Source organism: Pelophylax lessonae (genome assembly GCF_965119305.1).
Source record: "Pelophylax lessonae genome assembly, chromosome: 4".
NCBI classification, from domain to species: Eukaryota; Metazoa; Chordata; class Amphibia; order Anura; family Ranidae; genus Pelophylax; species Pelophylax lessonae.
Genome location: NC_138771.1, coordinates 25,370,013 through 25,442,101, shown reverse-complemented (window position 1 = coordinate 25,442,101; position 72,089 = coordinate 25,370,013).

Sequence of the window (72,089 nt, the reverse complement as noted above, 5' to 3'; positions counted from 1 at the left end):
TCTGCTGACACGGCACAAGGTGCTTTGGAGGGCACCCCAAAGCATCCTCTCAATGTTGAGGGCAAGCGGCCCTGGGGGGGCCCACACCGTTTTCTTTTTTAATTTTGGCGTGAGGTTCCCCTTAAAATCCATACCCAACCCAAAGGGCCTGGTATGGACTGGGGGGGCTCTACGCCATTCTTTTCATTTTTTTTATCTGTATTGCCGGGAGCCGACAATACACTACTGCCGCGAGTAAGTTTAAATTACATTTTTTGCTTTAGAAATATCAGTATTGCTGCAGCAGGCTCCATAAATCGTACAGATACGCCACTGTACAGGCACATTAAGGGGACCCCCAGGCACGATATTTTTTTTTTTTTTATGGTTTCAATGATTGTTTTAAAAAATTTTTTGCATTGATACATGTCCCCCAGGGCAGTACCCAGGTCCCTCATACACTTTTTTTTATTTTTTTTAAATTCTTTTTATTTCAATATGTTCATAAAAACAAACATTCCAAATTTCCCCCATACACTTTTTATGGCAATGACTTGCATATAAGGCTTTAAAATGAGGACTTTTGATTTTTTATGTTCATGCCCATTGACTTTAATAGAGTTTGCATGTTCGCTAGAACTTTTATCCTGTTCGAGATGTTCTGGTGCGAACCGAACAGGGGGGTGTTCGCCCATTACTAGTAACAAGTAAGCAGATTAGAAACTTCACAACTAAAGCAAAGAAGGATCAAACTCAGTCAGTTAGGTTAGTAACCTTTACTGTAAGACGCCCATATTTTATTTTGGTAGAAAAACTAAAAATCAGCAAGAATTCATTTCATGTTAACCTTTCATTAATCGCTGTTCAGATGAGGATTTTAACCTTTACAAAATGGAAATTTTCAGCATTTTGCAACAACTGGTTTAACAACTGTAAAGATAAACATACAAGTGTAGATAAAGGCATTTTTTTTTAATTTTTTTTTTTTTTTAGTTTTGGATAGAGTGGAGAGGAATCAGAACCCCTGTCAGTTTTTTTTAGTGCTGTCTGTGCCCCCGTTAGGGAGATTCACCCTATTTGTCCTTTTTATTATTACCACAGAGAGGAAATATAAACAAAAATCCCAAATTTTGGGTTGTCCCCATAACAGGAAAAGAGGGAAAATCTTTCAATGCGGACACTAATTCTGGTGACACTGTCACTTCCTGTTTGGCTATGAGACAGGAAGTGAAGGGAAATCTTCACCAAAAGCGGTTTGGATTACACGATCCAAAAATAAAAAAAAAGTTTTACCTTTAGTTCTAATTTAAAGCAGCACTAAACCCAAAATTAAAAATGTAATATATTGTAGCTTGCTAATCTTTAGATTTGGTGGCTGCATTAGTTTTCTTTTGTTTTACTTTTTTTTTCTGGTATTTTCACCTGGTGATTTGGCCAGTAACACTTCCTGTCTTAGGGTGTCTCCACTCTGGATGGAGGAGCAATGGAGACACCATTGGACAGCAGCATTTTCATTCTTGGGAGGAAGGTAGTGTGGATTTAGATGGACTTATTTATTTATGACAGGTACTGTACGTAGTGTATATAGCGCCATCAATCTACGTAGTGCTTTACATATACTCTCACCGGCCACTTTATTTGGTACACCTTGCTAGTACCCGGTTGAACCCCCTTTTGCCTTCAGAACTGCCTTCATTGTTCGTGGAGGAGAGATTATGTCAAGCGCTATGGAGGAAAGTGGGTGTGCAGGTTACATGGATAAAAACAGGAAGCAAATAGCTGTGGGGTCAATGAACATACATATAACAACAAGTGCATATATATATATATATATATACACAGTATCTCACAAAAGTGAGTACACCCTTCACATTTTTGTAAAGATTTTATTATATCTTTTCATATGACAACACTGAAGAAATACCACTTTGGAACAATAGAAAGTAGTGAGTGTACAGCTTGTATAACAGTGTAAATTTGCCTCAAAATAACTCAACACACAGCCATTAATGTCTAAACCGCTGGCAACAAAAGTGAGTACACCCCTAAGTGAAAATGTCCAAATTGGGCCCAAAGTGTCAATATTTTGTGTAGCCACCATTATTTTCCAGCACTGCCTTAACTCTCTTGGGCATGGAGTTCACCAGAGCTTCACAGGTTGTCACTGGAGTCCTCTTCCACTCCTCCATGACGACATCACGGAGCTGGTGGATGTTAGAGACCTTGCGCTCCTCCACCTTCCATTTGAGGATGCCCCACAGATGCTAAATAGGGTTTAGGTCTGGAGACATGCTTGGCCAGTCCATCACCTTTACCCTCAGCTTCTTTAGCAAGGCAGTAGTTGTCTTCAAGGTGTGTTTGGGGTCATTATCATGTTGGAATACTGCCCTTCGGCCCAGTCTCCAAAGGGAGGGAATCATGCTCTGCTTCAGTATGTCACAGTACATGTTGGCATTCATGGCTCCCTCAATGAACTGTAGCTCCCCAGTGGCGGCAGCACTCAGGCAGCCCCAGACCATGACACTCCCTCACCATGCTTGACTGTAGGCAAGACACACTTGTCTTTGTACTCCTCACCTGGTTGCCACCACACACGCTTGACACCATCTGAACCAAATAAGTTTATCTTGGTTCCAGAAATCCATGTCCTTAGTCTGCTTGTCTTCAGCAAACTGTTTGTGGGCTTTCTTGTGCATCATCTTTAGAAGAGGCTTCCTTCTGGGATGACAGCCATGCAGACCAATTTGATGCAGTGTGCGGTGTATGGTCTGAGCACTGATAGGCTGACCCACCCACCCCTTCAACTTCTGCAGCAATGCTGGCAGCACTCATACGTCTATTTCCCAAAGACAACCTCTGGATATGACTGAGCACGTGCACTCAACCTCTTTGGTCAACCATGACGAGGCCTGTTATGAGTGGAACCTGTCCTGTTAAACTGCTGTATGGTCTTGGCCACTGTGCTGCAGCTCAGTTTCAGGGTCTTGGAAATCTTTTTATAGGCTAGGCCATCTTTATGTAGAGCAACAATTCTTTTTTTTGATCTTAGATCCACAGAGAGTTCTTTGCCATGAGGTGCCATGGTGAATTTCCAGTGACCAGTATGAGAGAGTGAGAGCGATAATACCTGCTCCCCATTCACACCTGAGACCTTGTAACACTCACGCGTCACATGGCATCGGGGAGGGAAAATGTCTAATTGGGCCCAATTTGGACAATTTCATTTAGGGGTGTACTCACTTTTGTTGCCAGCAGTTTAGACATTAATGGCTGTGTGTTGAGTTATTTTGAGGGGACAGCAAATTTACACTGTTATACAAGCTGTACACTCACTATTTTACATTGTAGCAAAGTGTCATTTCTTTAGTGTTGTCACATGAAAAGATATAATATAATATTTACAAAAATGTGAGGGGTTTACTCACTTATGTGAGATACTGTATATATTGGGGCTGCGCATCTTCACTCGTCTCACGATTCGATTTGATTACGATTATCAAGGCAACGATTCGATTCGATTTGATTGTGCGATGCATCACGATGCATAAGAACGTATGTAGAACAAACCATGTTCCCAACCAACATAGGGAAGCCGTAGAAGAGGCAACCAAATAGACTAAACTAACAAGATTTTTAGTACCTACAGAATCAGGCAGGTGGACAATTTGCCACAATTTTTTGTGAGACAAAGCATGATTGAAGGAGAACTACTTTGTATTTCATGATTAATGTAGAAAGTTATTTCATTATTAATGTAGATTCACAAACTTGCCTCCAGTCCTACACCATCAAAGAGATGCCTAGACACGTCTATAGGGTCTATGCCATTGATTCCTCTATGCTAAAAACATGTTACCTAAAGTAGGGAATCCTATTTTGCAAAATTTTGGAGATAAAGATAATAGAAACATTCAAAGGCTGTGGCTTTACATTGCTCTTCAATTAACAGAAAAGGATTTACATCTTCAACAATAAGAATATTTTAATCATATTTTATACCAGATGAAGTCCACCATAGAAAGCTGGGGGAACAGAACCCAGAATTGATGGTTCTTCACCTACAAACTTAGTGAATGGCTAGTGTGATAGAACCCTGGAATATTTCACACCAACGTTTCACTGAATGACCAGTGATTAGACACATGTTATGTTGTAAACAGTGCAAACTATAGGAGGGTATAATTGGGTTTGGGAAAGCAAAAAATCTTCCAATCTTCCAAACTAACCAAAAAGAGAACTTCCAAACATATATGTTCTGAATGTCGACCTCCTACACCTGCAGCATTAAAGCCTTGTATGCCAGGAAAGGATCAGCAGAGACTTGTGCCTGTCTTACCTACTCTACATAGGGTGTAGAAAATGCCACATATTTCAGTGAGAGTAAAAAATGTCTCAGGACTTGAGAAAAATTACATAGCAACTGTGGTCAGTAGGAGTATTTGTGCATGAGTGTTGGTATCAGTGGGAGGAATAGCACCCCTTTGTTGGTATCAGTGGGTAGAATGGTGTTCCATCATTTGTGCCAGTGAAAGTAACTCTGTCCCACCATTTGTGTCAACGGGAGAAATGATGCCCCCCCCCTTTCATTGGCATCAATGGTAGGAATATTGTACCATTTTGAGTATCAGTGGTAGGAATAGTGCCCCATTGTGGGTGTCAGTGGGAGAACTAGTGCTCTATTGTGGATGTCAGAGGGAGGAATAGTGCCCCATTATTGGTGTCTGTGGTAGGAATAGAGTCCCATCATTAGTGTTTGTAGGAGAAATTATGCCCCGTTGTTGGTGTGAATGGGAGGAATTATGTACCATCAGTGGTGTCAATGGGGGGAATTATGTACAATCCTTAGTTACATAGTTAGTGAGGTTGAAAAAAGACATCAGTCCATCCAGTTCAACCTATAAACCTATCCTTGGTGTCAATGGGAGGAATTATGTACCATCGGTGGTGTCAGTGGGGGGAATTATGTATAATCCTTGGTGCCAATGGGAGGAATAATGTACCATGGGAGAAATAGTGCCCCATCATTGTCTGTGGGAGGATTTACACCCCATTATTGATGTTAATGGGAGGAATTATACTCCACTGTTGGCGTCAACAGAAGGAATGGTGCATCATCGTTGGTGTCAGTGGCAGGAATAGTGCCCTATTATTAGTGAGAGAAATAGTGCCCCAAGCAGTGGCGTACCTAGAGCATTTGGCACCCGGGGCGGATCCCATATCTGGCACCCCCCCCCCCCCACAACTTTAAAATGTAAAAACACCCACAGAAATTTGTAATGTTTTCAAGAATATTTATTGCACAAATTTCACAGCCCCCCACACAGTGCCCCTTGCCGTCTGCCCCCTCCCCCGTCCCTCTAATCACAGTTCCTCCTTTTGCACTCTCTGCCTCCCCTGCACAGTCCTACCTTCAGCATAAATAGAAACTGCAGACATGGTACAGGAGATGGTCAGAGACTGCAGACAGCGATACAGGAGATGGTCAGAGACTACAGACATGATACAGTAGATGGTCAGAGACTGCAGACATGATACAGGAGATGGTCAGAGACTGCAGACATGATACAAGAGATGGTCAGAAACTGAGGACATGATACAAGAGATGGTCAGAGACTGCAGACACGATACAGAAGATGCTCAGAGACTGCAGACATGATACAGAAGATGCTCAGAGACTGCAGACATGATACAGAAGATGCTCAGAGACTGCAGACATGATACAGGAGATGGTCAGAGACTGCAGACATGATACAGGAGTTGGTCAGAGACTGCAGACAGGGTACAGGAGATAGTCAGAGACTGCAGACATGATACAGGAGATGGTCAGAGACTGCAGACATGGTACAGGAGATAGTCAGAGACTGCAGACATGATACAGGAGATAGTCAGAGACTGCAGACATGATACAGGAGTTGGTCAGAGACTGAGGACATGATAGAAGATAGAAGAGCACTAGGGGGGCCGGAGAGCACAGGCGAAGCAGAGAGCACTGGAGGAGCTGAAGGGCACGGTGGGGGGGCTGGAGAGAATTAAGAGGGGGTTTGGAAAGCATTGCAGGGTTGGTTGGAAGGCGCAGGGGTGGAGAGCACTGGGGGGGGACAGGTAGCACTTGGGGGGCGGGCAGGGAAAACCAGGGGGGTGGAGAGCACTGGGGGGGACAGGGAGCACTTGGGGGGTGGGCAGAGAAAACCAGGGGGTGGAGAGCACTGGGGGGGACAGGGAGCACTTGGGGGGTGGGCAGAGAAAACCAGGGGGTGGAGAGCACTGAAGGGGACAGGGAGCTAGGGAAAGATGAATTCCTCATATGCAGCTGCCCCATCCCCCTCCTATTCAGCACACACACTTCGGCACTCACCTTCTTCCTGCCGAGGCTGAGACTCCGCCCCTTCGTCCCACCGAGGCCCCGCCCCCTTCTCCCACCGCGGCTCCGCCCCTTATTCCCGCCGCGGCTCCGCCCCTTATTCCCGCCGCCGTTCCGCCCCCCCCGCAGCGCTGACTGAAGGAGCTGCCTTCACAGCGATACGGAACACGCCGGGCAGGACACCGGCTGACACCCCCCAGTGCGTGGCACCTGGGGCGGGCCGCCCCCCCGCCCCCCCCCTTGGTACGCCACTGGCCCCAAGGGCTAGAAAAGGGCAAGCAAAGGGTTGCATCCGGCCCAAAGGTCTCAGTTTGGAGGCCACTGACCTAGAGGAACATTACAGGCAATGTAATTTCAGGTCATGAGGCCTTTGCTTCAGCTCAAATGATAAAAAAGATCTTACAACTTAAGTGCGACCAGCCAAAGCTATGGTTTGTTAAACATCGCTATCTGCCCAACTAGGACGGTTAACGATTCATAATTCATATCGTTTAAAAGAGGTCATTGCTGTTGGTCCACTAATGACTTTTACTACTTGTTTCAAAATCTGTATTCATGTGCAAATGCCAATAACTACTTCTTGTTAGTGTGATAAGAGAAGAATGCATTTAAGATATCTAAATATGACCTATACGGTGCAGTTGTTCAGTGTGAGACTTATTGTAACGTGTGACTATTTCCTCAAATGACACTGGTTCCATTATGATATCCTATCTGCAAATGACTTTGGTTCCACCTTGGTAACTTACCCTCAAATGACCCTGGCTCCATCTTATGAACTTCCTCCCCTTTGAATGACATTGCTTCCGTTTTGAAAATCCTCCATCAGCCAGGCTAGCAGAATCCCAGACGATGTCCCCACAAGTAACAATGACTCTCTAGGAAGCTGCTGGTACTAATTGGGTTCTGCTACCAGTCCATTGACTACTTGCCCATTATTTGGATCCAACAGCTCACCAACAAAAATCTGGCAATATTCAGGTTCCAGTCTTTAGGGTCTTTTCCCTATTTTTTGCAGCACTCCAATACAGGAGAGAGGGTCAAGAGCAAGCATTCTCAATTTGAGTTCCTCCAAAGCTTGCTCAGGGTTCCTTGAACTGTGACTGTTGTCTGTTGACCTCCCATTTGATGGTGCCAATGCCTGCAAAGTTCCAGGAGCAAAGCCACTTGGCAAAGCGAGGAGCTTGACACCATTATCTTTTTTGTCTGTAAGGGTGGCTTTCTGGCAACCACTGTTATTGTTGCATTCTTCCTAAATCTTCCAAGTCAGGCAGCCCAGTCTCAGTGAATGACAGACCTCATCAGACTAAGGTTTTATTGAAAGTAAAATTGGCCACTTACACATTATCCAGTAAAACACAGCATGGAACGATATGTATGCAGATCAGTAGCTCTGGACTCCAAAAAGATGGCCGCCGGATCCTCCTCAGCAACAAGCACCACGCCAGCCAAGCTCCGTAGTACTATACCATGAGGAGTCTCCCTTTATATCTCTGATCTGAGGTTTGTCATTCACTGAGACTGGGCTGCCTGACTTGAAAGATTTTTGGATCTGGGATCGGCTCCACATGAGTGATTGTTTATTGGGCATGCTTGACTGATCTCTGTAATGGGGGTCTGTCAGATCCGGTAATAGGCTTGAACACCTGGTATTTGATATTGACCCCTGATAAATTGGTTTCTGTAAGGGTTGCCCAAAACCTGAAAAATTTTAGGGGTTCCTCTGGATTTGAGAGAGACTGGTTGAGGGTTTTCAGGACACCCAAAACACAAATAGGAGGACAGATATACTAAATCAGCAACAGGTCCTATGACAGTGACCACTAAAAGCTATTGCTAAAAAACGGAAGAAAGACAGATAAATCGATGACCCCTTACGAGCAGTAAATATTATTTCCTTACACCAAGATCTGACTTCTGTCACTCTGTAAGCAGTCAAAAATACCTGAGCCCCTGGGCAAAGAGTTTTCAAAGGTCCAGACAGCTTCTACCCATCTCCTCCGCAACCCTCTTCAGTCAAGAGTATCTCTATTCAATGCAAGTCCTTTCAGACATCTGAACCAACTCTAACTTGGTTTCCATGCCTTCAGGACAAGGCATATGCTGAGACCGGGCCTAAACCGTAGTCTACACATCAGAGAGAGAGCCCCAGGGAAAAAAAGCCTTCAGGAAAGGTGCTCCCAAACATCTATCCATGGAACCCTAGGATTCCTCCAAAGGGTATTAGGATTTCCTTGAGCAATTTATGCCTCTCAGATAAGCTACTACTGATATCAATGGTGTTTTAAGCTATTTGTAAGAGGGCATTGCTCACAATAACCCTCATGCCGTAGATAAGGTAATTATTACTTACAGGAGTTCCTTGAAACCAGAAAGGTATTTTAAGGGTTATTACAAGGTTCCTCAGTGTTACAAAAGTTGAGAAAGGCTGACCTAGATCATACCTCTGAATACAGCAGCTCAGGGATTGGCTGGGTCAGATAAAAATTCATGACCTTCAGAATGCAGCTTTCTGCAAGTTTTTATTTGCATGGGCTTTGGTGTCTTTCTGTGTGACAGTACTTTGGCTTGGGGATAGGTTTATAAAGGAAAATGAATTGGCAGCACTCCAGGTTGAGTCAAAATCCAGATTTATTGACTGGACATCCAAATATGACAATCGTGACAAGGTAGACACGTTTCACACACTGACTGTGTGCTTAATCATTACGGTAATTGGTAATGATTAAGCACACAGTCAGTGTGTGAAACGCGTCTACCTTGTCACGATTGTCATATTTGGATGTCCAGTCAATAAATCTGGATTTTGACTCAACCTGGAGTGCTGCCAATTCCTTTTCCTTTATCAAGTTTTTACGGAGGCGAGCCGGGGCATGCACCGGTGTGAGTCATCAGGCAATCACACCACCTTGAGCAGTGAGTTCTTGTCTTTTCAATTGGGGATAGGTTGTTCAGGAACTGCTGTCATGGGGTAGTGGGGTGGGGGTTTCTGTCCCAAGCTCTGGAAGATAAAGCTTTTCTGAAGGGTTTTGTGACACTGTACAGGGGCCAGTGCTGTTCAGTTTGTTTATTAATGATACAGAGGTTGGAATCAAGAGCTCGATTTTAGTGTTTTCTGATGATACCAAAATCCTGGGAAATCATTTTGGCGCAAGATATAGCATCATTACAGGAAGACGTTGATAAAGTTGAGGGTTGGGCAGCTACTTGGCAGATGAGGTTCAATATTAAGAAATGTAAATTTACCACATTGGGAGGGGCTTCCCTGGAAGAATCAGTAAGAATCAGTGATGGAAAAGGGGGGGGGGGTGCTGGTACGTGAAAGGGAAGAAGAGTCTGTATAAGGCACTACCTGTTTGAGCAGTTTTGGAAGGATAATATCCTCCAAAAAAACATAAGCACTAATCAATAGTGAAATGATAATCTCTCAGTGATGAGTAAAGTGCTAGTAGACTGGTGAAGGGGTGGATTGGCATACACCCCCTGAGGACAAAGTGCACAGTGCAAATAAATAATTTAATAACTGCTCATATGAATAAAATGCATTAAATAAGAAAAAGTGCACAAAGTGTCATAAACATTTATTATCTGATCGCGGTGCCAGTGAAAAGCGTACAGATATAGTAAACAGCGGTGTTTGTAAATAATATCACTGGAAATAGGAAAAAACATAAAAAAACACCCTAAGTGCAATAAATCCGTGAATAGGTGATTTGTAAAAAAGTGGATAGTGGTGAGTAAGGTGCCTATACCAGTGAGACCACTAGTTATCGCTCTCACCCTATTTTCCCTCTTCTGGGCCAAATGAATAGGATAATTTTTGCCACAGAGAAGGAGATTGTGGATCCGGGGTTCCTTCGGCCTGAAATGAGCCACGCCGGGAGATGCCTCCCTCTGATGCGCCAAATCTGTGTGCTCAAGCAGATAAAAAAGGACCCCAATGGCGTAGTATACAATCGATGATACAATGCAAGCAAAGGTAGACTCAGATTCGGACCGATCACATCAGCTTCAGGACGCCGCGATGCTTCCACTTCCGCATTTCCACAACTCCAAACTGCTATATCGGAAGTGACATATGGCGTACGTAGCTCCGCCCTACGCGTTTCGTCATCAGACGTCTACTGGAGCGGCCTCTTGAATATGCAGTTCAGTTTTGACCAGCATTCCTGAGGAAAGATGTTGTTGAATTAGAAAGAGTTTAGCGAGGGGCAACAAAATTAATAAAGAAGATTTAGGAGCTCAGCTATGAGGATCGATTACATAGATTGGTAAAACAAATAGTTACCCTAGACCCATATGGCTCTACTACCATATGAATGTCCATAGACTAAAGTCTGATTCTCTAACCAATTCTAGCTGATTCTCTAGGCGTTCAACTTCCACAGAATAATTTTTCTAAATACAAAGGCTATCGACTTGGCATGCTCTTCAGCTTCAGACATTTTTTGCGCTACGACACTGATTTACCTTAACTGATAATTGCACGGTCGTGAAGCGCTGTACCCAAATATAATCATCATTGTTGGGCAAGCAAACGGTTCTATCCAGCTCACAGGCCTCAGTTTGGAGGCCACCGACCTAGAGGAACACTATAGGCAATGTAATCGCAGGTCATGAGGCCTTTGCTTCAAATGATAAAAAAGACCCTACAGCCTAAGTGTGACCAGCCAAAGCTCTGATTTCTTAAACATCGCTATCTGCCCAACTAGGACAGTTAATGATTCATAATTCATATTGTTTAACTGAGGTCATTGCTGTTGGTCTACTATGACTTTTACTGCTTTACAATGTTGTTTCAAAACCTGTATTCATGTGCAAATGCCAATAACTACTTCTCGTTAGTGTGATAAGAGAAGAATGCATTTAAGATATCTAAATACCATTACCTATTTTGCAGTTGTTCATTGTGAAACTTGTATTGTGTGACTATTTCCTCAAATGACACTGGTTCGTCATGATATCCTACCCTCAAATGACTCTGGTTGCAACTTGGTAACCTACCTTCAAATGACCCTGACTCCATCTTATGAACCTCCTCCCCTTTGAATGACACTGCTTCCATTTTGAAAATCCTCCATCAACCAGACTAGGAGAATCCCAGGCCATGTCCCCACACTAACGATGACTCTCTAGGGAGCTGCTGTTACTAATTGGACTCTCCTACCTGTCCATTGGCTACTTGCCCATTAATTGGTTTCAACAGCTCACCAACAAAAATCTGGCAATATTCAGGTTCCAGCTTCTAGGGTTTTCTCACTATTTTTTGAGAGGGTCAAGAGCAGGCATTCTCAATTAGGGTTCCTCCAAAGCTTGCTCAGGGTTCCTTGAACTGTGGCTGATGACCTCCCATTTGATGGTGCCTGCAAAGTTCCAGGAGCAAAGCCACTTGACACCGTTAACTTTTTAGCTGTCTGTAAGGGAGGCTTTTTGGCAACCACTGTTAGTTTTGCATTCTTCCTATTGACCACCAATGTTAGGGGCCTTTTTTGCTATTGACTCCCGATGAAACTTGAAACATTTGTTAGGGGTTCCTCTGGGTTCGAAAGAGGCTGGTCAAGGATTTGCAGGATACCTAAAAACACAAAAGGAGGACAGATATACTAAATCAGCCACTAAAAGTTATTGCTGAAAGACAGAAGACAGCCAGATAAATCTATGACCCTTTACGAGCAGTACATATTATTTCCTTGCACCAAGGTCTGACTTCTGTCGCACTGCAAGCAGTCAAAAACACCTGAGCCCCAGGGCAAAGATTTTTCAAAGGTCCCGACAGCTTCCACCCAGCTCCTCTGCAACCCTCCTCAGTCAAAAGTATCTGTATTCAGTGCAGGTTCTTTCAGACATCTGAACCCACTCTACTTGATTTCTAGAGCCTTAAGCACAAGGCACATGCTGATTCCTGGCTCATACTGTAGTCTACACATTAGAGGGAGAGCCCCAGGGAAAAGAGCCTTCTGTAAAGGTGATCCCAAACATCTATCCGTGGAACCCTAGGGTTCCTCCAGAGATTGCTAGGGGTTCCTTGAGCAATGAGCCATTTCTACCTCGCAGATAAGCTACTACTCACACCAATGATGTTTTTAGCTATTTGTAAGGGGGATTGCTAACAATATCCCTTATGCTGAAGATAAGATAACTTTTACTTATATGGGTTCCTTGAGACCAGAAAGTTATTTTAACCACTTGCCGACCGCCGCAAGTACATATACTGCGGCGATCAGCCCCGGCCAGGCAAAGTGACGTACCGGTACATCACTAGCCTGTCACTGGCTTGTGAGCCAATAGCGGGCAATCGCGCACCCGCTGAGGCGCACGCCCGCCCCGACTCGTTCCCTAACAAGTCAGTGCGTTTGACCGGCGGACCCAATGTTCACCAGTCACTCGCGATCGTTCGCCGGGAAGGGAGAAAGCCAGGCGGCTAATGCAAACAAGCCGCCTGTCATTCTCCCCTGTGTAAAAATGGAGATCAGACGGCTCTACTATGTAGGACCGTTGATCTCTGTTTTTACAGTAGTAGCCATGTCCCATCACAGTTAGAAACACGCCCCTAGGACAGACTTAACCCCTCCCTCTCCAATACAGTTAACCCCTTCCCTGCCAGTGTAATTTTTACAGTAACAGTGCATATGTATAGCACTGATTACTGCAGTAATGTCACTGGTAACCCCAAAAGTGTCAAAAATGTCAGTTAAGGGTCCGATCTGTCCGCCGCAATGTCGCAGTCCCACAAAAAAAAATCGCAGATCGCCGCCATTACTCGTTAAAAAAAAAAAACACCAAAAATGACAAAAATCTTTCCCTTTGTTAGTAAACGCGATAACTTTTGCGCAAACCAATCAAAATACGCTTTTTTTTTTTACCAAACATATGTAGCATAAAACAAATTGGCCGAAAATGTTAAAAAATTTTGATTTTTACATTTTTTTGGGGGAATTTCATATAAAAAAAATGAAAAATATTGTTATTTTTGCAAAATTTACGCTCTTTTTTTGTTTAAAGCGCATGATCAAAAATCGCACAGGTGATCAAATACCACCAAAAGAAATCTCTGTTTGTGGGAAAAAAAGGACGTCAAATTCGTTTAGGTACAGCGTCGCACGACCGCGCAATTGTCCGTTAAAGTCACGCAGTAAAAAAATCGCAAAAAAAACCCTGGTCAGGGAGGGGGTAAAATCTTCCGGGGCTTAAGTGGTTAAGGGTTATTACAAGTTTCCTCAGTGTTACAAACATTGAGAAAGGCTGACCTAGATCATACGTCTGATTACAGAAGCTTAGATTGGCTGGGTTAGATAAAAATTCATGAGGATTGTCCTTCCCACAAGGATCACTGGAATCTCCTTCCAGCAACAGGCTGAAGCAATCAACCAGGCTGAGGGAAAACTTAAGGAAACCAGAAACTGTAAATATCAGCTCAGGCCGGTTACAGCCCAGCCACAAAACAACTTAATTGGAGACACAACTGCATAGGGAAGGGTTGCTACACTTGTATAAATAAGACCTCCCAAAAAAGCTACAAGGCTATTAGGACCCGCATGGTGCCAGATAATATATTTATGTAACCTGCTTTCCTCTTCAGAAGGCAGCTTTCTGCAAGTTTTTTTCTTTGCATGAGCTTTGGTGTCTTTCTGTGTGACAGTATTTTGGCTTGGGGATAGGTTATTTAAGCACTGCTGTCATGGGGTAGTGGGGTGGGGGTTTCTGTCCCAAGCTCTGGAAGATGAGGTCTTTCTGAAGGATTTTGTGACACTGCACAGGGGCCTATGCTGTTCAATGTGTTTATTAATGATACAGAGGTTGGAATCAAGAGCTCATTTTCAGTGTTTGCTGATGATACCAAAATCCAGGGAAATAATAGCATCATTACAGGAAGCCATTGATTAAAAATAGAGGGTTGGGCAGCTACTTGACAGATGAGGTTCAATTTTAAGAAATGTAAAGTTATCCACATTAGGAGGGGCTTCCGTGGGAGAATCAGTGATGGAAAAGGATCTGGGGGTGCTTGTAGTTCACAAACTTGACAACAAGCATGCAATGCCAAGCCGCAGCTAACAAAGCCTGCAGACTACTCTCATGCAGTTAAAAAGGGTATACAATCCAGAGATAAATTATTAATTCTACCCCTTTACAATACAGGCGGTCCCCGGGTTACAAACAAGATAGGGTCTGTAGGTTTGTTCTTAAAGCGGAGTTCCACCCGAAATTGATACTTACCTCCATCTTCTCGCTCCCGGTCACCTGAAAAACAAATGGATAATCGCAATTTTTTTTTTTTTTTTCACTTACCTTTTAGAGAAAATATACTCACCTTACTTCCTTCTTCCTCCCCTCGGCGGCCACGGCGATTCGTCACTTCCTGGCTTTTGCAATGATTCCTGGGAGCTGAACGTCATCGCTCCCAGGAATCATTGCGCCTGCACCGGCCCCGACGTCAGTTCCGGGGCGCGCGCGTCATTCCCTTCTAAACAGCTTCTGGGCATGCCCAGAAGCTGTGGAGGGATGACGCACGCGACCCGGAAGTGACGTCGGGGCCGGTGCAGTGCATCGTGGGACCGAAGAAGGAGGAAGAGGACCGAAGAGGACGCGGAAGAGGATCGTGCTGGCTTCAAGCTGCCCACACCTGAGATGGCAGCGCTGGAGAAGACAATTTCAAGGTAAGTATTTCTCCTGAAAGGTAAGTGCAACCCGGGACAGATCAGAGGCTAGCCATTGTGGAATGTGCTAGCCCTGACTGTCCCGGGGGTATTTTTGTAAAAAAATGTATAACCAGGGTGGAACTCCGCTTTAAGTCAAAATTGTTTGTAAGTTGGAACAGGAACATTTTTTAAGTTTAGCTCCAGCCAAAAGAATAATTTTTTAGTTTTTTGGATAGCACAGGGAAGGGTTAACACCCCTGTAACATTTGTTTTGCTGTCTGTGCCCCTGTTCCAGAGGCGTAACTAGAACTTTCAGGGCCCCGGTGCAAGAAACCATGAAGGGCTCCACGGACCCCTGGCTGGGGCCCTTCCCTTCAAGCCTGGGGCTCTTCCCACTGATCCTGGGGCCCTTTACTCTCATTGCTGGGGCCCTTTATTGCGGTCCCGCAGTGGGACCCTTTCACAAGTTCTGCAGTGGGCCCCCTCCCTGCCATCTTGGGGCCTCCCCACGGTGGTGGAATGCCAGGGCCCGGTTGCAAGTGTGACCTTTGTGATCCTGGAAGTTCACCCACTGGTGTCAGTAGTTCTTATTTTTTGGTATTTTAATTGTATTATTTTTTATCATTTTATTTAATTGTTTTACAATGTGACTGACTATGACTCTGTCCATTCAGAAAAGGAAGGAGCTTGTAAATTACATATTTACCGACCCCTTCCCGGTTCTCTATTGTGACACATCCCCTGCAGCAGCCGGCAGGAGAGGGGGGGGGAGCACAGTGGGGGGGGGCAACACAGTGGGGGGGGGGACCGGGGGAGCACACAGGGGCCCAGAGACAGTGGAACACAAGTTAACTGAATAGGAGGAGTGGTGGGGGCAGCATACCGAAGGACCAATCTCCTCCATTTTCCTCCTGCAGCTACAGGAGGAAAAAGGAGGACAGTGATTTCTCCACATGCGGCCCCCACCACCCCTCCCATCCAATGAACAGGGGAGCCACACAGGCCCCCTGGAGCATGGGGCCCGGTTGCAATTGCAACCCCTGCAACCCCTGTAGTTACACCCCTTCCCTGTTCAGAAGATATCACCTCACTTTCTGTCCCTGTGACAACTGGAATTTGGGTTGTTGTGGAAACAAGGATTGGTGATAAAGCTTCAGAGGAGACACCTTTTTCCCATGAGAACTCTTACAGGAGTGAATTTCCTTTCCTAGGGGGAGATTTTCTCTCACTTCCTGTTGTCTCCCTCCGTTTGTAAGTAGGAGTCGTTTGTAAGTCGGATGTTTGTAACCCGGGGACCGCCTGTACACTGGTTCACCCTCTTCTTGAATATGCAGTTCAAATTTGGCCAGCATTCCTCAGGAAAGATGTAGAGTTAGAAAGAGTTCAGTGAGGGGCAAGAAAATGAATAAGGAAGATTGAGGAGCTCAACTATGAGGATCAAATACATAGATTAGGAAAACAAATGAATTACTCTAGCTCTACTGCCATATGAAAGTCCATAGACTGAAGGCCGATGCTCTAGCCAGGGCGTTCAACTTCCATAAAATAGTTTTCTTAAACACAAAGGCTGATGACTCGGCGTGCTCTTGATTAAAAGTACTTTATTTCTACAAGATACAGGGTATATGCTGATGCGCTTTGGCTATAGAGCCTTCATCAAAGCAAGAGATACATACAAGACATAGATTACAGTTATTCACTCTGGAGACGAGGTGCTTAAAGCGGAGTTCCACCCTAAAATTATACTTACCTCCATCTTCTTGCTCCGGGTCACCTGAAAAACAAATGGATAATCGCAATTTTGTTTTTTTTTACTTACCTTGTTTAGAAGAACATATACTTACCTTACTTCCTCTTCCTCCCCTCGGAGGCCACAGCACGTCGTCACTTCCTGGCTTGCAATGATTCCTAGGAGCTGAACGTCATCGCTCCCAGGAATCAATGCGCCTGCACCGCCCTGACGTCAGTTCCGGTGCAGGCGCCGTCATACCTTGCTAAACAGCTTCTGGGCATGCCCAGAAGCTGTGCAGGGATGACGCTGCAGCCCCAGAAGTGATGGCGGGGTCAGTGCAGTGCATCGTGGGACCGAAGAGGACGGAAGAGGACGCAGAAGAGGATCGCGCTGGCTTCAAGCTGCCCACACCTGAGATGGCAGCGCTGGAGAAGAAATTTTCAAGGTAAATATTTCTTCTAAATGGTAAGTGCAACCCGGGACAGATCAGAGGCTATCCATTGTGGAATGCACTAGCCCTGACTGTCCCGGGGGTATTTTTATTAAGAAAAACGTTCCCAGGGTGGAACTCCGCTTTAACCACTTCAGCTCCGGAAGGTTAACCCCGTTTATGACCAGGCCATTTTTTGCGACCTGGCACTGCATTACTTTAACTGACAATTGCGCGGTCGTGCAAGGCTGTACCCAAATAAACTTTATGACCTTTTTTCCCACAAATAGAGCTTTCTTTTGGTGGTTTTTATTCACCTCTGCAGTTTTTATTTTTTGTGCTATAAAAAAAAAAAAAGACCGACAATTTTGAAAACAAAAACCCAATATTTTTTACTTTCTGCTATAAAACACATCCAATAAAAAAATGTAGAAAATCTAATTTCTTCATCAGTTTAGGCCAATATGTATTCTGCTACATGTTTTTGGTTAAAAAAACATGCCAATAAGCGTATATTGATTGGTTTGCGCAAAAGTTATTAAATTCAATGTTATGTGTCACCACAGAGTTGCACTGTGGACACTGATATATAAACTGGTGGGTGGGGCCCCTCGTGCTCCTTTTGCTTGGTTGTACTCCCTCCAGTCGGGTTACTGATGCAAACCTTTTTTTAGTAAGTATAGCCATGATTCATGGTATTGACTGCAATAGTTGTAATTAAAGGATTTAAATATGATTATTGATTGTATATTCTATCTTCATGAAGAAATATCACCTTTTATTGAAATAAGCTCCTGAAGAAGCGTGATTGGCACAAAACATGTCGAACTGATAGTCGCCCACGAACAGTCTATAATGGGAGTTTGTATCTGCAGGTCTTACTCTTGCTGTAGTACATGGGTATAACCATCCAACAATTGAGGTTGATGGTCCATATTGATGTTGGGATGTTGATCTAAATCCTACATATGTCTTGTTTAAATGAAAAATTGTTTGTCCAAATTGTGATTGTGATAAAATGTATATTGTTTAGTCAAAGTTAGCCTTTTGTGAGGTTGTGTTGTGCCACTAAAGTCAATTTTCTCCATATCCTCCTATTCCTGCACAAAAGTTATAGCGTCTACAAACTATGGGATATTTCTATGGATTTTTTTTTTTTTATTACTAGTATTGGCTGCGATCAGCGATTTTTAGCCAGACTGCGACATTGCAGCAGACAAATCTGACACGGGGTGACACTTTTTGGGGACCAGTGACACCAATACAGTAATCAGTGTTAAAAAAAATGCACTGCCACTGTACTAATGAGATTGGCTGGGAAGGGGTTAACATCAGGGGCAATCAAAGAGTTAAATGTGCTCCTAAGGAGTGCTTTCTAAATGTGGGGGAGGTGGTTGGGCTGTGAGAAAACAGAGATACATGTTCCTGCTTAGCAGAAACACAGAATCTCTTTCACCTCTACAAGCAGAACAGCGATCTGCCTTGTTTACATCGGCAGACCGCTGTACTGCCTCTCCCAGGAACAATCGGTGGGTCCCGGGGGACATCGAGTTTGCCAGACCTGAGGATTGGCTCTCGCTGTGTCCTATCACATCAGGAGCAGGTGGCAAGAACGCCGCAGACCCGGAAGCACAAAATGATGTACACGTAAGGTACGTGACTTCGCGCAGAAGAGCCGACGCTCTGCGACATATGTATGTGGGGCGGTCTGCAAGTGGTTAAAAGTACTTTATTGCTACAAGGTACAGGGTATATACTGACGTGTTTTGGCTATAGAGCCTTCATCAAAGCAAGAGATACATACAATACATGCAGTGCCTTGCGAAAGTTTTCGGCCCCCTTGAACTTTTCGACCTTTTGCCACATTTCAGGCTTCAAACATAAAGATTTAAAACTGTAATTTTTTTGTGAAGAATCAACAACAAGTGGGACACAATCATGAAGTGAACAACATTTTTTGGATATTTCAAACTTTGTTAACAAATAAAAAACTGAAAAATTGGGCGTGCAAAATTATTCAGCCCCTTTACTTTCAGTGCAGCAAACTCTCTCCAGAAGTTCAGTGAGGATCTCTGAATGATCCAATGTTGACCTAAATGACCAATGATGATAAATAGAATCCACCTGTGTGTAATCAAGTCTCTGTATAAATGCACCTGCACTGTGATAGTCTCAGAGGTCCGTTTAAAGCGCAGAGAGCATCATGAAGAACAAGGAACACACCAGGTAGGTCCAAGATACTGTTGTGGAGAAGTTTAAAGCTGGATTTGGATACAAAAAGATTTCCCAAGCTTTAAACATCCCAAGGAGCACTGTGCAAGCGATAATATTGAAATGGAAGGAGTATCAGACCACTGCAAATCTACGAAGACCTGGCCGTCCCTCTAAACTTTCAGCTCATACAAGGAGAAGACTGATCAGAGATGCAGCCAAGAGGCCCATGATCACTCTGGATGAACTGCAGAGATCTACAGCTGAGGTGGGAGACTCTGTCCATAGGACAACAATCAGTCGTATACTGCACAAATCTGGCCTTTAAAGGAAGAGTGGCAAGAAGAAAGCCATTTCTTAAAGATATCCATAAAAAGTGTCGTTTAAAGTTTGCCACAAGCCACCTGGGAGACACCAAACATGTGGAAGAAGGTGCTCTGGTCAGATGAAACCAAAATCAAACTTTTTGGCAACAATGCAAAACGTTATGTTTGTCGTAAAAGCAACACAGCTCATCACCCTGAACACACCATCCCCACTGTCAAACATGGTGGTGGCAGCATCATGGTTTGGGCCTGCTTTTCTTCAGCAGGGACAGGGAAGATGGTTAAAATTGATGGGAAGATGGATGGAGCCAAATACAGGACCATTCTGGAAGAAAAGCTGATGGAGTCTGCAAAAGACCTGAGACTGGGACGGAGATTTGTCTTCCAACAAGACAATGATCCAAAACATAAAGCAAAATCTACAATGGAATGGTTCACAAATAAACATATCCAGGTGTTAGAATGGCCAAGTCAAAGTCCAGACCTGAATCCAATCGAGAATCTGTGGAAAGAACTGAAAACTGCTGTTCACAAACGCTCTCCATCCAACCTCACTGAGCTCGAGCGGTTTTGCAAGGAGGAATGGGCAAAAATTTAATTCTCTCGATGTGCAAAACTGATAGAGACATAACCCAAGCGACTTACAGCTGTAATCGCAGCAAAAGGTGGCGCTACAAAGTATTAACTTAAGGGGGCTGAATAATTTTGCACGCCCAATTTTTCAATTTTTTATTTGTTAAAAAAGTTTGAAATATCCAATAAATTTCGTTCCACTTCATGATTGTGTCCCACTTGTTGTTGATTCTTCACAAAAAATTACAGTTTTATATCTTTATGTTTGAAGCCTGAAATGTGGCAAAAGGTCGCAAAGTTCAAGGGGGCCGAATACTTTCGCAAGGCACTGTATTCACCGGACTTTTTGTTGGTCTTTTTTAACCTCCCTGGCGGTATTCCTGAGTGTGGCTCAGGGTTAATATACAGTGCCAAAAGCCGTAACCCCGAACCACACTAGGGATTACCCACAATTAAACTTACCTTTCACTGCGATCCTCCGCCATCCTCCAGACATCCTCCCGCTGTCCTCCCGCTGTGTGTTCGGCCGATGCTGTCATCTGTCTTCCGGTTCCCTTCCCTGCGAGGGCCGCGACGCGGGGGGCTGGAGATTAAAAAAAATAAAATAAAACAAATGACATGATACAGTGTAATCTGTTAGGATTATAACTCTGTATCGTGCCATTTCATCTAGTGGCTTTTCCAGTGCCCTGCCTTTACTTTTTTCGGTTCTTCTGCCTGGAAAATTGAGAATGGCGTCCAAAAAGCGTTCTTTGCGCTCAAAGGCGCTTTTGGACGAACTAGAAAACAGCGACGGTGAATCAGAATTATTTGAAGAACTGAGCGATAGCGATTCATGGGAAAATTCGTCATCTGGTACTAAAAGCGATGACAGCGACGATTCTGTGAATAAGGTCAGTGATGCGCAGACTTGGTGCTCTATTGACTGCGGTACGGATCAGGCAGCGCCCCTAAGATTCTCATTTACAGGAGCACCTGGTATTAAAGTTGACATTGACCTTGACAACCCCTTGGCATACCTACAATTATTTCTGACCGATGAGGTTATTGAAAAAATAGTCACAGGGACAAACCGGTACAAAGAGCAACAATTGGCTACACATCGGAAGTTTGCAAGATGCAGAAAGTGGGAATCAGTGACCAAAGATGACATTTGGAAATTTCTGGGCCTAATAATTCTTCAGGGAATGGTGGGGAAACCCCTGCAGAAGTGGTATTGGACAACCAATACATTACTTGCCACTCCATTATTTGGCACAGTCATGTCAGAATACAGATTCTCCCTCATAATGAAATATCTCCACTTCTAAAACAATGAAGAATTTAAATGAAATGTATTATTATTATTATATTTTAGATTATGATTTCGTGTTTCAAACATTATCATACCCGGGATGTCTACTAGACTCTTGTTTGGACAGATTTAAGTGAGTTATTCCTAAGAATTACAGGCCTAAAATATAAAACAACATATTTCCATGCAAAACAATGTACCGCTTTAGTCCCCGTTCACACTAAGGCGACCTGTGAGGCGACCTGGTCGCCTCACAGGTCGCCGTAGGTCGCCTTCCATAGGGAAGCTGCGGACCCGTTCTAATAGGAGCAACACAAGTCGCTCCGACTTAGAAAAAGGGTCCGGAGCTTCTTTGGGGCGACCCGGAGGCGACCGCCATAGACTTCAATGTTATGAAGTCCGTGGCGGCCGCTCCGTGGTCGCGGCGCGCTGCTCGTACCGCGACCTCGGAGGTCGCCTCCCCAAGTCGGATCGCCCCTATGTGAACGGGGCCTTAAGGCCCCTTTCACACATATGGTCCGTTCAGTTCATCAGTTCAGTCACGTCAAAATGTATCAGTTTTTCATCCGTTTTTCATCCATTTTTCATCTGATGGTTTTTCATCCATTTTTCATCCGTTTTTCGTCAGTTGTCATCCGTTTTTCATCAGTTGTTATCTGTTTTTTTTTATCCCTTGTCATCCGTTTTTCATCGGTTTTCATCCGTTGTCATCCGTTTTTCATCCGATCCGTTTTTTTGACGGATGAAAAATAGGGCATTCATCCGTTCAAAAAAACGGACATTGACGGAAGTGGATGAAAACGGATGTTAACGGATGATCATCCGTTGTCATCCGTTTTTACATAGAGATGCATTGATGTCCGTTTTTCATCCGTCAACGGATGGATGAAAAACGGTCAAACGGACAGCATGTGTGAAAGGGGCCTAAAGCACAAAAATTCTGACATAATCAGACCGCCAGGGAGGTCAATGATCACTTCAAGTGTTCATCCGAGGAGCATTGCTCCTCAGCATTGTGATCATGCTTCACATGCAACAGGCAAGCTTTTGTGATAAACTGAACAGAGATTGGATATCATAACCTAAAAATTGCTCTATAACATATGCTTTTACATATTTTGGACATGTGTATTCATGATTTTGGATAAGGATCTCTTCATTCTTGTGCTGCTCTGAATGCTCCTTAGCACTGATAGGGATTCTTAGCACAACCTATGGGTTAATCTCGCCCCCTGCCCACCATGACTTCTCCCAGCCCAAAGCAATAAATATGTTTTAAAACCACCTTCCCTCCACCTGGTCTGCATTTAACAAGCAGCTTTTGTCAAGTTCTCCAAGCAAGACGTGCTGTAAGAAGGCCCCTTATTCGGCTTCTGTCATCACTGTGTCCTCTGGGGCCCCAAGTTAAATAACATGTTCACCCATCCCTCCGGGAGCTGTCATTAGATCACCAGATAACAGAGGGGAACCCAAGAATACTGCGTCTTCCAGGCAACATGAGATCTTTGTTCAGAGGCTGCACACCTGGATAAAGAATTAGAATTGGTTCTATGAAACCAGAAGAAGCCTTCTGTGGAAAACATGGCTCAATTACACATGTTCATAACAGACCTGTCACCTTCACCCTTTCAAAGTATTATTTAAGGCAAATTTTTTTTTTAATTTTGGATAGAGTAGAGAAGAATTAGACCCTATGTCAAGTTTTTATTGCTGTCTGTGCCCCCATTAGGGAGATTCCCCTGTTCTGTGAAAAAACCCTACCCGTGAAAATTTCCTACCCTCGTCCCTTCCGGTGCACCTACGTCGCACCTACGTCATGGAACAGCTGAGCAGGTTACCATTGCGCATGCTCAGAGGTACGGAGGGTAGGGAATTCTCACGGGGTAGTGTGTTGTAACATTACACCGCATGTTGCCGCGGTAACATTAAAACATGTCGGCTGCAAGATGAAATCATCTCCGCTCCTACCCATGTCACTTCCCTGATCTCGGCTACTAAATGTAAAAGCGGAGGCGGGTCTATGAAAATATAAATCACGGAGCCGAGATCTCCGTGATTTATATTTTCATACACCCGCCGCTTTTACTTTTAGTAGCCGAGATCAGGGAAATGACAGGGGTAGGAGGGGAGATGATTTCATCTTGCAGCCGACATGTTTTTTTACATTTTTTTTTTTTACATTTTTTATTTGATGTGTTTTATAGCAGAAAGTTAAAAATATTGTTTTTTTTTTTTTTCAAAATTGTCAGTCCTTTATTTTTTTATAGCACAAAAAAGTTAAAAAAACGCAGTGGTGATCAAATACTACCAAAAGAAAGCTCTATTTGTGGGTAAAAAAGAATTACATAAATCTCATTTATGTACAGCGTTGCATGGCCACGCAATTCTTAGTTGAATTAATGCAGAGCCGAAAAGCAAAAAATGGCCTGGTTATGAAGGGGGGGGGGTAAATCTTCCAGAGAGCAAGTGTTTAAAGTACATCTGAAGCCAAAACTTTTTTTCTTAGTTTTGGATAGAGCAGGAAAGGTTTTGTTGCAGCGTGTGTTCTCGTTGGGTGGTGTACTCTTATGTTTATGTGACAATTATCACCAGGAGATAAAGTGATGGGAAAGCCAAAATGTTACAGCTGTCACCTAGACAGAAGGTGGGCGAAAACTTTTTTATGGGGACTAGGGTTGAGCGAACACCTAGATGTCCGTGTTCGACGGGTTCGGCCGAACTTTAAAAAAAAGTCCGGGTCCGTGTCCCGGACTTTTACCGAACTTTTCCCGGACACCGAACCCCATTGAAGTCAATGGGGACCCGAACTTTAAGGCACTAAAATGGCTCTAAAACACCAAAGGAAAGGGCTAGAGTGCTGCAAATGGCAGCAAAACGTAATTAAGAGCATGGCAAGTGCTCTGCAAACAAATGTGGATAGGGAAATAACTTAAAACAACAAAAAAAAAACAGAAAAATAAAACAATGTTCTTCTTCATCTCTGAAGGACGAGGCCCATATGGAGTAGGAGGGAGGTTGAGGTGGTGGTGGATGTGGCGGTGACATAGGCGTGCGCACAGGGTGTGCTGGGTGTGCCTGGGCACACCCTAATCACCTAGGGCACATAGCATTGCCAGTGAGGAGATGGGAAAGATCTCCCTGGGACCTGCTCTGCTCTATTTCTCCTTGCCTACAGGTACATGGCCCCGATACATTACTCTCCCTGCTGGCAAACACATGCATGTGTATTTCAACTTTGGGGTGCACACCTTAATGCAATAGGCTGCGCACACCTATGGGCGGTGTAGGTGGAAGCGGCGGTGGAGGAGGACCAGGGCCGGATTAACAGCATCATGGGCTTGGTGCTGAGGATTTTGAAGGGCCTTAAGGGCCGTGCCTTGCCATGCACCCAGAGGAGGAAGGGTGCAGCCATGCATGCCTAATTCAACATGGGATGCTGTCTCTGAAGCCCATAAACACATCCATGCATCGCCAACTGTCCCTCCTTGTCCGGTCTTCACGCTGTGTGGGGAGGTTCTGAGGGTGCTGCCTGGGGAAGCGAGCATAGAAGCCAGACTTCTGTGTTTACAAGTGACAGAAGAGCGGTAACAGTGAATATGGCCAACCCGGGGCCTATATAAAAGGTAGGGGCCTGGAGCTGCAGCTCCAATAGCCCCTACATTAATCTGGCCCTGAGGAGGAGGACGAGGTAGCCAACACTGCTTCTTTTCAAAAATTTTAAATGAGGGTACACCCCAAAAGAGTGAGAAAGAGCAAAAATGGAACAATGGGTGGGTAAGGTCGGTATCCATTGCTATTCTGCATAAGGTACGGAAAAGTCCCGTGGGATCCATGCCTGGTTCATTTTAATGAACGTGAGCTTGTCCACATTGTCTCTGGACAGGCGGCTGCGCTTGTCTGTTATAACGCCCCCAGCCGTGCTAAATACCCGTTCAGATAATACACTGGCTGCAGGGCACGCCAGCACCTCCAAGGCGTAAAGGGCAAGCTCAAGCCATGTGCCCAATTTGGAGACCCAGAAGTTGAAGGGGGCAGACCCGTCATTCACTACATGTAGGCGTGTGCACACATACTGCTCCACCATGTTGGTAAAATGCTGCCTCCTGCTAAGACGTTCCATCTGAGCTGCTGGTGCTGCTGTTTGTTGTGGCGTGCTGACAAAGCTTTTCCACATTTCGGCCATGCTAACCCTGCCTTCTGAGGTGCTGGCGGTGCCCTGGTTGCGTTGGCGACCTCCTCCTCCTCCTCCTCTGCCTTGTGCTTCCACTGTGGCCCCGCTGTCAGATGGGAATGCCAGCAGCATGGCGTCTACCAGCGTGCGCTTGTACTCGCGCATCTTGCGATCGCGCTCCAGTGAGTGAATTAAGGACGGTACGTTGTCCTTGTAACGGGGATCCAGCAGCGTGGCCACCCAGTAATCAGCACAAGTTAGAATGTGGGCAACTCGGCGGTCGTTGTGGAGACACTGCAGCATGTAATCGCTCATGTGTGCCAGGCTGCCCAGAGGCAACGAAAGGCTGTCCTCTGTGGGAGGTGTATCGTCCGTGTCCTCTGTATCCCCCCAGCCACGCACCAGTGATGGCCATGAGCTGGCCTGGGTGCCACCCTGCTGTGAACATGGTTCCATCTCCTCCTCCAGCTCCTCCTCCTCCTCATCCTCCTCATCCTCCAGAACTGTGCCCCTGCTGGACAATTGCGTCCCTGGCGTTTGCGTGTGCAGGAACCCACCCTCGGAGCCCCTTGCGAATGACTGCCCTGAAAGCCTTGGAAATGTTACCTCTTCATCCTCCTCCTCCTCCTCATCCTGTGCCACATCCTCTTCCATCATCGCCCGAATTGTTTTTTCAAGGAGGCATAGAAGTGGGATAGTTAAGCTGAGAACGGCGTCATTGCCACTGGCCATGTTGGTGGAGTACTCAAAACAGCGCAACAAGGCACACAGGTCTCGCATGGAGGCCCAGTTAAATTAAATAGCGGAATAGAAAATATGATCCAAAAAAAGTGTATGTATATCACACGTACACAACCACACTGGGCCCCAATTACTATTGTTTGTACCCCTAAAAGGCTAGATGAGGAGTAGGGGGAGTATGGAACAGGCAGCACCCTCAAACCTTCAGAAGTATGAGATGAACCCCAACAACTTGGAAAGGTGGATCTCTCTCACACGTACCGACACAGACTATCCCCCAATTTAACTGATCCCCAAAGGTTTTTGATTAAATAGCGGAATAGAAAATATGATCCAAAAAAAGTGTATGTATATCACACGTACACAACCACACTAGGCCCCAATTACTATTGTTTGTACCCCTAAAAGGCTAGATGAGGAGTAGGGGGGGTATGGAACAGGCAGCACCCTCAAACCTTCAGAAGTATGAGATGAACCCCAACAACTTGGAAAGGTGGATCTCTCTCACACGTACCGACACAGACTATCCCCCAATTTAACTGATCCCCAAAGGTTTTTGATTAAATAGCGGAATAGAAAATATGATCCAAAAAAAGTGTATGTATATCACACGTACACAACCACACTAGGCCCCAATTACTATTGTTTGTACCCCTAAAAGGCTAGATGAGGAGTAGGGGGGGTATGGAACAGGCAGCACCCTCAAACCTTCAGAAGTATGAGATGAACCCCAACAACTTGGAAAGGTGGATCTCTCTCACACGTACCGACACAGACTATCCCCCAATTTAACTGATCCCCAAAGGTTTTTGATTAAATAGCGGAATAGAAAATATGATCCCAAAAAAGTGTATGTATATCACACGTACACAACCACACTGGGCCCCAATTACTATTGTTTGTACCCCTAAAAGGCTAGATGAGGAGTAGGGGGAGTATGGAACAGGCAGCACCCTCAAACCTTCAGAAGTATGAGATGAACCCCAACAACTTGGAAAGGTGGATCTCTCTCACACGTACCAACACAGACTATCCCCCAATTTAACTGATCCCCAAAGGTTTTTGATTAAATAGCGGAATAGAAAATATGATCCAAAAAAAGTGTATGTATATCACACGTACACAACCACACTAGGCCCCAATTACTATTGTTTGTACCCCTAAAAGGCTAGATGAGGAGTAGGGGGGGTATGGAACAGGCAGCACCCTCAAACCTTCAGAAGTATGAGATGAACCCCAACAACTTGGAAAGGTGGATCTCTCTCACACGTACCGACACAGACTATCCCGCAATTCAATTGATCCTCAAAGGTTTTTATTGAATAGCGGAATAGAAAAAATGTGATCAAAAAAAGTGTATGTATCTCGCACGTACACAACCACACTAGGCCCCAATTACTATTGTTTGTACCCCTAAAAGGCTAGATGAGGAGTAGGGGGGGTATGGAACAGGCAGCACCCTCAAACCTTCAGAAGTATGAGATGAACCCCAACAACTTGGAAAGGTGGATCTCTCTCACACGTACCGACACAGACTATCCCCCAATTTAACTGATCCCCAAAGGTTTTTGATTAAATAGCGGAATAGAAAATATGATCCAAAAAAAGTGTATGTATATCACACGTACACAACCACACTGGGCCCCAATTACTATTGTTTGTACCCCTAAAAGGCTAGATGAGGAGTAGGGGGAGTATGGAACAGGCAGCACCCTCAAACCTTCAGAAGTATGAGATGAACCCCAACAACTTGGAAAGGTGGATCTCTCTCACACGTACCGACACAGACTATCCCGCAATTCAATTGATCCTCAAAGGTTTTTATTGAATAGCGGAATAGGAAATATGATCAAAAAAAGTGTATGTATCTCGCACGTACACAACCACACTAGGCCCCAATTACTATTGTTTGTACCCCTAAAAGGCTAGATGAGGAGTAGGGGGAGTATGGAACAGGCAGCACCCTCAAACCTTCAGAAGTATGAGATGAACCCCAACAACTTGGAAAGGTGGATCTCTCTCACACGTACCGACACAGACTATCCCCCAATTTAACTGATCCCTAAAGGTTTTTGATTAAATAGCGGAATAGAAAATATGATCCAAAAAAAGTGTATGTATATCACACGTACACAACCACACTAGGCCCCAATTACTATTGTTTGTACCCCTAAAAGGCTAGATGAGGAGTAGGGGGGGTATGGAACAGGCAGCACCCTCAAACCTTCAGAAGTATGAGATGAACCCCAACAACTTGGAAAGGTGGATCTCTCTCACACGTACCAACACAGACTATCCCCCAATTTAACTGATCCCCAAAGGTTTTTGATTAAATAGCGGAATAGAAAATATGATCCCAAAAAAGTGTATGTATATCACACGTACACAACCACACTAGGCCCCAATTACTATTGTTTGTACCCCTAAAAGGCTAGGAGTAGGGGGAGTATGGAACAGGCAGCACCCTCAAACCTTCAGAAGTATGAGATGAACCCCAACAACTTGGAAAGGTGGATCTCTCTCACACGTACCAACACAGACTATCCCCCAATTTAACTGATCCCCAAAGGTTTTTGATTAAATAGCGGAATAGAAAATATGATCCCAAAAAAGTGTATGTATATCACACGTACACAACCACACTAGGCCCCAATTACTATTGTTTGTACCCCTAAAAGGCTAGGAGTAGGGGGAGTATGGAACAGGCAGCACCCTCAAACCTTCAGAAGTATGAGATGAACCCCAACAACTTGGAAAGGTGGATCTCTCTCACACGTACCAACACAGACTATCCCCCAATTTAACTGATCCCCAAAGGTTTTTGATTAAATAGCGGAATAGAAAATATGATCCAAAAAAAGTGTATGTATATCACACGTACACAACCACACTAGGCCCCAATTACTATTGTTTGTACCCCTAAAAGGCTAGGAGTAGGGGGAGTATGGAACAGGCAGCACCCTCAAACCTTCAGAAGTATGAGATGAACCCCAACAACTTGGAAAGGTGGATCTCTCTCACACGTACCAACACAGACTATCCCCCAATTTAACTGATCCCCAAAGGTTTTTGATTAAATAGCGGAATAGAAAATATGATCCCAAAAAAGTGTATGTATATCACACTTACACAACCACACTAGGCCCCAATTACTATTGTTTGTACCCCTAAAAGGCTAGGAGTAGGGGGAGTATGGAACAGGCAGCACCCTCAAACCTTCAGAAGTATGAGATGAACCCCAACAACTTGGAAAGGTGGATCTCTCTCACACGTACCAACACAGACTATCCCCCAATTTAACTGATCCCCAAAGGTTTTTGATTAAATAGCGGAATAGAAAATATGATCCCAAAAAAGTGTATGTATATCACACGTACACAACCACACTAGGCCCCAATTACTATTGTTTGTACCCCTAAAAGGCTAGGAGTAGGGGGGAGTATGGAACAGGCAGCACCCTCAAACCTTCAGAAGTATGAGATGAACCCCAACAACTTGGAAAGGTGGATCTCTCTCACACGTACCGACACAGACTATCCCCCAATTTAACTGATCCCCAAAGGTTTTTGATTAAATAGCGGAATAGAAAATATGATCCAAAAAAAGTGTATGTATATCACACGTACACAACCACACTGGGCCCCAATTACTATTGTTTGTACCCCTAAAAGGCTAGATGAGGAGTAGGGGGGGTATGGAACAGGCAGCACCCTCAAACCTTCAGAAGTATGAGATGAACCCCAACAACTTGGAAAGGTGGATCTCTCTCACACGTACCAACACAGACTATCCCCCAATTTAACTGATCCCCAAAGGTTTTTGATTAAATAGCGGAATAGAAAATATGATCCCAAAAAAGTGTATGTATATCACACGTACACAACCACACTAGGCCCCAATTACTATTGTTTGTACCCCTAAAAGGCTAGGAGTAGGGGGAGTATGGAACAGGCAGCACCCTCAAACCTTCAGAAGTATGAGATGAACCCCAACAACTTGGAAAGGTGGATCTCTCTCACACGTACCAACACAGACTATCCCCCAATTTAACTGATCCCCAAAGGTTTTTGATTAAATAGCGGAATAGAAAATATGATCCCAAAAAAGTGTATGTATATCACACGTACACAACCACACTAGGCCCCAATTACTATTGTTTGTACCCCTAAAAGGCTAGATGAGGAGTAGGGGGAGTATGGAACAGGCAGCACCCTCAAACCTTCAGAAGTATGAGATTGTGTTCACTGTACCCCACAAAGATTGAGTTCACTGCACCCCACAATGATTGTGTTCACTGCACCCCACAAAGATTGTGTTCACTGCACCTCACAAAGATTGTGTTCACTGTACCCCCCAAAGATTGTGTTCACTGCACCCCACAAAGATTCTGTTCACTGTACCCCACAAAGATTGTGTTCACTGCACCCCAAAAAGATTGTGTTCACTGCACCCCAAAAAGGATGTTGTTCACTGCACCCCAAAAAGGATGTTGTTCACTCCACCCCAAAAAGATTGTGTTCACTGCACCCCACAAAGATTGTGTTCACTGCACCCCAAAAAGATTGTGTTCACTGCACCCCAAAAATGATTTTGTTCACTGCACCCCAAAAAGGATTTTGTTCACTGCACCCCAAAAAGGATGTTGTTCACTCCACCCCAAAAAGATTGTGTTCACTGCACCCCAAAAAGATTGTGTTCACTGCACCCCACAAAGGATTTTGTTCACTGCACCCCAAAAAGATTGTGTTCACTGCACCCCAAAAAGGATGTTGTTCACTGCACCCCAAAAAGGATTTTGTTCACTGCACCCCAAAAAGATTGTGTTCACTGCACCCCACAAAGGATTTTGTTCACTGCACCCCACAAAGATTGTGTTCACTGCACACCAAAAAGGATTGTGTTCACTGCACCCCAAAAAGATTTTGTTCACTGCACCCCAAAAAGATTGTGTTCACTGCAGCCCAAAAAGATTGTGTTCACTGCAGCCCAAAAAGATTGTGTTCACTGCAGCCCAAAAAGATTGTGTTCACTGCAGCCCAAAAAGATTGTGTTCACTGCAGCCCAAAAAGATTGTGTTCACTGCAGCCCAAAAAGATTGTGTTCACTGCAGCTCACACACAGAAAAATGGATGTGGATCACTGACACCTGCCTATCTCCAATCCCACACCACACAGCAATATCGATTGTAGTTTGTAGAACACAGTTTCCCTAAAATTCAGCAGACTCTGTCCCTAACAGGATTGAGAAGAGATCGTAGATCAGGATTGAGTGCAGACCCCACCCCCCACACAGCAATATCGATTGTAGTTTGTAGAAGACACTGACCCTATAATTCAGCAGACTCTATCCCTAAAATGCCTACAACTCGCCCTGCCTAAACACTCCGACCTGTCCCTCAATTCTATCCGGACACAAATGGTTTTTTCCTGCCTATCTTTCCCTAATCAGCAGCCAGAACGTTGATGTGTGCTCTGTCCCTGAATCTAAGCAGCATAATGACGCCGCTGCGGCTGCCTCGAACTTATAAAGACTTGGTCACATGCTTCAGACGGCCAATCACAGCTACTGAGACATTTGCAGGCATGGCTGGGATGGCTTAAGGCACACCAGTTAAACGATTGTTGATTGGCTGTTGAAAGCCCGCCATGAAAAGAGCGCCAAAGCATGCAAAACCCGGAAATAAAACGACCGAACACGGATTTTTACCCGAACATACAGTAAAGTGTCCGTGTCCGTGTTCGGGTACAAAAAATCCAATTATTCGGTACGAACACGAATAATACAGTCCGTGTTCGCTCAACACTAATGGGGACACCTGTTTCAGCGACAGTTGTCTAAGTGAGGATTTGCCCTCACTACACATTTCCTTTTCCTACTTAAAGTGTATGTAAACCACAACAATAAACGTCTCATATCTGGTTAATTTCGGTCTGCTTTATGAGTATACCATTAAAGGGGTTTTTGTTCTATCTCTATGATAATTGCACAAAAAAAAAATACCTGTTGATCCTGCATGAAATCTTATAAGCTGATAACTTTCTGAGCTCGCTACCTGTGCACAGGAGATGAGGGGAAGGGAGTAGATGGAGAGGTCTACCTGTGCATAGGAGGTGAGGGGGAGGGAGTAGATGGAGAGGTCTACCTGTGCATAGGAGATGAGGGGAAGGGAGTAGATGGAGAGGTCTACCTGTGCATAGGAGATGAGGGGGTGGGAGTAGATGGAGAGGTCTACCTGTGCATAGGAGATGAGGGGAAGGGGGTAGATGAAGAGGTCTACCTGTGCATAGGAGATGAGGGGGTGGGGTTAGATGGAGAGGTCTACCTGTGCACAGGAGATGAGGGGAAGGGAGTAGATGGAGAGGTCTACCTGTGCATAGGAGATGAGGGGGTGGGAGTAGATGGAGAGGTCTACCTGTGCATAGGAGATATGGGGAAGGGAGTAGATGGAGAGGTCTACCTGTGCATAGGAGGTGAGGGGGAGAGAGTAGATGGAGAGGTCTACCTGTGCATAGGAGATGAGGGGGTGGGGGTAGATGGAGAGGTCTACCTGTGCATAGGAGGTGAGGGGGAGGGAGTAGATGGAGAGGTCTACCTGTGCATAGGAGATGAGGGGGAGGGAGTAGATGGAGAGGTCTACCTGTGCATAGGAGATGAGGGGAAGGGAGTAGATGGAGAGGTCTACCTGTGCATAGGAGATGAGGGGAAGGGGGTAGATGAAGAGGTCTACCTGTGGATAGTAGATGAGGGGAAGGGAGTAGATGGAGAGGTCTACCTGTGGATAGTAGATGAGGGGGAGGGAGTAGATTTAGAGGTCTACCTGTGCATAGGAGATAAGCGGAAGAATTAGATGGAGAGGTCTACCTGTGCATAGGAGATGAGGGGGAAGGAGTAGATGGAGAGGTCTACCTGTGCATAGAAGATGAGGGGATGGGAGTAGATGGAGAGGTCTACCTGTGCATAGGAGATGAGGGGAAGGGAGTAGATGGAGAGGTCTACCTGTGCATAGGAGATGAGGGGAAGGGAGTAGATGGACAGGTCTACCTGTGCATAGGAGATGAGGGGGAGGGAGTAGATGGAGAGGTCTACCTGTGGATAGTAGATGAGGGGGAATGAGTAGATGGAGAGGTCTACCTGTGCATAGAAGATGAGGGGATGGGAGTAGATGGAGGGTTCTACCTGTGCATAGGAGACGAGGGGATGGGAGTAGATGGAGAGGTCTACTTGTGCATTGGATCCCACATACTGTATTCCCCCCACTTACATTTGTACTAACATTTGTACAACATTTGTATAGAAATTCTCAGTTCATTTCATGGATTTTGTTTGCTTTTAGCATTTGATTTGGGAATGACAGGACTAAACAAAAACCACATACACAAATTTGTTTGTCTGCAAAAAAAATGTCCACTCCTTTGAAGTTTCACATCACTGCAATCGAAAATGAATGTCGATTTGACTCCACCAACGATTAGAAAATCAAATAAATATTCTTATAATAAAAAATTAGCAAATGGAATTCTACTAGTGTAATGAAGTGAGGGGAAGGGTGTAGATGGAGAGGTCTATCTGTGCATAGGAGATGAGGAGGGGGGAGTAGATGGAGAGGTCTACTGGCACTTTTCCACTGCAAGTACCGGCTCCACTTCACTTGGCACTGCTTGGCCCTGCTCGGCTCAGTTTGCTTTTCCCATGCATGGTAAGAGTCGGCACCTTTCGGCACTGTATAGGCTCTTCTCGGCTCGGTTTGCTTTTCCACTAAAGTAGTAAGTGGGTGGGATTACAACGATTCTCTGACCAATCAGTGGCTAGTAGTGACAAACAATCAAGGCTGCATGCAAAGGATTGTGGGATATGGTATAGGTACAGCCGGCTTGGAACCACAACCGAGGTGGTACTGTTTAAGCGAGCCGTACCGAGCCGTACCGAGCCGTACCATGTAGTGGAAAAGCGCCGCTGTACCAAACCGTACCGAAACGTTCTAACAGGTACCATGCGGTACCATGCAGTGGAAAAGCCCCAAACCGAGCCAAACCAATCCATTCCATGCAGTGGAAAAGCGCCATACCTGTGCATGGGAGATGAGGGGGGAGAAGTAGATGGAGAGGTCTACCTGTGCATAGGAAATGAGGGAGAGGAAGTAGATGGGGAGGTCTACCTGTGCATAGGAGATGAAGGGGAGGGTGTAGATGGAGAGGTCTACCTGTGTATAGGAGATGGGGGGGGAGGTAGTAGATGGAGAGGTCTACCTGTGCATAGGAATTGAGGGGAATGGAGTAGATGGAGGGTCTACCTGTGCATAGGAGATGGGGGGGGGGAGTAGATGGGGAGGTCAACCTGTGTATAGGAGATGAGGGGGAGGGAGTAGATGGAGAGGTAAACCGGTGTAAAGGCGATGAGGGGAAGGGAGTAGATAGAGAGTTCTACCTGTGCATAGGAGATGATGAAAAGAGAGTAGATGGAGAGGTCTACCTGTGCATAGGAGATGAGGGGGAGTGAGAAAATGGAGAGGTCAACCAGTGTAAAGGAGAAGAGGGGAAGGGAGTAGATGGAGATTTCTATCTGTGCATAGGAGATGAGGGGAAAGGAGTACATGGAGATTTCTACCTGTGCATAGGAGATGAGGGGAAGGGAGTAGATGGAGAGGTCTACCTGTGCATAGGAGATGAGGGGAAGGGAGTAGATGGAGGGTCTACCTGTGCATAGGAGATGGGGGGGGGATTAGATGGGGAGGTCAACCTGTGTATAGGAGATGAGGGGGAGGGAGTAGATGGAGAGGTAAACCGGTGTATAGGAGATGAGGGGGAGGGAGTAGATGGAGAGGTCAACCTGTGTATAGGAGATGAGGGGGAGGGAGTAGATGGAGAGGTAAACCGGTGTAAAGGTGCTGAGGGGAAGGGAGTAGATAGAGAGGTCTACCTGTGCATAGGAGATGAGGGGAAGGGAGTAGATGGAAAGGTCTACCTGTGCATAGGAGATGAGGGGAAGGGAGTAGATGGAGAGGTCTACCTGTGCATAGGAGATGAGGGGGAGGGAGTAGATGGAGAGGTCTACCTGTGCATAGGAGATGAGGGGAAGGGAGTAGATGGAGAGGTCTACCTGTGCATAGGAGATGAGGGGGAGGGAGTAGATGGAGAGGTCTACCTGTGCATAGGAGATGAGGGGAAGGGAGTAGATGGAGGGTCTACCTGTGCATAGGAGATGGGGGGGGGGATTAGATGGGGAGGTCAACCTGTGTATAGGAGATGAGGGGGAGGGAGTAGATGGAGAGGTAAACCGGTGTATAGGAGATGAGGGGGAGGGAGTAGATGGAGAGGTCAACCTGTGTATAGGAGATGAGGGGGAGGGAGTAGATGGAGAGGTAAACCGGTGTAAAGGTGCTGAGGGGAAGGGAGTAGATAGAGAGGTCTACCTGTGCATAGGAGATGAGGGGAAGGGAGTAGATGGAGAGGTCTACCTGTGCATAGGAGATGAGGGGAAGGGAGTAGATGGAGAGGTCTACCTGTGCATAGGAGATGAGGGGAAGGGAGTAGATGGAGGGTCTACCTGTGCATAGGAGATGGGGGAGGGGGGATTAGATGGGGAGGTCAACCTGTGTATAGGAGATGAGGGGGAGGGAGTAGATGGAGAGGTAAACCGGTGTATAGGAGATGAGGGGGAGGGAGTAGATGGGGAGGTCAACCTGTGTATAGGAGATGAGGGGGAGGGAGTAGATGGAGAGGTAAACCGGTGTATAGGAGATGAGGGGGAGGGAGTAGATGGAGAGGTCAACCTGTGTATAGGAGATGAGGGGGAGGGAGTAGATGGAGAGGTAAACCGGTGTAAAGGTGCTGAGGGGAAGGGAGTAGATAGAGAGGTCTACCTGTGCATAGGAGATGAGGGGAAGGGAGTAGATGGAAAGGTCTACCTGTGCATAGGAGATGAGGGGGAGGGAGTAGATGGAGAGGTCTACCTGTGCATAGGAGATGAGGGGAAGGGAGTAGATGGAAAGGTCTACCTGTGCATAGGAGATGAGGGGGAGGGAGTAGATGGAGAGGTCTACCTGTGCATAGGAGATGAGCGGAAGAAGTAAATGGAGAAGTCTACCTGTGCATAGGAGATGAGGGGGAAGGAGTAGATGGAGAGGTCTACCTGTGCATAGGAGATGAGCGGAAGAATTAGATGGAGCGGTCTACCCTGTGCATAGGAGATGAGGGGATGGGAGTAGATGGAGAGGTCTACCTGTGCATTGGGTCCCACATATTCCCCCCACTTACATTCGTACTAATATTTGTACAAAATTTGTATAGAAATTCTCAGTTCATTTCATGGATTTTGTTTGCTTTTAGCATTTGATTTCGGAATGACAGGACTAAACAAAAACCACATACACAAATTTGTTTATAAACCAGAAATGAGACAGCGCTCAATATTGACTGTGCATATCAAAACCACAAATCACAAATAAATGAATAATGGTTGGGTTGCCCCAAGTAGTTCAATATAAAGTGACTGTGCGACTATAAGTAGGTGAAAAACAACTTAAAATCCATTTATAAAGTGCAGGTGCACTTTGTGCAGCAAAAGGTATTCAAAAAATTAACAAAAAATGTATATATTTGAAAAATTGAGGAGATCATCCCTGATGACGTCATACGTTGGATGACGAAACGTGCCGGTTCCCGTGCTATGCCCTAAGCCACTTCCGGGTCCTTGGAACGCAGCCGGAACGCAAACCGGCTGTGGCGCTTTCTGTGAGCTGTTCCCTGCGAATTTGGATGTAAGTGGCTATAATTTATTAAATCTTGACTTATACATACTACACCATGAGCTCCCTCTACTTTTGTATGGCCTAATGGAACTACCGTATGCTTGAGAGGAAAACTCAGTGGAATCCACACCAGTCCTTCCTACACAGTAGAGAAAGTTCCGGACATTTAAAGAGAGCGGGGAGACGAGAGTCTGGCCAAAATACCGGAGATTCCCTGAGGTTATTACTTGCCTATGCTAGACCCCAAGGGGTCATCTGGTAAGTGAGTAGGACACCTGGTGACGGATTCCTTTACCTGATTTTGCATAAGGATGCACCTTTCTGAGCACTGAGCACTGCAGTCACTTCAAACCTGTTTTGCTGCACAAACTGCACCTGCACATTTATAAATGGACTTCAAGTTGTTTCATACTTATTTATAGTCGCACAAGTCACTTTATATTGAATTACTTGGGGTAACCCAACCATATTCATTGATTTGCGATTTGTGGTTTCTGATATGCACAGTTAATATTGAGTGCTGTCTCCTTTCTGGTTTATACACAAATTTGTTTGTCTGCAAAAAAAATGTCCACTCCTTTGAAGATTCACATGCAATCGAAAATGAATGTTGATTTGACTCCACTAACGATTAGAAGATCAAATAAATATTCTTAAAATATTCTTAAAATAAAAAATTGTAAATTGAATTCTCCTAGTATATGGCCACCTTTAGTATAACTTCCTTTCTAACATGTCTATCCCCATGATCAACCGTTGAGAGTTTCTCTTTGAACCTGCACCACCTAACCACAATCAGTTCTACACCCACATCATCATTATAGATAACTAGACCAAAGACCCAACCTAATAGAGCCATATTACCCATTAGACCAGCCTTTCTCATTCTTTTTAGAACTTCTTTTTAGAAAAAACCTTGAAATAGTTTTCAGGTGTCCTGTTACCCCTGTTAATATTAGTTCATCAGGGGTCAAAAGGAAAACTCCCCTTATATTGGAGGTAAATGGAAGGAATGACCACTTACAGTGGTGGTCAGTGGCAGGAAGGACACCGTACAGTGGGGATCAGTGGAAGGAATGAATCCTTACAGTGGTGGTCAGTGGAAGGAATGACGCTTTACAGTGGTTATCAGTGGAAGGAATTACCCCTTATAGTGGTGGTCAGCGTAAGGAATGACCACTTACAGTGGTGGTCAGCGTAAGGAATAACTTCTTACAGTGGTAGTCAGTGGAAGAAATTACCCCTTACAGTGGTGTTCAATGGAAGGAATGACTCCTTACAGTGGTAGTCAGTGGAAGGATGACCCCTTACAGTGGTGGTCAGTGGAAGAAATTACCTCTTACAGTGGCAGTCAATTGAAGGAATGTCCCTGTAAGGTGGAAGTCAGTGGAAGAAATGATACCTTACAGTGGTGGTCAGCGGAAGGAATGACTCCTTACAGTGGTAGTCAGTGGAAGAAATGACACCTTACAGTGGTGGTCAGTGGAAGAAATGACACCTTACAGTGGTGGTCAGTGGATGGAATGACTCCTTACAGTGGTGGTCAGTGGAAGGAATGACCCCTTACAGCGGTAGTCAGTGGAAGGAATGACCCCATACAGTGGTGGAAAGAGAAAAGAATGACTCCTTACTGTGGTGGTCAGTGGAAGAAATGAAGCCTTACAGTGGTAGTCAGTCGAAGGAATGACAATTTACAGTAGTAATCGGTGGAAGGAATGACCTCTTACAGTGGTGTTCAGTGGAAGAAATGACCCCTTACAGTGGTGTTCAGTGGAAGAAATTACCACTTACAGTGGTGGTCAAAAGAAGGAATGACTCCTTTCAGTGGTGTTCAGTGGAAGAAATGACCCCTTACAGTGGTGGTCAATAGAAGGAATGGCCCCTTAAGTAGTGGTCAGTGGAAGGAATGACCCTTTACAGTGGTGGACAATGGAAGGTGTGTCCCCTTACATTGGTGGTCAGTGGAAGGTAAGACCCCTACAATCTGCTGAAAAGATGATTGGTGTCATGCTACTGGCTCTGCCAAGTAGCAATGGAAATATGTAGGCACCATCATATGGGAGGTCAACTAGCCACATCTCAAGGAACCCTTAGCAACCTCTGAAGGAACTCTGGTTGAGAATGCCTGTATAAGATGATGCCGGCCGCAATAAGTTATGACCACTTCATAGAAAGACTATCCTTTATTTGTATGTATGTAATTGGCATTCTGTATTCATCACTGTTTTGTACGTATATCTATATATCTATATCTAATAAAACTTTTATAAATAATAAAAAAAAAAAAAAGTGACAGTGGTTTAAAGCCTCTCTCTATGTAAACAAAAAATGCCTTAGATACACATTAACAAGGTTGTAGGTTTGGCACTTTTGCAATGATTGAAAACACAATGTTCCAGCTATGAGGTCCCCTTCAGCTCATCTGTGGTTTGCTGCACATAGCTATCTGACCACAAAGTCAATAAAAATTGTAATCTGCCCCACAAAGCAAATTTCTCTATAACAAAAATATGTTTATTTGTTAAACTCTGCATACACAATACAGTCTGACTGTATAAATCTATTTTAGATCTACCAACAGATACGTAGAAAAAGGGCCTGCCTGAATGGATACAGATCAATTGTATAGTTTGGATGGAGGGTCATAATGAATAGACTAAGTAAATGTAACAAGCACACAAAAGATTAGATTGTAACGTGTATGGTGAACTTTAAACATACCTCACTTAAGCTGACCATACGTCAACATTATTTTGTTCAAATGTTCCTATAGGAATTCAGAAAAAAATTATAGACTAGACAAATTTATTATGAAAACCCTTAAAAATTGTGTTTGATTGCCATGCCAATGTTTTGAAGTGTATCTTTGATTTCAGGATGGACATGCACATTACAACAGGTATGATTTCTCCCCAGCGAAAAAAGAAAATTTGCAGTTAAAATTACGTTAATTTATCTCCGCCTGTCCCTGGCCTACGATACCAAATCTGTTTGTTTATTTTAGTGTTGGCATGCGGACATCTCTGAGCTCACGAAGGAAGACTGGGAGGACTGGGTGTATCTACCTATAGTGGGGAAAATAATTATTTTATCCCCTGCAAATTTTGTAAGTTTTCCCACTTACATAGAAATGAAGGGTCTATAATATTATCATAGGTGTATTTTAAATGCTAGAGACAGAATATCAACCAGAAATCCAGAAAAAAACACATAAAACAAGTGCTAGAAAATAAGTTGCAGTTCAGTGAGTAAAAAAGGTATTTGATTGCCAAGCAAAACATGAATTAGTACTTGGTGAAGAAACACCTGTTGGCAAGCACAGAGGTAAGACGTTTGTTGTAGTCGGTGACCAGGTTTGCACACATCTCAGGAGGGATTTTGGTCCACTCTTTTTTTTAGAGATCTTCTCTAAATCCTTAAGCTTTCTTGACAACTCAAAGTTTCAGCTCCCTCCATAAATTGTCTACAGGATTAAGGTCTGTAGACTAACTAGGCCACTCTATGACCTTAATGTGCTTCTTCTTGAGCCACTCCTTTGTTGCCTTGTCTTGTCATTGTCATGCTGAAAGACCCATCCATGACCCATTTTCAGTGTTCTGGCTGAGGGAAGAAGGTTCTCATCCAAGATTTTACAATACATCGCCACGTCAATTAGCCCCTCAATGCGGCAAAGTACCTTTAGCAGAGAAATAGCTCCAAAGCATCATGTTTCCACCCACGTGCTTGACTGTAGGGATGGTATTCTTAGGGTCATGGTCAGCATTTTTCTTCCTCCAAACACGGCAAGTCGAGTTAATACCAAAGAGCTTAATTTTGGTCTCATCTGACCACAGCACTTTCTCCCAAGGAGATTGCTGTGCAAGCGGACCAGACGGGCTTTGAAAACTCTTATGTGTCGTTGGTCACTGGACTGGCTGGAATGACTTGCTGTATGGGACATTCCTATCCACACCAGCAATCCCATTACCCTATGATAGTTTGAACTGGGACCTTCCAGTGACATTGTTGTCTTCAGAAGGATTGGGGTTCTGCTTTATTTGTGGATCAATTTATTTGACCTAACTAACCCCGGCCATCTCTCTATATTTCCCCTCTCTGTTTTGGGCAGTCATGGATTTAAACTGATTATAATTCTGGCAATACACATTAAGTCCTTCTGAGGCAATTGGACTCCATCTGTGGATGATTCAATCTACAACCGTCTTTGGACGCCCCACTGGCCCTTGTATCTGTGTGACAATCTTTTGAGTTGATTTTACTAACAGCCCCATGAACCTCTGCGAGTCTTTGGCACCTATTTTGCCCTGAAGATGCCATATAGGCGAAATGCATTGGTAATCCGTACCCTGCACCACTATAGGCAAGCCCTATCTATATGTGGAGCTGGGTGGGGGTAAGGTGGCCTACAGAGGTCCACACTTATGGTCTGTTTGATATGTGATGGTGGTTGCATTTATGTTTATATGTTAGGTGTCATTTTAATATTTGTAATTTGAAATAAAGCTATTTTTTATAATAATATTGTCTTGCTATCCTTTGTCTCCAGGGACGGGGCATACAGCACCGCTATAGCCCCAATTACTAGTTTTTTAACTAATTTTTTGCACTTTCTCCCAATCCTTCTCTGAATCATTTAGATGTTCATTGGCATGACTGTACATGAGCCTTCTTGATGAGGGGCACTCGCCGTGTTTTGAGGAAGAAAAATGTAGACATTTAAATAGCGGCTTGGCATATCCTCAGCTGATCCCCAATACAAATTGCAAAAACCTATAAATGTAAATCTAGTAAAAAATCCTTATGAGGAACAATCGAGGACAGCCAAAAAGAAGCAGCGACAATCCAGAATATTTAGCAGGACCAAATAGTTAAAAAATAAAGAACCCTTCTGACTGTATATATGTATGTATATATATATATATATATATATATATATATATATATATATATAAGAGAAGAAATTCTCTATATAAAGAAAGAAAAAAATATTATTTCCCTATTTAGAAACCCCAAAATAACTCCATATCCATCCAATCTCACTTGACAGCATAGAGGCATCTATGTAAACATTTCCTGCACACAGACAAAATACCAAAAGAAACTGTGAGAGAAGGGGTTGAGCTGAGATACACAGCGATCATATCGCTATTCATAGTAGTGTGTGACATCCCACTCATAGTTCAACCCCTTTGGTATTCTGGTCTGGAGTTTAAAAATCCAGAATACTTCCCTCTTACAAAGGAGGCTGAAAACATCCCCTCCTCTTTAGGGAACTCTCACCTTTTTGATGACTTGTACCTGCAGTAACGATAGGTCACCTGCATGTACAGAGTTGAAGTGATGAGCAACATTGGTGAATTTACATCCTCTAATGTCTCCCAAATGGTCACGGAACCTGTCCTTGAGCCTATGGAAAGTTCTTCCCACATACTGAATGGAACACGCTTCACATGTGATGATATAAATCACCTAACTAGTGTTACAATTAAAAAACTTGTCAATGTCGTATGTAATGTCACAAGCAGTGCAGCGAAACTTATTACCAGGCAGAATGTGGAAGCAACACATCTAAAAACCATCTAACCATCTAAAAACTAAATCCAGAGCCACATCTAAAAGGATCCTTAAAACGAAGCCAGGTTAAGGAACAAGGCGATATTGCATTTGACCTAAAAAAGCTAGGAGATAAATAATTGCCCAAAGAGCTTGCGCTTCTCTCCACAACATTAATACCCTTTTTTAGAATTTGTGCACAAGTCTCATCATTATAGAGAATTAGTATGTGTTTAAAAAACAATGTGTTTAATTTGTTTGAACTCTAGGCTATAGGCAAGTACCAATGAAGGGCATTTGACTCTATCATCTGTTACCCTACATCTACCTTTACTAGATAGTAGATCTTTCCTATCCTTCCTTAGAGCTATTGAATAGGCTTTATCCAGAGACCCCCTTGGATAGCCCCTTGCTAAAAACTGATTGTAAAAAAGGGTTGATTCTCTCTCAAAAGTGGAATGTTCACTGCATATCCTTCGAAGTCTAAGGAACTGTCCTACCGGAATGCCTTTAATATTGTGGGATGGATAGCTAGAACGAGCAAAGTTCAATTTAATTGGGTCAAAATCTTTCCTTCATTGTGCCTCAGTTGTACATACAAAAAGTTGACTGTATTGGCATCTATTTGCCCAGTAAAGGAAAGATTATATGTATTGTAATTAAGATAACTCAGAACTTGGACTTCATGGCTTGGCTTGTGCTCTGACATGTTCTGTTGACTGTGGGCGCTTATATAGACACGTTTGCCTTTCAAAATCCTGTCCAATTAACTGTATTTACCACAGGTGGACTCCAATCATGTTGAAGGACCATTATTAGGATGTCCAGTGGAAGCAGGAAGCACCTGAGTTCAATTTTGAGTGTCGAGGCAAAGGCTGTGATACTTATGTACATGGGATTTTTTTTATTTTTAATACATTTGCAAAGTTTTCAAACAAACTTCTTTCACGTTGTCGCTATGGGGGTATTGTTTGTAGAATTTTGAGGAAAATAATGAATTGAATCCATTTTGGAATAAGGCTGTAACCTAACAAAATGTGGAAAAAGTGAAGCGTTGTCAATACTTTCCAGATGCACTGTACTTACAAAGTTGACGCATGCCAATGGTGTTATTGTAGCCTGTACATCTAGGCTTCAAGGACCCCTTAAAATATTAAACTTTTTATCTGTTTGCTATTACAGAGATGTGCCGGAAATAGACCATTACCTTCAGTGAATACAGACCTGCTGCTGATTCTTGTGCTTTATGTAAAGAAAAACTGTGCATAACCTTTGAAATACTTGGAAAATACTGGTGTCACCCCAGGCCGAATATACAAGACCCAAGTGTGCTAGATCTGCTATGTATTGACTTTAACAAGCGCTGGGAACAGCTCAGTGACGTAGCATGGGGCTGTTTGATCTGAATAGAACATTTGGAGTTAAGTAACATTTTTAACACTTATGGTTTGTAACGCCCCCCCCGTGTAGAATTGTTATATGAGCATGGAGTGAAACAGAAATATGGTCACCTTATGTAACGCATACAGTTTGGATGTAATTAACAAAAATTAACATAAAAGAAAAAAGATCTGTGACTTTGTCAAAAGGAATGCATGGTGTTTTGCATCATTTCTTTAGTTATTATTTTCAAAATGTTTAAAAAATGTCAAATATACTAACATTCAAAAAGCTTGTCTGTACAGTAAACATTTTGTGTGTACCAGAATATTCTCAACAGCTTTACTGGAAACACCTACTGTTTGCAGATCCCAATAGCTCACGCTTAAATTTACAGACGCAACTGAATGATTTGGAGGAGTGGCTCCCTCCCTCCCCCAGCCTGGTTTGTTCATATGGCTGATTCATATGGAGATTAAATTAAAAGTAACAGCTTCTGCTTTGCCTTCTCCTTAGAATAATGTTTGTGTCAGGGTGTCCAGGTTGCACCAAATGTTGAGTTGTAAAATAAAAATTATGTATAAAAAAATTCAAAGTTGGAAAACATCAGTTAAAAAAGTATTAAAAAATAAATTCATAATAAATAAAACATTTTCTTATATCAATGTTGTTTGTTTTCTACCTAAAGTGATACTAAAGGCTTCAACTTTTTTATAATACATAATGCTTAAAGCGGAGTTCCACCCAAAAGTGGAACTTCCGCTTTAGGGAGTCCTGACCCCCCGACATGCCACATTTGGCATGTCATTTTTTGGGGGGGGGGAGCGGGTACCTAGTTTTGACAGGTACCCGCTCCCACTTCCGCTCGGAGCGCCGCGGCGCCCTGAGCGGAAGTTCTCCTCTCCCCCTCCCTCCCTGCAATCTTCTGGGACACGTCAGAGGTCCCAGAAGATTGCCGGCCAATCACGGCGCGCAGCGCGACTGGCGCATGCGCAGTGGGTACCCGGCTGTGAAGCCGCAAACTGTAACAGTCGGGTGCCCACAGCAGTGATGCCGGCGCCGAGGGAGAGGATCGAGGCTTCCGGCGGCCGCAACGCTGGACCGTTGGACAGGTGAGTAAATGGCTGGAACTCCGCTTTAAGGCTGTATTATACCAAAAAGCAAACATTTATATATATATATATATATATACAGTATATATAATATATATACTGTGTGTGTATATATATATATATATATATATATATATATATATATATTAATATATATACAGTATATATAATATATATACATTTTATTAATTTTCAAAGCAGTGAAAACATAGAAATATATTTCAACAATTACAGTAAGACCACATCCCCTGTCTCCCCTACTCGTGATCCCATCCTCATACCCCTCCCTTTCTTTTACCCTTCTGTTCCTTTATTGTGTATCTTCTCCTACGTATCCATTTGGCTACCTCTCCTCTGCATCCCTAATCCACCCAAATTTCTAGATATTTGCTATTCTTTTTGAAATCTGCCTATTTTCCCCATTTATTTGAGATGCTCTCTATCTGGTCTTCTTCTCTGCTGTCTAAGTACTTCATGTTATATGTGTATTCAATTCTTCTGAACCATTCTCTAAGAGTGGGGTTTTCGGCTTATAGCCATTTTTTTTCAATTTACCCCCTTTGCTGCATTTATTAGATTTTATAACGTTGTTTTGATTCATCTGTTTTATGGAATAGACTCACCCATGGGTCGTCAATGATATCCACACCTTTAATTTCCCTAATATACTGTTGTACCTTCTGCCATTAGTCTCGGATCTTAGGACAGTCCCACCAAATATGAAACATTGTGCCCTGCATATCGCAGTCTGCCCAGCACAATAGAGATTTCTCTGGTTGACATTTTTCTGCTTTTACCGGCGTTATATATACCATCTCGATAGACATTTATAATTTATAGTTCATTTCAATGGTGTTGGCGTCGGTCGCGGAATAATGTACAGCTCTCAGTATTACATCATTCACTTCGTATTTTTTTAACCACTTTACCACCGGAGGATTCTGCTGTCTTACGTCCAGGCCACTTTTTGCGATTCGGCGCTGTGCGAATTTAACTGACAATTGCGCGCTCATGCAACGCCGTACCCAAACGAAATTTACGTCCTTTTTTTCCCACAAACAGAGCTTTCTTTTGGTGGTATTTGATCACCTTTGCGATTTTTACTTTTTGCGCTGTAAACAAAAAAAGAGCAACAATTTTGAAAAAATAATATTTTTCACATTTTTTTATATGAAATTCCCCCCCCAAAAAATGTAAAAATCAAATTTTTTTATCATTTTAGGCCAATTTGTTTTCTGCTACATATTTTTGGTAAAAAAAATCGCAATAAGCATATTTAGATTGGTTTGCGCAAAAGTTATTGCGTTTACTAACTAAGGGAAAGATTTCTGTCATTGTTGGTGTTTTTTTTTAACGAGTAATGGCGGCGATCTGCGATTTTTTAATGCGGGACTGCGACATTGCGGCGGACAGATCGGACACTTGACTGACATTTTTGACACTTTTGGGGGTACCAGTGACATTACTACAGTAAACAGTGCTATACATATGCACTGTTACTGAAAAAATGACATTGGCAGGGAAGGGGTTAATCTTTATTTGTGATCAAGGGGTTAATGTATGCCTGGTGCTTACTAACATGTGTGGGGGGAGGTGACTGAGTGACACAGGGACAGATCGCAGGTTCAGCTATGCTGAACCCTGCAATCTGACCCTGTCTGTCACTTAGGAGATCCGCCCTCTTTGTTTACACAAGCGGACGGATCTCCACACTCGATTCCCTGACGATCGGGAAAGAGCGGCGGTGATCACCGCCGCTCCTCCCCTGGCCCGACTCCCGCTGTAACTGAATACAGCGGGAGCGAGCCTCCGGCGGCACCCGTGCGCCGCCCACAAGGGGAGGAGTCCAGCGACGTAGGTCTACGTCGCTGGACGATAACTAACCACTTTGCAGCAGTACAGTCAACGTGACTGGTTGGCAAGTGGTTAAACATGACCCTATCTGTTTTTCCCATGTTTCTATGAATGGAGGTTTCCTCATGCCAATACAGTAAAATTTATCTTTTCAATACAAAGGATTGTTGTATCTCAACCTCTGTACTCCTTTTGTGTTTTTGTTCTAGCTCATGTATCTCTGTTAATCTACTTATATTAAAATTTCTTTCCCTTTTTTTCCTAGAGCCTATTGAAATGAGTACACCTCTAAAGTATGCCTTATGAGCCTCCCATATCATAGCGTCAGATATATCTGGGGTTTCATTATTCAAAAAGTATTATTCCAGTTCTTTCTCTATCTTTTGTCAACTTCTACATCCTGTATCAGGTCTTTGTTAATCCTCCAGGTATTTATGTTTCTTTGAGGTCCAAAAAATGTTATTTTCATAATTACTTGGGCATCGTCTGATATTGTAATTATCCCTATTGATGTTTTAATAACTGCTTCTATCAGTCTGTGTTCTATCATGATATAATCCAATCTTAAGTACATAGCATGCACAGGGGAATGGAAGGAGTAGTCCTTCTCCCTAGGATGTTGGACTCTCCATTCGTCCACCATCTGGCAGGGAAATAACTTTTTTCTCTTACCGTCCTAAGCTGATGACTTTCCATCGTCTGTGCACTCGATGTACTATCCAAGAGCGGATCCATGCAAAAGTTGAAATCTTCTGCCAGGATCAATTTACCTTTTTTTAACTGTACAGTGGGCACCCCAGGTAAAAATTTGTATTAATGTGCATAAAGAAGCCAAGGAAAGATGGAAAAATCTCCAAAAGTAATCAAATTACAGATTAGACATTCTTCTAATATGTCAACAAAAGTTAGATTTTATTTCCATCATTTACACTCTCAAAATAACAGAAAACAAAAAAAATGGCGTCAGCAAAAGTTTGGGCACCCTGCAGAGTTAATATCTTGTATTGCCCCTTTTGGCAAGTATCACAGCTTGTAAACGCTTTTTGTAGCCAGCCAAGAGTCTTTCAATTCTTGTTTGAGGTATCTTTGCCCATTCTTCCTTACAAAAGTCTTCCAGTTCTTTGAGATTTTTGGGCTGTCTGTCACGCACTGCTATTTTAAGGTCTATCCATAGATTTTCAATTATGTTGAGGTCAGGAGATTGTGAAGGCCATGGCAAAACCTTCAGTTTACGCCTCTTGATGTAATCCCCCTTGGATTTCAAGGTGTGTTTAGGATCATTATCCATTTGTAGAAGCCATCCTCTCTTTAACTTCAGCTTTTTCACAGATGGCATCAAGTTACCATCCAAAATTTGCTGAAATTTTATTGAATCCATTTTTCCTTCTACTTGTAAGATGTTCCCTGTGCCACTGGCTGCAATACAACCCCAAAGCATGATTGATCCACCCCCATGCTTAACAGTTGGACAGAGGTTCTTTTCATTAAATTCTGTGCCCCTTCTTCTCAAAACTTACCTTTGCTCATTACGGCCAAAAAGTTCAATTTTAACCTCATCGGTCCACAGAACTTGTTTCCAAAATGCATCAGGCTTGTCTATATGTTCATTTGCAAAGTTCAAACGCTGATTTTTGTGGTGAGGACATAGAAGAGGTTTTCTTCTGATGACTCTTCCATGGAGACCATATTTGTACAAGTATCTCTTTATAGTGGAATAGTGTACCACAACTCCAGTGTCTGCCAGATCTTTCTGGAGGGATCGTGCAGTCAAACGTGGGTTTTGAATTGTTTTTCTCACAATCCTGCGAGCTGTTCTGTCTGATATTTTTCTTGGTCTTCCAGATCTTGCTTTAACTTCCACTGTTCCTGATGACTGCCATTTCTTAATTACATTCCAAACAGAGGATATTGACATCTGAAAACGCTTTGCTAGCCTTCCCCAGCTTTGTGAGCATCATTCGTTCCCCACTGTATCAGCTTCTCTAGTATTTTTTTCAAATATCCTTTCGGATTTTGATTTGGACAATATACATTTGCCAATATACAATCAGTTCCCTGTAGTTGTCCCTTCAGAAAAAGTGTACCGTCCTTCTGGGTCAACCAACCTTTCCTCCAAAGAAAACCTCACGTCCTTTGCCATACCAATTGCTACTCCCTTTGCTCTCTTAGTTGGTGAGTCTCCCTAATACTAGATTGGGTGATATTTTGAATATAATTTCACGTTTGTGTCCTGTGCAATAAGTGTTTCCTGTAAAAATATTATGCTAGTAGAGTTTCGTCTGAAGTTCTTCTAATACCTTATGTCTTTCAATAGGCGTGTTTAATTCTCTTACATTATATGACAAAAAATTTAGGGTATTCATGTTGTTTCCCCTTCTCCTCCACCCTCCTGAATTTTACTTCCCCTCTCTCCTGCCATCAGTCTGGACCGAATGCGAGTACAGAGGCATTTTTAAATGTCATCTGCAGGGATTTGAGCCAGAGACCAAAAGGGGAGGCGACATAAACAAATATTTTTACAGAGTCAGCACGCCATTGTCTTTTCCCTAATCCCCCCCCTCTTTCCCCTCCCCTATCTCATAACCTCCCAAGTGCCCTCTCCATTCCACCCTTCCTCCCCCATCCCCCCACCTCTCTGCCAATACATTTGGCTTGATGTAAATTAGACCATCTCATGGTCCTGGAGTAGTTGTATTTTCCTCTTGAGGACTCCTTGCCCATCTACTCCTTTACCCTTGGGTGATTCTCTACTACTAGTAAAACAATAACTTATTTTCCGCGCTGTGATGTATATTTTGGTGAAAAAATAAAATATAAACAATGTATAAAACCTGAAGCTGCTGCTCACTAGGTAAAATACCAGAAAAAAACTAAAAGCATAAATAGACAGCGCTAACAGGTGACAAAATGTAAATGAATTATAAATATATATAAATGTGCTACAATAATTAATTGGTGCCCTAAAACATTGATGCTCTAAAAAATTGATTGGTACAACCAAAAAGTGTATTTATAAACAATACATAATGATAAATACTAAAGTGCTAAGATTAAGTGTCCATAATATAACCATTAAAGTGCAAAGTGATTTGTTAAGGTGCAGTCCAAAAAATGTTTCTTCAACAGAAGACTAAAGTGCCAAACAGGTGCTCGAATCCATAAAAGTGCCCAAGTGCTCTTCAGGAAAAAGGCCCCCAATGGGGATGCACTCACCAGATTTTGGGTAAAAATGAGCCTTGAACATGTATAATGTTCCTTGATCGGATCACAGGATCAATGCAGCTACCCTAGCATATGAGATATCCCTCAAACGGATGGATGGATGACATGCACCTCATAGACTGGCTCCTTAATAATTTGTCTCCTCTCTCTCTCCCATGTGTGTTTCAAATATAAAGAGAGAAGCCGTACATAGTGAAGCCCGTAATATTTATTTAAAACAGAATGGTAAGAATAATACTCACAAAGTATCTTTAAAAAATCGGCAATGAACAGCATTAAACAGCCTAGCACAGTCAATCCTCCAATTTCCGTGTCGCTGCCGGCGTGCGTTCCACGGTGGTTAACAGGAAATGACGCTGCAAAAGCTCCGCTGCCCGGAAGTGCGTCGACGCGTTTCGCCCGCCTTAATGGGCGTTATCAAAGACATCCTTTGTCTTTGATAACGCCCATTAAGGCGGGCGAAACGCGTCAACGCACTTCCGGGCAGCGGAGCTTTTGCAGCGTCATTTCCTGTTAACCACCGTGGAACGCACGCCGGCAGCGACACGGAAATTGGAGGATTGACTGTGCTAGGCTGTTTAATGCTGTTCATTGCCGATTTTTTAAAGATACTTTGTGAGTATTATTCTTACCATTCTGTTTTAAATAAATATTACGGGCTTCACTATGTACGGCTTCTCTCTTTATATTTGAAACACACATGGGAGAGAGAGAGGAGACGAATTATTAAGGAGCCAGTCTATGAGGTGCATGTCATCCATCCATCCGTTTGAGGGATATCTCATATGCTAGGGTAGCTGCATTGATCCTGTGATCCGATCAAGGAACATTATACATGTTCAAGGCTCATTTTTACCCAAAATCTGGTGAGTGCATCCCCATTGGGGGCCTTTTTCCTGAAGAGCACTTGGGCACTTTTATGGATTCGAGCACCTGTTTGGCACTTTAGTCTTCTGTTGAAGAAACATTTTTTGGACTGCACCTTAACAAATCACTTTGCACTTTAATGGTTATATTATGGACACTTAATCTTAGCACTTTAGTATTTATCATTATGTATTGTTTATAAATACACTTTTTGGTTGTACCAATCAATTTTTTAGAGCATCAATGTTTTAGGGCACCAATTAATTATTGTAGCACATTTATATATATTTATAATTCATTTACATTTTGTCACCTGTTAGCGCTGTCTATTTATGCTTTTAGATTCTCTACTACTGTGCTCGTTACACTTCCTCCCCCCAACTAGGGAGAAGAGAATCATGGCCCAGCTAGGTTACCATCCTGAAATCCCTTAGACCTTCCTTTCCCCTCCCCCTTATGCCCACTCTCCCCCACCTCCCCTCCCGGCATTTTTTCTTTGTGCCGCTTTTGACAACTTTACTGTATAGTTCAGTTTCTTATCTTAAATGCCAGCTGCCACTGTTATTTTTCTTGAATCGTTTCCTCTATTTTGTCTGTGGGCCAGCCTGGCATATTTGGTATGGGAATTTCCAGTTTTTCACAAAAGCCCTGCAGATCTTCGGGAAATCTTAGTCTTGCCGAACGACCGCCCCTCCGACCAATCAGGCATGCTGGGAAGCCCCAATTGTACTGTACTTCAGGGATGGCTAAGGGATAGAAACCTGCCACTGCTGCATGTCAGGATGGTGTTCCGGAGCTCCTAATGAGCACTCCACATGTGCCCCATGTAGGCTCCTCCCCCCTCTAAAAGCAAACATTTATTATATTGCAGCTTATTAATACTTAGGCTGGCCATACATTATATTATTATCTTATTAAATTTCCATTCGATTTACACAGGGGCGTACCGTGGGGTTGGCCAGAACGGCGCCCGCCAGGGGCGCAGGCCGAGGGGGGGGCGCAAAAACATTGGCACTGTAGCAGTGAATTACCGCTCCTCAGCCTGCACCCCCGGCGGGCGTCCGGCGCCCGGCGTCCCCCTCCCTCCCTTCCTTTTCTTCACTTTGCCTTCCACCCATGCTCTGGGTTTGTTCTTGCTGGAAGGTGTCCCCGCCCACCTGGCTGCTCGCGGCTGCTGGAATGAGCGTCGGAGCGTGTTCCCGGCTTCCCGCGAGATGCTGCAGCTTTGCTAAATGTAGGTGAGGGGGAGCGCGCCCAGTGACAGGATCACAAACAGGGGGAGAGAGTGTGTGTCTGCGGGGATCCGGGCTGGGATGCGGTGATGGAGGTAGGATCATGGAGACTTCATTGCAGAGCAGTGCACCATCCATGATGGTACAAGGACCGGGGGAGGTGTATCGGGCCCTGTCAACCACCCCTCACTCCCTGTCACCCCCCCACTACTACCTGTCAACCCCCCTCACTCCCTGTCAACCCCCCTCACTCCCTGTCACCCCCCCTCACTCCCTGTCACCCCCCCACTCCCTGTCAACCCCCCCTCACTCCCTGTCACCCCCCCCCCCCTCACTCCCTGTCAACCCCCCACTACTCCCTGTCACCCCCCTCACTCCCTGTCACCCCCCCTTATCCCTGTCAACCCCCCCTCACTCCCTGTCACCCCCCACTACTCCCTATCACCCCCCCACTCCCTGTCACCCCCCTCACTCCCTGTCAACCCCCCACTACTCCCTGTCAACCCCCCACTACTCCCTGTCACCCCCTCACTCCCTGTCAACCCCCCCTCACTCCCTGTCACCCCCCTCACTCCCTGTCACCCCCCACTACTCCCTGTCACCCCCCCCCCACTCCCTGTCACCCCCCTACTCCCTGTCAACCCCCCCTCACTCCCTGTCACCCCCCACTACTCCCTGTCACCCCCCCCCCCACAATCCCTGTCACCCCCCCTCACTCCCTGTCACCCCCCCACTCCCTGTCACCCCCTTACTCCCTGTCACCCTCCCCTCACTCCCTCTCACCCCCCTCACTCCCTGTCACCCCCCCACTCCCTGTCACCCCCTCACTCCCTGTCACCCTCCCCTCACTCCCTCTCACCCCCCTCACTCCCGGTCACCCCCCACTCCCTGTCATCCCCCACTACTCTGTCACCCCCCTCACTCCAGGTCAACCCCCCCCCACTCCCTGTCACCCCCCACTACTCCCTGTCACCCCCTCTCACTCCCTGTCACCCCCTCTCACTCCCTGTCACCTCCTCTCACTCCCTGTCACCCCCTCCCTCACTCCCTGTCACCCCCTCCCTCACTCCCTGTCACCCCCTCTCACTCCCTGTCACCCCCTCTCACTCCCTGTCACCCCCTCTCACTCCCTGTCACCTCCTCTCACTCCCTGTCACCCCCTCCCTCACTCCCTGTCACCCCCTCTCACTCCCTGTCACCCCCTCTCACCACCTCTCACTCCCTGTCAACTCCTGTCACCTCCCTGTCACCCCCTCACTCCCTGTCACCCCCCTCACTCCCGGTCACCCCCCCTCACTCCCTGTCACCCCTCTCTCTCTCCCTGTCACCCCCTCTCTCTCCCTGCCACCCCCTCCCTCACTCCCTGTCAACCCCCCCCCACTCCCTGTCACCCCCTCTCACTCCCTGTCACCCCCTCTCACTCCCTGTCACCCCCTCTCACTCCCTGTAACCCCCTCCCTCACTCCCTGTCACCCCCTCTCACTCCCTGTCACCCCTCTCACTCCCTGTCACCCCCTCTCACTCCCTGTCACCCCCCTCACTCCCTGTCACCCCCACCTTCACTCCCTGTCACCCCCCCTCACTCCCTGTCACCCCTCTCTCTCTCCCTGCCACCCCCGTCCTCTCTCTCCCTGCCATCCCCCCTCACTCCCTGTCACCCCCCTCTCCCTGTCCCCCCTCTCTTTCCCGGGCCTCCCCTCTTCATATCACCTGCCCTCTCTCTCTCTCTCCCTGTTACCTGCCCTCTCTCTCTCTCTCCCTGTCACCTGCCCTCTCTCTCTCTCCCTGTCACCTGCCCTCTCTCTCTCCTTCCCTCTCTCACCCCCCTCTCTCTCTGTCACCCCCTCTCTCTCTGTCAAACTCTCTCTACTTGGGGGGGGGCGCCGATACAGTTCCTCGCCAAGGGCGCTGGAGACCCTAGGTACGCCTCTGGATTTACAGTCAACTATGTATTGCAAGGGCATGCCTGATTGCATACAAATTGAAAGTGTTAAGGTTTGACCTCATATTATATGGTTTTAGTAAATCAAAAGGAGAATTGTGCAAGAAAATTGTGTAATATATGGCCAGTCTTAGATTACCACAGAAAAAAAAGGCAATTTACAGCAATGGCAGCACATATTTTTCAAGTCATACAGGAATTCATACAGGCATACAGGTACTCATTCAGGCAGAAAAAGGCAATATTTATCAGCAAGGCACTTTTTCAATAGTGATATAACATGAACTTACAGACCACAGGATGCCTGAGAAGCACTGCCCTCGGGAAAAATTAGTTCTCAATCTTCTTCAGGCTGAAGAAATGGCACAGTGCCACCTTCAGGTCAGCAGATAAATAAAGCCCAACACCTGCCTAAACGCTTAAAAAAAAGGAAAAGACCACTGTAGCTGCCAGACACTGTGAAGCAATTCATAGCAGAAACACTGTTCTCTCGGCAGTGCAGTTCACCCGTTTCCCTCTCCCACCCGTGACTCATCAGCTCAGCTCCACCTTGCTTCCTCCCTACCAGCAACTCAGCAGCTCAACTCACCCTGCTTCTTCTCCCAAAGTAACTCAGCTCAGCTTCACCCTGCTTCCTCCTGCACCAGTGACTCAGAAGCTCAGCTCCATCCTGCTTTCTCTCCCACCAGTGACTCAGCAGCTCAGCTCACCCTGCTTCCTCTCCCACCAATAATTCAGAAGCTCAGCTCCATCCTGCTTCTTTTCCCACCTGCGACTCAGCAGCTCAACTCACTGCTTTCTCTCCCACCAGTGAATCATCCCCCCACCCCACAGTGACAGCTGTTAAAAGTATAGCACATGATCACAGTTTGGGACTGGAGCCTGGAGATGTAAAGGTGCCAGTTTCCATCAACCCCGCAGCCTTCAGCACTTCAGTCTGCAGCTGCTCCATCTCCTGCTCACTTCTAGAACCATCATGGCATGCTGCTGCATAAGCCACACACATATCTATTGGCTTAAAACTTTTCTGCCCCTGTTGACCCACCCTTTCCCCCATTGCCCCATTTAACCTAGCCCAAGAAGGATCCCCCATGCCAAAGACACCCACACCACCTGCTGCAGCACAGTAGGTTGAACCAGTAAGCAGTAGCTCTCATCTTCCTCTCTCACTATCATCTCTATCCTCTTATTTTCTGACCCCCACACTTCAAGTGTGTTTTTTTTCTTGCTTCCTTTATCACACTCTCACTCTCTTTTACTTTCTCTCTCTCTTTATCGACTGCTTTCTCACTGTTTTATTGTTCTCAGTTTATTCAGAATACAATACACCTATTTATACCTTAGGCTAGCTGATACGGTCACGAACATTCATATCTACATGTACTTTAGCCTTTTTGATGTAAGTGGTACGCTGGTACTACATTATCTGCCTATTTCCCATCAAATCAGAGTTGCGCAATTTTCAGATAACAATATAAGCTGAACCCAGCGGCCTGTTTTATGGGAAATAAAGTGATTATTTTTATTTTTATTATGCTGGATTTATATGGGGCCAACAGTTTTCACAGCACTCCACAATACAAAGTGAGACAGTACAGTTACAATACATTTTAATACAAGAGGGTTCAGAGGGTCCTGCTACCGTACAATGCAAATGAAGGGGGCAAGTGATAAAAAAAAAGTCATAACTGTGAGGGATGAGTTGATGGAGAAAATAAAAGTTCAGTTTACTAGGTGGAGGCGTGATAGGCTTTCCCGAAGAGATGAGTTTTTAGGGATCACCTAAAGCTGGACAGAGTAGGAGATAACTGGAGAGATTGGGGTAAGGAGTTCCAGAGATGGGAGAGCCTCTGGAGAGGTCCTGGAAGAGAGCATGGGACGAGGTGACAAGGGAGAGAGCAGAAGGTATTGAGAGGAGCAGAGAGGACAGTTTGGGTGATAATGTAGCTGGGGGCAGGGTTGTGGACTTTTCATTGGCTGAGCGTAAGCCAGTGGGTCTAGAAATAATAATTATGGCAGAATACTATACTCAATGGAATCTTTTCCCAAAGAAGGAGAGCTTATAGTGGACCTTTACTTATGAAAAGAGCTTCCTCTCAACTGAACTGTGGTCACAATGCCATACAGAAGATGGTGGAAGACTTAGGGTATCGGAAGGTGTGTGCAAAATGGGTACCTCGGCAGTTGACACCAGATTTTAAGTAGAGACGCATGGAAGTCTGGTCTGATCTGCTGGAAGGGTTTAAAGCCAGTGAAGACACCTTTTTTGAAGATCTGGTGACAGGGGATGAAACGCGAACATATCTTTGGGATCCGGGGACAAAGCCTAAAGCTGGACATAGATGGATTGAATCTCAGCTGGTTCATCAGGGACTGGCCGGAATTTGATCCATCTATGGGCAGGCTGGTTGTACTGAAGTCAGTCCATCGATCAGCATCAGTATAATCAGCCTGTTGGATTTCAGATTCAGAATACTTTATTAATTCCAAAGGGAAATTATTATTTTTGAGTGTGATTACTGTCGGGGGCTATATATGTTTAACCACTTGCCGACCAGTCACGTTGACTGTACTGCGGCACAGTGGCTCGTTATCGTCTGGCGACGTAGACCTACGTCACCAGACATTCCCCTCTCTCGGCGGCGCGCCCATGCCGCCGGAGGCTCGCTCCCGCTGTATTCAGTCACAGCGGGAGTCGGGCCAGGGGAGGAGCGGCGGCGATCGCCGCTGCTCTTCCCCGATCGTCGGGGATCTAGTGTGGAAATCCGCCCGCTTGTGTAAACAAAGCGGGCGGATCTCCTAAGTGACAGGCAGGGTCAGATTGCAGGGTTCAGCATAGCTGAACCTGCAATCTGTCCCTGTGTCACTCAGTCACCTCCCCCCACACACATCAGTAAGCACCAGGCATACATTAACCCCTCCCTCTCCAATAAAAATTAACCCCTTCCCTGCCAGTGTCATTTTTACAGTAACAGTGCATATGTATAGCACTGATTACTGTAGTAATTTTACTGGTACCCCCAAAAGTGTAAAAAATGTCAGTCAAGGGTCCGATCTGTCTGCCGCAATGTCGCAGTCCCGCAAAAAAAAAAAAAACGCAGATCGCCGCCATTACTCGTTAAATAAAAAAACACCAAAAATGACAGAAATCTTTCCCTTAGTTAGTAAAAGCAATAACTTTTGCGCAAACCAATCAAAATATGCTTATTGCGATTTTTTTTACCAAAAATATGTAGCAGAAAACAAATTGGCCTAAAATGATAAAAAAATTTAGATTTTTACATTTTTTTGGGGAGGAATTTCATATAAAAAAAAACATTGTGAAAAACATTTTTTCAAAATTGTCGCTCTTTTTTTGTTTATAGCGCAAAAAGTAAAAATCGCACAGGTGATCAAATACCACCAAAAGAAAGCTCTGTTTGTGTGGGAAAAAAAGGACATAAATTTAATTTGGGTACAGCGTTGCACGACCATGCAATTGTCTGTTAAAGTATTGCAGTGCCGAAACGCAAAATATGGCCTGGTCAGGAATGGGGTAAAACCATCCGGTCATAAAGCTGTTAAAAATACGCTCATTGAGAATTTTTTTGTCAAAGACATGTAGCTAAATACATTTTGGCCTAAATATATGACAAAAATTGAATATATTGGATATTTTTTAACTGTCAAAGTAGAAAAATATTGTTATTTATTCAAAATTGTTGCTTTTTTTAATTAATATGGCAAAAATGAAAAATCGCACAGGTGATCAAATACCACCAAAAGAAAGCTCTGTTTGTGGGAAAAAAAGGACGTAAACTTCGTTTGGGTACGGCGTTGCATGACCGTGCAATTGTCAGTTAAAGTCGCACAGTGGCGAATCGCAAAAAGTGGCCTGGACGTAAGACAGCAAAATCCTCCTGTGGTAAAGTGGTTAATGTATTAATACATCTAAACAATTATAGTGCCATTTAGTCCCAGTGGCTGTCACCTGTCCCTATCCCTGAGGGAGTCCCGTGGGTTGTGAGCAATATGTCGAGCGGATCCATGTGACATAATTTCCGGTCATGGCTGAGACCAGGAGTTTGGTGAGGAGTGCTGATCTCTGCTTACATACATGCTATTCACACTCTTTTGAGTGTTATTTTATTGAGTTTAATATTTATTTTAAATGATAATGCACTATGAGCAATTCTTTACTTTTAATAGAATCACTGGCATTAAATAGAAGAGAAGTGATCAACAAAAAAGAAAATCAAACACTCCCAGAGCTCAGTGGTCCTCCTCAGAGGGATGGCTAAACTGGTGACACATCCCATTACACGGCCCAATGCCAGGTGGATGCGGCCCTCCTAAAATAGGGGTATCCAATGTGGAACTACAAAAAAGGGGAAGGTGCAAACACCTGGTGCATTACCCGAGTAAAAGATGTTTTATTAAAGGAAAGGGTGCATTTAGTCATGGATGTTTCCACACCATCCACTCTCTCTTCTAGCTGCTGGACGTCCTTCTTGGTTTGAGCCAGGCCCTGCACCACATCAGCATGGATGGAGGACCAGAGAGAGTGGAGCATGTCCTTTAAAAGTGTTGCAGAGACCGGATGGTCACCAGCAGGGAATGCTGCAAAAGGGTCTACTGGCAGTGTCGACGGCGCCCTGGAGGCAGGGGATGGGACCGCGGCCTGTTCCATCACGCAGTACTGTGTGGGATCGGGAGGAGGGGACCCCCAGCGGGGTTTCTGCTTTGCAGGACTCCAGGAGGAAGGCGAGGGAGGGGTGGAGGAGCCTGAGGAGTTACCGCTGTCTGGGTTCGCTACTTGCCTGGGCGGCTGTGCTCGACCATTCCGCTCGCTCTCCCGGCTGGGTGTGCGTTGTTGAGGCCTGCCGGCGCCATCTTGCCGGAGCCCGGCAGAGTTAGATAGGAGGAATCCGTCGAGTTTGTAGGACTGCGAGGTCCCCTTCTTGCCCCGCATGGTAACCAGAGGTGATACAGGTCCCGGTGGAGCGTTTGTGCCCGCTGTGGTGGCTGTTGTTAGCAGATGTCCCGGGTGGCCGAGCGGAGCTGAGGATCTAAGCGGCCATCTTCAGCGCCGGATGCCACACCCCCCCCCCCCAAAGATGTTTTATTGAAAAACAATAAAAGCAATAAAAGAGAAGTGATCTTTAAGGGACCCGTACCCCACTTTAGATACCATCGTTCAAGCGTGGACGGAAGAAGTAAAGAGAGTGATTCTTTACAAAGCGAACAAATGCTGTAAGATCTAAATAATTATATGGATCAAAAATAGAGGTGGGCGGATGCACTGCATGGGGTGGAGCATCAAAGATACAGTATCATTAAACTGGAGTGGTGGATCACCAGCCTTTCACTATACATTAACTGTGTAAAGCTAGCTATATGTACTCTATTTGTTGATTAATCACAAGGTGAACTATTGGACACTTTGCAGCACTGGGATTGTGTTTTTTAAAAACCAGAGTATATAGATTTTGGGATATGTTAGTTTATTGCAGTTTTATAAATTTGCCTCTTTCCTCTTCTATAGGGGAATAATTATGGCTGCTGTGATATCTGATAGGGTTTTATTCAGTTATGTCATATTCGAGTTGTTAATACTCTTCCCTTTATAAATGTTGTTTTGTTGTTGAGCACCGCATTCTTTATTCATACACTATATTACCCACAGTATTGGGACGCCTGCCTTTGCACACACATGAACTTTAATGGCATCCCAGTCTTAGTCCGTAGGGTTCAATATTGAGTTGGCCCACCCTTTGCAGCTATAACAGCTTCAACTCTTCTGGGAAGGCTGTCCACAAGGTTTAGGAGTGTCTATGGGGAATGTTTGACCATTCTTCCAAAGCGCATTTTTGAGGTCAGGCAATGATGTTGGGTGAGAAGACCTGGCTCGCAGTTTCCGCTCTAATTCATCCCAAATGTATTCTATTGGGTTGAGGCCAGTCAAGTTCCTCCACTCCAAACTTGCTCATTCATGTCTTTATTGACCTTGCTTTCAGGGATTGGGATGGCCCCTTAGTTCCAGTGAAGGGAACACTTAAGACGTCAGCATACCAAGACATTTTGGACAATTTCATGCTTCCAACTTTGTGGGAACAGTTTGGGGATGGCCCTTTCCTGTTCCAACATGACGGAGTACCAGTGCACAAAGCAAGGTCCATGAATGAGGGATTTTGGGGTGGAGGAACTTGACTGGCCTGCACAGAGTCCTGACCTCAACCCAACAGAACACCTTTGGGATGAATAAGAGCGCAGACTGTGAGCCAGGCTTCTCGTCCAACATCAGTGCCTGACCTCACATATGCACTTCTGGAAGAATGGTGAAACATTCCCATAGACACTCCTAAACCTTGTGGGCAGCCTTCCCAGAAGAGTTGAAGCTGTTATAGCTGCAAAGGGTGGGCCAACTCAATTTTGAACCCTACGGACTAAGACTGGGATGCCATTAAATTCATGTGCGTGTAAAGGCATGCGTCCCAATACTTTTGGTAATATAGCGTATATTTGCTGGTGGCTATAGCCGCTAGCAGTAATCATTGTGTTCTGCCAGCAGGGAAGGTGACATAGCTCACCAGAGTATTATGACGACGGGGAAGTCTCCCTGCTGTCAGAATACAAAGATTAAGTTAAAAAGTTAATAAGACAAGTTATATCCACTTTCGCATTACTTTCCGTACAGCCCTCGTAGACTATGTACACAGAGAGTAAAGGTCAGAGCAATTTTTGGGACTAATTATTGTATGGATGGAAAGTAAACCTGATATAAGAACAGCCCTCTGCCATATGTTGACACAGGCAGATATATACGTTTTTTGGCACACTTTTGTGGAATGTGACAGCAACTGACTAATGCTTAGAGCATAGCCTGGAGAGAGGCTGTCCATAGTCAATGAAACATACAGTATATATTATGAAGGAATGGTGTGAGTGGGACTCTGAATCACAGTACTGTGGAAAATGCTGAAACAATGTAGACATTGCTTTCACTTTTTTACAATCATGTTGTAGTTGGAAATCAGTACTTTTGACAGTTATAGTGACATTAATGGGCTGCAGATCTAATGGTCCGTACACACAATCCGAAAATCGGACGACAGATCATCTATTTTTTTTGCATGCTAGTCCCATATCGAACATGAAGGGTTTACTAAAGTTAGAAAAATTGTCGTACGACAGGATAAAAAAATCGGAAGTGATGTAATATGTTGTAGTGTATTTGTATTGTAATTTGGAACAACAATTGTACTGATTAAACAAAAATCGTATGATCTGGTATCGTACGGGAAAATTTTTTGTGCTAGTCCCATCAGATAATATCAGATGAAATGTCCTGATTGGCTCTCGAAAGCTCTGTTCTAATGATCTGATTATGGTACGATTGCTTTGTAAGCAATATTTTTTGTCCAATTTTTGGATTGTGTGTACGGGCCTTTAAAGAGGAAGTAAACCCTCCTCTGCAAGTTGTACCTATAGGTAAGCCTATAATAAGGCTTACCTATAGGTACTGTAAATATCTCCTAAACATGTACCGTTTAGGAGATATTTACCTTACATGCAGCCAGTGACGTCACTGGCGCATGCGCTCTGAAGGAACGGGCGCTGGTGCCGTTCCTTCACAGCCCCGTGCCATGACCATCGACTCCCACGCGCGTGTGCGGGAGTGACGTCACCGCGGGTCCGGCCAATCAGATGGCCGGATGCCGTGATCCCGGAAGACGGGTGACTGGACATGTCCCCCGTCATAGAAGTGAGTGGACCGAACGGCAGGGGCTCGTTCTTAGGTAAGTATTTCATAATGAGCTAGTATGCGATGCATGAGTTTACAACCTCTTTAAGCCCCGTACGCGCGTTCAGATAATCGGACGACTTATCGTTCGCATTTTGTTGCATGATACTAACATCGAATTCAACAATGCGTACAAACCGTATGATTTTTGTCGTACGATTCGGGAAAAGCTCCTAAATTACATGCGATCTCATGTGCGGTGCAAATTTCAGCCATATGGCTGAATTCGCACCGCATCCGCACTAAACATGCACCTGACCCTTTTTTTTTATCCGCAGCAGAATCGGATCGCATACTGGTTCACACTAGTGCGATCCGATTCTGTGCAAACTTGCAGATTGCACTGCGATATGCAATCGCAACTGGGGGTGTCGTTAACTTTTAATTGACACCCCCTGCGTATCGCATATGGCAGTGTGAACTGCCAAGGGTGCGGATGCGATGTGGGATCACGCTGCATATTCGCAGCATTCCCGCATCGCACAAATGTGAACCGGGACTCACACACGGTATTCCGTCGGCAGACTGAGTTTTTTTCAGCGGGGGATCGATCTGCCGATCCCCCGCTGAGCAGGCGGATGGCAGCTCTGTCTCCTCGCTGTGTGCGGAGACAGAGCTGTCAGGTCCCCACTTTGGGGACCTGACACTTTGCTACAATGTAAAGTAGTGAGTGTACAGCTTGTATAACAGTGTAAATTTGCTGTCCCCTCAAAATAACTCAACACACAGCCATTAATATCTAAACCGCTGGCAACAAAAGTGAGTACACCCCTAAGTGAAAATGTCCAAATTGGGTCCAAAGTGTCAATATTTTGTGTAGCCACCATTATTTTCCAGCACTGCCTTAACCCTCTTGGGCATGAAGTTCTCCAGAGCTTCACAGGTTGCCACTGGAGTCCTCTTCCACTCCTCCATGATGACATCACGGAGCTGATGAATTTTAGAGACCTTGCGCTCCTCCACCTTCTGTTTGAGGATGCCCCACAGATGCTCAATAGGGTTTAGGTCTGGAGACATGCTTAGCCAGTCCATCACCTTTACCCTCAGCTTCTTTAGCAAGGCAGCGGTGCTCCTGGAGGTGTGTTTGGGGTCGTTATCATGTAGGAATACTGCCCTGCCCCCCCAGTCTCCGAAGGGAGGGGATCATGCTCTGCTTCAGTATGTCACAGTACATGTTGGCAAGACCGCTGCCCTAATACGGTGTGACATAAAGTATTGCAATGACCTCCATTTTATTCTCTAGGGTCTCTGCTAAAAATATATATATATATAATGTTTGGGGGTTCTAAGTTATTTTCTAGCAAAAAAAAATGGATTTTTGACTTACTGTAAAATCCTTTTCTCTTAAGCTCATTGACAGACGCAGACTTCTTGATTAATATCAGTAGGGTTATACTGCCCCCTACAGGAGTAGGACACTAGGCAGGAAAAAAGTTCTGGCCACACCTATGGGCAGTCCCAGGGGGTATATCCTCTCTCTCCCTGCTATACGATGTCAGTTATGTAACAAAGCAGTGTCAGAGAATTCAACCCAACCCAACTCAAAATAGAGGGGCGGGTACTGCGTCTGTCAATGAGCTTAAGAGAAAAGGATTTTACGGTAAGTCAAAAATCCAGTTTTCTCTGTCGCTCATTGACAGACGCAGACTTCTTGATTAATATCAGTAGGGACGTCCCAAAGCAGTGCCACAAATGAGGGGTGGGATAACCGAAATAAAAATCCAATCCAGAAGGCCAAACCAGAGCCAACCAGAAGCACCGAGGACTCATCGAAACAAAAGGATGAGACCCAACTGAAAAAAACAAAAACCCCCGAGGTAGACCAACGGTCCCCTCAAACAGCGGCCTGCAAAACCTTGCGGCCAAAAGAGGCATCCGCCGATGCCAGCACATCAACTTTATAAAATTTTGTAAAGGTATGAACCGACGACCAGGTAGCCGCCTTGCAAACCTGAAGCACCGACGCCTGATGGCGGAAGGCCCAGGAAGCACTAAGAGCCCGAGTGGAGTGCGCCTTAACAGGGAACGGAGGAACCTGACCCTTAATAGAATAAGCCTGTACCACCATCTCTCTGATCCATCTGGAGATAGTCGCGGCAGACGCAGGTAACCCCTTTCTAGGGCCATCCGTGATCACAAAAAGTGAATCAGCCTTACGAAAAGAGTCAGTAGTAGCCAAGTACACCCTGATCGCCCGAACCACATCCAAGGAGTGTTATGCAAACTCCCGAGGATGACTGGGCTTAGGACACAGGGAAGGTAACACAATATCCTCATTCAAGTGAAAGTCGGAAACCACCTTAGGAAGGAAGGATGGATTCGGACGAAGAACCACCTTATCCCTATGAACCACCAGATATGGGGAACGACAGAACAACGCGGCCAGTTCCGACACCCTGCGTGCAGAAGTGATAGCCACCAAAAAGGCCACCTTCTGGGATAAGATAAGCAAGGGAATCTCCCTAATATTTTCAAAAGGAGGTTTCTGGAGAACCGACAACACCAAATTAAGATCCCAGGGCGGCAAGGGCGCGCGCACCGGAGGAGCCAGGTGCCGCACCCCCTGGATGAAACTCCGCACCAAGGAATGAGTAGCCAGTGGCCTCTGGAAGAAGATTGCCAATGCTGAGACCTGACCCTTGATAGTGCTCAAGGCCAGTTTCTGCTCAACCCCCCGTTGCAGAAAAGCCAATATTCGAGCCACCGAGTAAGAACGTGGAGGAAACCCAAGGGATTCACACCACGCGATATAAGACTTACATGTGCGATGATAGACCTTTCTGGAAGTCGCTTTCCTCGCTTTAATCAGAGTAGGGATAACTGAAGCAGACAAACCCCTGTCCTTCAGCACCTGGCTCTTAACAGCCAAGCCGTCAAAGCCAGTGATCGTAAAGCAGGATGGACGATCGGTCCCTGAGACAGCGGACCCTCCCTGAGAGGAAGTCGCCAAGGAGCGTCTGCGACCAGCCTTACCAAGACGGTATATCAGGCCCGATGAGGCCAATCCGGAGTCACAAGGATGACTGGAATTCCCTCCGCCTCTATCCTGCGAAGAAGTTTCAGTGACAACTTGAGAGGAGGAAAGGCATACAGCAGCTGGTACTGCCCCCACAGAGTATTCAGTGCGTCTGCGGCGTCCGCCAGAGGATCGCGGGCGCGGGCTACAACCCTCTGCACCTTTCTGTTGAGCCAAGATGCCAACAGATCCACGTCCGGGGTGCCCCAATGAAGGCACAACTGGTGAAACACCTCTGTCTGAAGAGGCCATTCCCCTTGATCCAGGGTCTGACGGCTGAGAAAGTCAGCCTGTCAATTTTCCACACCCAGAACGTGAACTGCAGAAAGAGTGGCATTGTCCGACTGAATTCGAACCGAGCAGCCCTGAAGATGCTAGGTCCGGTGAACCAGGCAAAACCTGATCGCTTTCAGTTCCAACACATTTATCGATAACCTGGATACTTTCGGAAAAAAGGGCTTCCCCTGACTGAGCATCGGAGACCGAGGCCCCCAAACCAGAAACTACCTGGTCCGCTCGCTCAGCCGGATCCGATTGTCCAGGAAATCGGAATTCCAGTTCCATTTGAGAAGAATCTCCTTTTGGAGAGTCCGCGTATGACACTGAGCCTGCGGAGACTCCGCACAGAAGAGGAGGTCGTCCAGGTAGCTCAGGACCGATATGCCCCGCTGCCGCAACAACGCCAGGACTGGGGCCCAAACTTTTGTGAAGACCCGGAAAGAAGAGGCGAGACCAAAGGGTAACGCCACAAACTGATAATGGTCCGCTCCCACCGCAAAGCGCAGATACCGCTGGTGTCCTGCGTAAATGGGAACGTGAAGATAGGCACCCTTGATGTCTATGGGCGCCATTTGCATCAAGTGCTGCACTGCCCCCAACAGAGCCATTAGGCGATTCGGGGACAGTCGCATATTGGAAGGGAAGAACCGCACCGGTGGAAGCGATCGCAACTCGATCTTGTATCCCGACCGTATGACCTCGTGAACCCATTTGTCTTGAATCCTGGAGAGCCACGGGTCCGGGAACCGGCGAAGACACCCCCCCACCCTTGATATGGGTGGGGGCACACCTTCAGGCTGAAGCGGTCTTATCCTCAGGTCTGGAAGGACCGGATTTTCGCTTACCAGACCAGGGTCTCTTGAAACCCCCGGGGGGGGCTTTGGAGGACTTTGCCTTATCGCCCGCCCCGGAGGAGCGAAAAAACTTCTTGTGAGCTGAAAAGGAAGGTCCCTGTCTGCAACGAGGTTCCTTACCCTTATTAGCCTGTGGTAAAAAGGTGCTCTTGCCCCCAGTGAGATCCTTGATAATCTCATCCAAGGTAGCACCAAACAGGCGCTCCCCCTGAAAAGGGAGATCAGTCAATGCTTTTTTGGAAGCCTGATCCGCCGACCAGCACTTTAACCATAGCATGCGCCGGAGGACCACCGCCGAGATCGACACACGCCCCAGCAATGGGGCAGCATCCAGTGCGGCGTCACAAACAAACTGTAGCCCCTGCACTATTTGCTCCACCAACTCCGGCACGGCAGGAGGGAGACTTCTCCCCTCCAGGTCATGGCGTAATAGCTTGGCCCATTCCGTCAATGTCTGTGAAACCAGAGCAATGGTAAACACTGGCCTTAAGGCCGACCCTGCCAGGGAGAATATGGAACGGGACACAGATTCCGCCCTACGATCAACCGGATCCCGAAAGGACGGGGAATCCTCCACCGGGATAACCGTAAACTTATTTAGTCTGGAAACCGGCGGATCCACCGAAGGTGGCACCGTCCATTTTTTAAGGAGGGACTCTTCAAACGGGTAGCGCCTAGCAATCCGTTTAGGCATCCCAGGGGGTCGTTTTGGATGGGCCCACTCATTTTTAATAATATCATCAAAGCATTTGGGAAAGGGAAACACCTTTTCCACCTTGGAGGGCTTGCGAGTGCCAAAGGCAACTTCCGTCTGAGCTGCATCCGCAGGTGCAACCTCCAGTTTTAGGGTCTCCCGGACAGACACAATCAGTGCGTCCACCAGTGCCTTGTCCTGTGCTATGACAGAGGCAGGAAGATCATCCTCACTGTCAGAGGAGCGCGGGACATCAGCCCTAAAGGAGGAACCCGTAGCAGCAGCGACCAGCTCAGAATCAGAGTCTGAGGCATCAGACAAGACAGGGGTAGGCGGGGGTCGTTTTTTAGCCCCCCGTCCCTGACAGGCCACCTCTACTCGGGACACAAATGACTCCAGGACCGCCGAAAGCGCATCAATGGTGAGTGGAGAATCGGAGGGCCCTGCGGCCACCTCGAGGGGATCAGATGGGGACACATGTGCCACAGGGTCCATAGCAACACCAGGGGAACCCGTCAGCCAAAAATGACAAAATTGCAAAAAAGAAAAAACTTTTTTTTTTTTTAAAAGAATCCCCCAGCGCTACAGCGCCCCTCAGTGGTCACGTGCTCGAGACCCCCGCAGAGAGAGAAGAGAGACCCCCAAAAGGCTCACCACATGATGCACCAGGGTTCAAACAGGACTGCTCTCAGTGCTGTCTACCTGACAGGAAGTCCTGTGGAGCGATTTTCCCGAGTCTAGGGAGGGGCTCCGCCCCCTTCACGCCCTCAGTAACTCCTACAGCTGCTCAGCTCTCAAGCAAGACGAGCTGGGTGTACCAAGATGGCCGCCGCCATGCAGAGGACATGAAGGCTACAACAAAATGGCGGCCCCGCGCGGCCCGCGGAAAAATGGCGGCCTCGTGCGGTCCGCAGTGCCAACAGGGGACCCCCCGCGTGCCTACCCTAAGGATCGATCGGTAGATGGGCCTGAAAGCACAGGTATTAACCCCCCCGCACGATCGTTTTAGGGCAACACCGGCGGCGCACCCCACCGCCCCCATATGTGGCCTGTAACCCACTAGTGAGGGGGGCAGATAGGTGGGGGTGCGTAACAGGACAGAGGGGAACCCGGAATCATGAGGGTCCAACCATCCCAGGGAGGGGCCCGCGTACACCCCAAAACCCGTCAGGGGGAGAGGGGGAACATTCTACTCACCATACCGGAACAGGCGGGCGCCAACTCCTGACAGAACCCCTCTCCACCGAGGTGGGGGGGCTGTCGGCCAACACGGACGCCGCAACTCAGATTCCGACTGGTCATAGGCGACCTGGCGAGACGTTTAACTCGCGGGGCCAGTCCCCGTCTCAGTGGGACTATGTCGCGGCCGACCCAGCGCGGAGCTATGGCCTGCACGCGCTCATAGGCCGGCTGGGGTGACCACTGGATCTCAACATCCAGCCCGTCGCCAAGATCCAGCATAATTGCTTGAAGATCTCACAGGAACAACTGGAGAAAAAAAAGCTAACTAAAAAAAAAAAAGATTTATCTAAAAAAGCTTGCCAGGACCAGAGATCCCAGCAAGGAACTTAGGTCCTTACTCCTGACTAGGCAGAAAAAAACTGACATCCTATAGCAGGGAGAGAGAGGATTTACCCCCTGGGACTGCCCATAGGTGTGGCCAGAACTTTTTTCCTGCCTAGTGTCCTACTCCTGTAGGGGGCAGTATAACCCTACTGATATTAATCAAGAAGTCTGCGTCTGTCAATGAGCGACAGAGAAATACTGATTTTAACTTGTAAGCAACAAGTTTCAGAAATAGGCCTGGTCCTTAAGTGGTTAAACTAGGGATGCACCGATACCTAATTTTTACGAGTACTGCTGCTTTGCGGTGCAATTTGCGTCTATACAAAATGAATGGACGCAAATTGTACTGCAAAGAATTGCATGCGATTTGAAAAGGAATGCGGTGCAATTCCTGTCTGAATTACATGCCATTACCCCACCGCTCCTGTGTGAACCCGGATTTGCCACAGTGATTTCAGCCTGGGTTCACACAGGAGCAAGTGGGAAATCTGCATGCGATTCACACAGGAATCACACGCCATTCCTGTTCAAATCGCATGATATTCTTTGCGGTGCGATATGCGCCCATTCTTTTTGTATGGATGCAAATCACACTACAAAGGTATCGGTTTCGGTATTGGGGACATTTTCAATGGGTTCAGGCGCCCCCGCTAAATCCTTCTCTATAACGCAGGATATTAGATCCTACTGTATGTACAATGGAGTACATGCTCTGAAAGTGGGGTGCCATACTTTCAGGGGGTTGGCATTTAGTAGTGTGGTATGCTCTATTAATGCTTCTAAAGGGTACGATACCCCAAACTTTTTAGGGCTTTTTTGCATGCCCAATTTTGGCACATTATTGATGCATTCCAGTGCATTTTATTTTGCCTGGACTGCATCAAAAACGCTTTGAAAAAGCGTAAAGAAAATGCAAGCAGAAAAGCACCTGGAACGCATCCAGACTGCATTTCTATGGTGTAAACTGGCCCTCAAAAAGGAGGGAAGAAAAACACACCAAAAACGCACCAAAAATGCACATCTAGAAAAGCATCCGGAACGTATCCAGAATGAGTTGCTATGGTGTGAACTGCCCCTTAATGAACGTTGTGTAATCATTCTGGCAGAAGGAGTCAATGCCTTTAAAATCCCATAATCTTCCTAAAAATGGTCTGTCAATTACATTATATTATATTATATTAAAACATATTATATTATATATACATTATAATATATTACATTATATTATATTATAGTACATTATATTAAATTAAAATATATTACATTATATATAAATTATAATATATTATATCATATTTTATTATATTAAATTATATATTATATTATATTAAATATATTATGTTACATTATATATAAATGATAATATATTACATTATATTATATGATATTATATTATATGATATTGCATGATATTATATTATAGTATATTATATTATATTATATTATATTAAATTATAATATATTACATTATGTTATATTATATTATATTATATTATATTATATTATATTATATTATATTATATTATATTATATTATATTTGGGGATGTGGCAAACACAGTTGAACTCGTTCATGCAATAGTTCAGTTTTAACGAGTACAACTACATTTAAACATGAACTCAATAATTGTAAATATACAGTGCCTTGCGAAAGTATTCCTTGAACTTTGCGACCTTTTGCAACATTTCAGGCTTCAAACATAAAGATATAAAACTGTAATGTTTTGTGAAGAATCAACAACAAATGGGACACAATCATGAAGTGGAATGAAATTTATTGGATATTTCAAACTTTGTTAACAAATAAAAAACTGAAAAATTGGGCGTGCAAAATTATTCAGCCCCTTTACTTTCAGTGCAGCAAACTCTCTCCAGAAGTTCAGTGAGGATCTCTGAATGATCCAATGTTGACCTAAATGACTAATGATAATAAATAAAATCCACCTGTGTGTAATCAAGTCTCCGTATAAATGCACCTGCACTGTGATAGTCTCAGAGGTCCGTTTAAAGCGCAGAGAGCATCATAAAGAACAAGGAACACACCAGGCAGGTCCGAGATACTGTTGTGGAGAAGTTTAAAGCCGGATTTGGATACAAAAAGATTTCCAAAGCTTTAAACATCCCAAGGAGCACTGTGCAAACGATAATATTGAAATGGAAGGAGTATCAGACCACTGCAAATCTACGAAGACCTGGCCGTCCCTCTAAACTTTCAGCTCATACAAGGAGAAGACTGATCAGAGATGCAGCCAAGAGGCCCATGATCACTCTGGATGAACTGCAGAGATCTACAGCTGAGGTGGGGGACTCTGTCCATAGGACAACAATCAGTCGTATACTGCACAAATCTGCCCTTTATGGAAGAGTGGCAAGAAGAAAGCCATTTCTTAAAGATATCCATAAAAAGTGTCGTTTAAAGTTTGCCACAAGCCACCTGGGAGACACCAAACATGGAAGAAGGTGCTCTGGTCAGATGAAACCAAAATCAAACTTTATGGCAACAATGCAAAACGTTATGTTTGGCGTAAAAGTTACATAGCTCATTACCCTGAACACACCATCCCCACTGTCAAACATGGTGGTGGCAGCATCATGGTTTGGGCCTGCTTTTCTTCAGCAGGGACAGGGAAGATGGTTAAAATTGATGGGAAGATGGATGGAGCCAAATACAGGACCATTCTGGAAGAAAACCTGATGGAGTCTGCAAAAGACCTGAGACTGGGATGGAGATTTGTCTTCCAATAAGACAATGATCCAAAACATAAAGCAAAATCTACAATGGAATGGTTCACAAATAAACATATCCAGGTGTTAGAATGGCCAAGTCAAAGTCCAGACCTGAATCCATTTGAGAATCTGTGGAAAGAACTGAAAACTGCTGTTCACAAACGCTCTCCATCCAACCTCACTGAGCTTGAGCTGTTTTGCAAGGAGGAATGGGCAAAAATTTCAGTCTCTCGATGTGCAAAACTGATAGAGACATACCCCAAGGGCTGAATAATTTTGCACGCCCAATTTTTCAGTTTTTTATTTGTTTAAAAAGTTTGAAATATCCAATAAATTTCGTTCCACTTCATGATTGTGTCCCACTTGTTGTTGATTCTTCACAAAAAATTACAGTTTTATATCTTTATGTTTGAAGTCTGAAATGTGGCAAAAGGTCGCAAAGTTCAAGGAATACTTTCGCAAGGCACTGTATATTTTTTTACACATTTTTATTTTTTTGGACACATTTATTTGGAATAGAAAAAAATCAAGATCATTTCTTGTACAACAGATGTTTCTATTTTTAACATTTTAAGGTGCAAGAAAAAAACTTTAAAAAGGACTACTTAAAACCAATCTCCAAGCAAATCTCCCTCCTCCCATCCATCCATCCATCCCACTCATTCATCAGATTTTTTTTTTAAGAAAAGCCTTGTGAAGCTCGATTTTTGCTTACCTCAGTCGACCATCTGTGCCTCTTCTGGGAGTGATGGCTGATAATATAATACCCAGCAGTGATGTGGACATCCGAAGCAAGACCTTCCTCCTC